This window comes from Telmatherina bonti (genome assembly GCF_933228915.1).
Source record: "Telmatherina bonti genome assembly, chromosome: 14".
NCBI classification, from domain to species: domain Eukaryota; kingdom Metazoa; phylum Chordata; class Actinopteri; order Atheriniformes; family Telmatherinidae; genus Telmatherina; species Telmatherina bonti.
In genome coordinates this window covers 38,311,370-38,380,538 of record NC_136612.1, presented here as the reverse complement: position 1 = coordinate 38,380,538, position 69,169 = coordinate 38,311,370, and the positions used below count along the sequence as shown (strand labels likewise).

The following is a 69,169-nucleotide window of genomic DNA, read 5'->3' as shown; positions in this document are numbered from 1 at the left end:
TGAAGGAAGAATGGATGGAGGGATGAAGGAAGAAGGGATGGAGGAATGGAGGAAGAAGGGATGAGGAATGGAGGAAGAAGGGATGGAGGAATGGAGGAAGAAGGGATGAGGAATGGAGGAAGAAGGGATGGAGGGATGGAGGAAGAAGGGATGGAGGGATGGAGGAAGAAGGGATGAGGAATGCTAATTAGCTCCACACGCGCGCACCATTCAGCAGCTGATTTACTGATCTCATACTATTGATCCCCCCCCCCCCCCCCCCCCCCCCCCCCACACACACACACACAGACAAACCACAGAGATGGAGGGATGGAAGAGAAATGCAACCGAATGAAGCCGAAAATGTCCGAACTGTCACGGTCGGTTCTTCCGGTTGAACCCGGGAGGTGGCAGAGGCGGGAGGCGCGTGGAGCTGCCGCAGAGTTTGATCAGCTGATGTGACACCCCCCCCCCCCCCCCCCCCCCCCCCCCTCCACTAACACCCCCCCCCCACCCAAACCGCATCAGCTGTTGGCTTGAGGCGACCCAGCAGCGTCGCCTCGCTTCGCCTCGCGCCGCACGCGCCAAAGCCTCCCGTCTCACCCGGTGCGGAGCCGCGCGGTCATATAATGGGTGAGGCCTCCCCCTCCCTCCACCACTATCGCAGCAGGTTGAGAGCACGCGGAGAAGCGGAGATAAGCCGCATCGCGCGCTCCCTTCCACCTTGATTCATCCATCCAGCCGCGGATCGATCTCTGATCGGAGCTGATCAGGTGGAGGTGGCGCGCGCTGACTGCAGCATGCGGCCTCCAAAGAAAGAAAGAAAAATACTGCATTTTGGTTTGTTCCAGAGTCAGCTCGCTTCCTCCTCTTCCTCCTCCTCTCATCACATCAGCCAGGCACGCATGCACGGACATGCACGGCCAGAATTAGAATTAGCACGGATGGGTGCGTTTCAAGCCGCGCTGCCGTCATGCATGCAGCGCTGCACGCGCAGGGCCTCTGCGTCTGAAGCCGCTCCAACACGCCGCTAGGGCGGAAAAGGCTCCGTCCAGGCGGCAGCATGACCTCCAGCCGCTCAGCCTGGCAGAAAGTCCCGCAAATATCCGGTTCCATCATCACAGCAGCTGTTTCACACACTCCGCATTCACCGGCCCGCAAACACACACCGCAAAGCGCCAGAAACCCGCAAAAAACGGCGCTGTAAGCCCCCACACCCCCCCCTCTCCGCTCCCCCTGGTGCGGCGGAGTGGCGGCGGAGGCCGCGAGGCTCCTGCGGCCCAGGAGGGATGGGAGGAGGGAGTGGAAAGATGGAGGCCGTGCGTGATGGAGAGGAAGATGAAAGGCAGACTCACGCTTCGCAGTTCCGCCGTGCGGTCCTTCATGATGGCGCGCGCCGATCTGTCTGCTGGAAAACGGAGCTTGGGCCTTGGTCCGGGGGGGAGGGGGGGAGGTTTCCAACGCCGCAGCAGTTTTTCTTTCCCTCCCTGTTGCTTTCAGCTCTTCTTGTGGACGCGGAGCGGAGAGATGGAGGAGGAAGCGCGCGGTGTGACGCGTCTCCGCCTTCTGCTGCCGCTTCGCTTTTTTTTTTCTTTTCCGCGCGGTGTAGGCGCGTGCACACCCTCCACCTCCCGCTCGCTCCTTTCCTTCGCTTTTATTTGGTGGAAGCGGTTCCTCTCAGGCTGCCCTCCCTTTCCGTCCGCGGCTTTCTCCTCTTCCTCCTCGGTGCGGTCTCAGTGTGGCCCCGCAGCGCGCGCAGCAGCCCGGCAGGAAAACCGAGCGCGAGAGGGAGGGGGGGAGGATGGGGGAAGTGTGGTACTGATGCTGCAGAAAATGAGAGAGAAAGGAGGGGGGAGTGGATGGGGGGCGATGCGGTGGGGATTGTCCTAAATGCGCAGGCGCAAGCCCCCCCCCCCCCCCCCCCCCCCCCCCCCCGCCAGGGTCTCTCACCCCTCCCTTCCTCTCCGCAGCAGCGGTGGGGGGGGGGGTGGCGCTTTCAGGTGAATGGCGATAAAGATGAGGATGAAGGGGGAGAACAATCTGTTCATCCTGTGTGTGTGTGAGTTGGGGGAGGGGGGGGGGTACTGTAACATGTAAATCCCAGTCCGTCCCAGTCTGTCCCAGTCCGTCCCACTTCGTCACAGTCCGTCCCAGTCCGTCCCACTTCGTCACAGTCCGTCCCAGTTCATCCGTCCCAGTCGATCCCAGTCCGTCCCAGTCCGTCCCAGTCTGTCCCAGTCCGTCCCAGTCCGTCCCAGTCTGTCCCAGTCTGTCCCAGTCCATCCCAGTCTGTCCCAGTCCGTCCCAGTCCGTCCCAGTCCGTCCCAGTCTGTCCCAGTCCGTCCCAGTCCGTCCCAGTCTGTCCCAGTCCGTCCCAGTCCGTCCCAGTCTGTCCCAGTCCGTCCCAGTCCGTCCCAGTCTGTCCCAGTCCATCTGTCCCAGTCCATCCCAGTCCGTCCCAGTCTGTCCCAGTCCATCTGTCCCAGTCCGTCTGTCCCAGTCCGTCCCAGTCCGTCCCAGTCTGTCCCAGTCCATCTGTCCCAGTCCGTCTGTCCCAGTCCGTCCCAGTCCGTCCCAGTCTGTCCCAGTCCATCTGTCCCAGTCCATCTGTCCCAGTCCGTCCCAGTCCATCCCAGTCCGTCCCAGTCTGTCCCAGTCCATCTGTCCCAGTCCGTCCCAGTCTGTCCCAGTCTGTCCCAGTCCGTCCCAGTCTGTCCCAGTCCATCTGTCCCAGTCCGTCCCAGTCCGTCCCAGTCCATCTGTCCCAGTCTGTCCCAGTCCGTCCCAGTCCGTCCCAGTCTGTCCCAGTCCATCTGTCCCAGTCCATCTGTCCCAGTCCGTCCCAGTCCGTCCCAGTCCATCCCAGTCCGTCCCAGTCTGTCCCAGTCCATCTGTCCCAGTCCGTCCCACTTCGTCACAGTCCATCCCAGTTCGTCTGTCCCAGTCTGTCCCAGTCCGTCCCAGTCTGTCCCAGTCCATCTGTCCCAGTCCGTCCCAGTCTGTCCCAGTCCATCTGTCCCAGTCCGTCTGTCCCAGTCCGTCCCAGTCCATCCCAGTCCGTCCCAGTCCGTCCCAGTCCATCTGTCCCAGTCCGTCCCAGTCCGTCCCAGTCCATCCCAGTCTGTCCCAGTCCATCCCAGTCCGTCCCAGTCCGTCCCAGTCTGTCCCAGTCCATCTGTCCCAGTCCGTCCCAGTCCGTCCCAGTCCATCCCAGTCCGTCCCAGTCTGTCCCAGTCCATCTGTCCCACTTCGTCCCAGTCCGTCCCAGTCTGTCCCAGTCCATCCCAGTCCGTCCCAGTCTGTCCCAGTCCATCCCAGTCCGTCCCAGTCTGTCCCAGTCCATCCCAGTCCGTCCCAGTCCGTCCCAGTCTGTCCCAGTCCATCTGTCCCAGTCCGTCCCAGTCCGTCCCAGTCCGTCCCAGTCTGTCCCAGTCCATCTGTCCCAGTCCGTCCCAGTCCGTCCCAGTCTGTCCCAGTCCATCCCAGTCCGTCCCAGTCCGTCCCAGTCCGTCCCAGTTCATCCGTCCCAGTCCATCCCAGTCCGTCCCAGTCCGTCACAGTCTGTCCCAGTCCATCTGTCCCAGTCCATCTGTCCCAGTCCGTCCCAGTTCGTCCCAGTCCGTCCCAGTCTGTCCCAGTAAATCCCAGTACAAGTCCCAGTACATGTATGTATGAAATTGAAACAACCTCATCCACCTCGGACGATGACGGAAAAGAGGATGATGATGAAGATGATCTTGATGATGAGGATGATGATGAAGAGGATGAGGATGATGAGGAGGATGATGATGATGATGAGGATGATGATGATGATGAAGAGGATGAGGATGATGAGGAGGATGATGATGAGGAAGATGATGATGAAGATGATGATGATGGTGAAGATGATGATGACGAAGAAGAGGATGATGATGAAGATGATCATGATGATGAGGATGATGAAGAGGATGAGGATGATGAGGAGGAGGATGATGAGGAAGATGATGATGAAGATGATGATGATGAAGAGGAGGAGGAGGAGGATGAGGATGATGATGATGATGATGATGATGAAGAGGATGAGGATGATGAGGAGGATGATGATGATGATGGTGAAGATGATGATGATGATGAAGAGGATGAGGATGATGAGGAGGATGATGATGAGGAAGATGATGATGATGATGAAGAGGATGAGGATGAAGATGATCATGATGATGAGGATGATGATGATGATGAAGAGGATGAGGATGATGAGGAGGAGGATGATGAGGAAGATGATGATGAAGATGATGATGATGGTGAAGATGATGATGATGATGATGAAGAGGATGAGGAGGATGATGATGAGGAAGATGATGATGAAGATGATGATGATGGTGAAGATGATGATGATGATGATGAAGAGGATGAGGAGGAGGATGAGGATGATGATGATGATGAAGATGATCATGATGATGAGGATGATGAGGAGGATGATGATGATGAAGATGATGATGAAGATGATGATGATGGTGAAGATGATGATGATGGTGAAGATGATGATGATGATGAAGAGGATGAGGATGATGATGAAGATGATCATGATGATGAGGATGATGATGACGAAGAAGAGGATGATGATGAAGATGATCATGATGATGAGGATGATGATGATGATGAAGAGGATGAGGATGATGAGGATGATGATGATGAGGAAGATGATGATGAAGATGATGATGATGGTGAAGATGATGATGATGATGATGAAGAGGATGAGGATGATGAGGAGGATGATGATGATGAAGATGATGATGATGGTGAAGATGATGATGATGATGATGATGATGATGATGATGAAGAGGATGAGGATGATGAGGAGGATGATGAGGAGGAAGATGATGATGAAGATGATGATGATGGTGAAGATGATGATGATGATGATGAAGAGGATGAGGATGATGAGGAGGATGATGATGATGATGATCATGATGATGAGGATGATGATGATGAGGAAGATGATCATGATGATGAGGATGATGATGATGATGATGATGAAGATGATCATGATGATGAGGATGATGATGATGATGATGATGATGATGATGAGGAAGATGATCATGATGATGAGGATGATGATGATGATGATGATGATGATGATGATGAAGATGATCATGATGATGAGGATGATGATGATGATGATGATGATGAGGAAGATGATGATGAGGATAATCATCATGATATAGTTGAGTATAGTTCCTTAAGGCTCTGGATGCTGTGGGGCTGTCCTGGCTGACACGCCTCTGCAGCATCGCGTGGACATCGGGGACAGTACCGCTGGATTGGCAGACTGGGGTGGTGGTCCCCCTTTTTAAGAAGGGGGACCGGAGGGTGTGTTCCAATTACAGGGGAATCACACTCCTCAGCCTCCCTGGTAAGGTCTATTCAGGGGTCCTGGAGAGGAGGGTCCGCCGGATAGTCGAATCCCGGATTGAGGAGGAGCAGTGTGGTTTTCGTCCTGGTCGCGGAACAGTGGACCAGCTCTATACCCTCTCTGGGGTCCTGGAGGGGGCATGGGAGTTTGCCCAACCAGTTTACATGTGCTTTGTGGACCTGGAGAAGGCATTCAACCGTGTCCCCCGGGGGCTCCTGTGGGGGGTACTCCGGGAGTATGGGGTACCGGACCCCCTTGTACGAGCTGTCCGGTCCCTGTACGACAGGTGTCAGAGCTTGGTCCGCATTGCCGGTAGTAAGTCGGATCCGTTTCCGGTGAGGGTTGGACTCCGCCAAGGCTGCCCTTTATCACCGATTCTGTTCATAACTTATATGGACAGAATTTCTAGGCGCAGCCGAGGTGTTGAGGGGATCCGACTTGGTGGCCTCAGGATTGGGTCCCTGCTTTTTGCGGATGACGTGGTCCTGTTGGCTTCATCTGGTCGTGATCTCCAGCTCTCGCTTGAGCGATTCGCGGCCGAGTGTGAAGCGGCTGGGATGAGAATCAGCACCTCCAAATCTGAGACCATGGTCCTCAGCCGGAATAGGGTGGATTGCCCTCTCCGGGTCGGGAGTCAGGTCCTGCCTCAAGTGGAGGAGTTTAAATATCTCGGGGTCTTGTTCACGAGTGAGGGAAAGATGGAGCGTGAGATGGACAGACGGATCGGTGCGGCGTCTGCAGTAATGCGGGCTCTGCGCCGGTCTGTCGTGGTGAAGAAGGAGCTGAGCCAGAAGGCGAAGCTCTGGATTTACCAGTCGATCTACGTTCCTACCCTCACCTATGGTCATGAGCTGTGGGTCGTGACCGAAAGAACGAGATCTCGTATACAGGCGGCTGAAATGAGTTTCCTCTGCAGGGTGGCCGGGCTCTCCCTTAGAGATAGGGTGAGGAGCTCAGTCATCCGGGAGGAGATCAGAGTAGAGCCGCTGCTCCTCCGCATCGAGAGGAACCAGTTGAGGTGGCTCTGGCATCTGGTCAGGATGCCTCCTGGACCTCCCTGGTGAGGTGTTCCAGGCACGTCCCTCTGGGAGGAGACCCCGGGGAAGACCCAGGACACGCTGGAGGGATTATATCTCTCGGCTGGCCTGGGAACGCCTCGGGATCCCCCCGCAGAGTTGGCAAATGTGGCTGGGGAGAGGGAAGTCTGGGCTTCCCTGCTTAGGCTGCTGCCCCCGCGACCCGACCCCGGATAAGCGGCAGAAGATGAATGCATTTTATTTAAAATTAAATAATTATGTGTCCCTACACACATCAGACAGTCTTGTGGCAGGACTGGTTTCTACAACTAGATGTTTGGATGATGTCCGGTCTCAGCTGCAGTTTTACTGCAGAGAGAGAGAGAGAGAGTCTGTGTGTGTGTGTGTGTGTGTGTGTGTGTGTGTGTGTGTGTGTGTGTGTGTGTGTGTGTGTGTGTTATGTCGTCAGCAGAGTGTTTGGACTGCTGATGGCAACATTCACCATTTCTCTCATTAACAGCCTCCGTTTGCTCTTCCTGCAGCGTAACGGGGTTGTGTCGGCCTGAACTCTGTAACGACTGATGAACGAATAAAGATGAACTCACTGCAGTTTCCAACAGGTGGCTCGGAGAGGAAGAGATTCCACTGCCTTAATGATTTCCAGAAGAGTTGATGCTCACTTGAATTCCTGGGGTGTTAATCCTCCGTTCCCGCCAACAATTCTGCGTTGGGTCTGGGACGACTCTATCTGACTCCACAATCATCTGCCAGATGCTTTATTTGGCTTTAATCTATGAAGTGATTGATGGTCCAGCTTGGTCTGGCTTGGTCCGGCTTGGTCCAGCTTAGTCTGGCTTGGTCCGGCTTGGTCCGGCTTGATCCGGCTTGGTCTGGCTTGGTCCAGCTTGGTCTGGCTTGATCCGGCTTGGTCCGGCTTGGTCTGGCTTGGTCCGGCTTGATCTGGCTTGGTCCGGCTTGGTCTGGCTTGGTCCAGCTTGGTCTGACTTGGTCCGGCTTGATCTGGCTTGGTCCGGCTTGGTCCGGCTTGATCTGGCTTGGTCCGGCTTGGTCTGGCTTGATCTGGCTTGGTCCAGCTTGGTCCGGCTTGATCTGGCTTGGTCCGGCTTGGTCTGGCTTGGTCCGGCTTGGTCTGACTTGGTCCGGCTTGATCTGGCTTGGTCCGGCTTGGTCTGACTTGGTCCGGCTTGGTCTGACTTGGTCCGGCTTGGTCTGACTTGGTCTGGCTTGGTCTGGCTTGGTCCGGCTTGATCTGGCTTGGTCCGGCTTGGTCTGGCTTGGTCCGGCTTGGTCCGGCTTGGTCCGGCTTGATCCGGCTTGGTCTGGCTTGGTCCGGCTTGGTCCGGCTTGATCCGGCTTGGTCTGGCTTGGTCCGGCTTGGTCCGGCTTGGTCTGGCTTGGTCCGGCTTGATCTGGCTTGGTCTGGCTTGGTCCGGCTTGGTCTGGCTTGGTCCGGCTTGGTCCGGCTTGATCTGGCTTGGTCCGGCTTGATCTGGCTTGATCTGGCTTGGTCCGGCTTGATCTGGCTTGGTCTGGCTTGGTCCGGCTTAGTCTGACTTGGTCTGGCTTGATCTGGCTTGGTCCGGCTTGATCTGGCTTGGTCCGGCTTGGTCCGGCTTGGTCTGGCTTGGTCCGGCTTGGTCCGGCTTGATCCGGCTTGGTCCGGCTTGGTCTGGCTTGGTCCGGCTTGGTGTGACTTGGTCCGGCTTGATCTGGCTTGGTCCGGCTTGATCTGGCTTGGTCCGGCTTGGTCTGACTTGGTCCGGCTTGATCTGGCTTGGTCCGGCTTGGTCTGGCTTGGTCCGGCTTGGTCTGACTTGGTCCGGCTTGGTCTGACTTGGTCCGGCTTGGTCTGGCTTGGTCCGGCTTGGTCTGACTTGGTCCGGCTTGGTCTGACTTGGTCCGGCTTGATCTGGCTTGGTCCGGCTTGGTCTGGCTTGGTCCGGCTTGATCTGGCTTGGTCCGGCTTGGTCTGGCTTGGTCCGGCTTAGTCTGACTTGGTCCGGCTTGATCTGGCTTGGTCCGGCTTGATCTGGCTTGGTCCGGCTTGGTCTGGCTTGGTCCGGCTTGGTCTGACTTGGTCCGGCTTGATCTGGCTTGGTCCGGCTTGATCTGGCTTGGTCTGGCTTGGTCCGGCTTGGTCCGGCTTGATCTGGCTTGGTCCGGCTTGGTCTGGCTTGGTCCGGCTTGGTCTGACTTGGTCCGGCTTGATCTGGCTTGGTCTGGCTTGGTCCGGCTTGGTCCGGCTTGATCTGGCTTGGTCTGGCTTGGTCCGGCTTGGTCCGGCTTGATCTGGCTTGGTCCGGCTTGGTCTGGCTTGGTCCGGCTTGGTCTGACTTGGTCCGGCTTGATCTGGCTTGGTCTGGCTTGGTCCGGCTCTGTGCCGGATAGCACACTTCTCAGTTTCCACAGACAAAAACTGGGACAGGTACTTGAAAATTGGATCTGTCCTTGGAACTTTCCGCTGGAGTTCCAACGTTTCCGATTGGATCCTAAGGGGTGGTGCTTGACACACTGATTGGTGAAAAGAATCATAACATCCTGTGTTAGTCATTAATCAGAACAGAGCAGGATGCTGTTCTCCTCCGCCTTTTTTCTTACAATTCAAGAAATGGCATCATGCTGCTGTGACTTCATGCCGTCACGAAGCCGACGCACTGGTTGCTAAGCAACCGGACTACCACGTATGGGTACAGCTGCTGTGGAAACACAACAGAGATCAGGGTTTCCCAAACTAAACTGTCCCGTCCCTAGTTCAACCCTGTGGCAGAAACAGAGCTTCGGCCTACATCTCTATAGATGCGAAAGTGATTTCTGCAAGTGTCCTGTAAAGATGGAACCACTGACATAAAACTGCCACCAAAACCAGGAAAGAAGACATGGAGCATGCTCCAAAACTCACGGATGTTTATGTATGCAAGTTCAGGGATGGATGGAGTTCTGGAGTCATCAGAATTAAATGGAAATTAAACTTTTCAGATCTTTTTTTACTTTGTTCCCAATAAAAAATTAAAGAAATAATTTAAAAAAAAAAAAAAAAAAAAAAAAAAAGCAAACAAACTCCAAATAAGCAACTTAATCTAAAATATTAAATCTGAGTAAATTTATAGCGCAGATCTTCCTGAGGCTTCCCATTCAGCCACCTGGACCCCCAGTGCTGGTTCTGGTCCTTCGTCCCATCCTCGTAGCTGGGGGAGGGAGTGTACTGCTCGCACAGCGACCCCTGCAGGCTGGGAGCACACACTGCAGACAGCCGGATGTGCAGCGCACCGTGCTTCAGGTTGAACTTCCTTTTGATGTTACGGCCCACCGTGGGGATGATGTGCACACGACCCAGGAAGTCATCGTTCCAGACGTTATCCCGATCCCAAACTTCCAATATGAGGCGACTGTGAAGGCAGCAGAGACAGAAGGTTGTCTCAATCATTGGTTCAGCTTTGCAGCTTTATTCTGATCCTGAATTTCCTGTCTGCAGCATGGACTTCTATCGTCTAGCTTCTATTTTCTTTGATTTTTATAAGTTTTAAAATCTCCCTGTATTTTCAGATTTGCAGAGTTTATCCATAGGTTAGATTTTTACCTGCACTTGTTACACTTATAAAACCTCTGAACTGTCTTTGCTCCAGGTAATTCTGAAACAAATTGACCTAAATGTTTACTCTCTGACTTTCTGTTGACTGAAACTGGGGCCACTCACTCTCGTTTTTTGAGGTTAACGGTCTCAAAGCGAATCAGGTAGTTCCACTGGGGAAAGTTGTTGTTCCAGATCACCGGTGTCACCTCATTTTGGTTACCGTAGAAGACTTTAACATATCCATCGGTCTGGCTGAAATAGTCCCCCCACAGGCCTTCAGCTCGGACCACCATCAAATTCATCCGGGCCATGCCAGGCTCGGCGGGACAGCAGTCAGAATTGACCATGCAGTGTCCTTGGCACCGACAAGCACAGTTCTGACTCAGCCTACCCATCTTACAGTTGGCAGGGCAGCGGAGTGGCTTAGCGCTGGTGCGGATGTAGTCGCTGATGGCGTCCCGTAGGTTGGCCTTCAGGATGTCATTTTCCGTCACCTACAGAATAAATGGAAACAGATTAAGCTCCACTACAGTTCATTTGTACAGCACCAGTCAGAACAAAGTCATCTCCAAGCATTTTCAATCACCTCCAAGTTGGCTTTCCACCAGCAGGGAGGCACTTAAAGGTTGAATGCGATGTGAACTGAGTGGCCCACTAAGTGAGGGGTTTCGCCAAGCAAATACCCAGCTTCACAAACTGGCTATTGTGATGTGGAAGCTGACCTTCATGTTTGGGAAGCAGCATATTGTGGGAATACTGTCTTACATTGTTGCTGGAGTTGTGCCTGGTTTGAATGGCAGGGTTGCTTCCTGGCTATGCTGTGGGAGGGAAGGGTGAGTGGGCCAGATTTGACTCCGCAGGAGTCCTGTCTGCAGCATGGACTCCTATTGTCTAGCTTCTCTGCAGGAGGAGTCAAATCTGAGTTTCAGACACTGGGCAGCAGAAAGAGTGGTGCCATCAGCTGACCATTACCTGGTGGTGAGTTGGAATTTGAATGTTGAAAAATGGCCACTGGTGGACATGGGGGGTGAGGGAATCCATCAAGCTATGGAAGGAGGACCTTTAGGCTTGGCTGTTTGAGGGAGTCACAGGTGACAAAGTTGGCCAAAAGGTCTGCAGCATCAGTGGCTACAGAAGATTAAACTTGAGACTGAAAGAATTAATCAAACTCTGACTTTGGAGAAGGACTTTGGTCGACCTGTCCTCAAAGACATTTTGGACAAAAGAACCTTAGGAATCTTAATTGCAGATGATTCTTCCACGCAGTGGAACAGTGTACCAGACTTTTATTGCTACAGAGAGGCTTAAGAGATCATGGGAGTTGGAACCATAGACTGTATATAAAAGATGGGCGGAGCCTCCGTGACATCACCTGCATGTTTCTGAAGAGCTGAATTGAAGCTCGGTGGGCGGTTCCTACCATCACCATCTTGGCAGGGGCATGCGCATCGTCTCTCCCAGAAAATGCAAAAATGGGCAAAGAAGTGGAGCTGAGAAGGGGGCTGGTAGCATGCTATCCTGCAGCTAACAGGAGCTAACCAGCTAATGGAGGTATGCAGCCTAAAGCTAAAGTCACATTATTAACCGACTATTAACCGACTAAAAACCGCAGTTGTCCTACAGTCCTCCTTCCTGAAGCGGGATATTTGTTACCTGTCCATCAATAGGACACACCCCTAATCATCCTGAAATTTGAGATGAAATTAATACTAAATGGAGGACTTAGAAAAAAATTCACTACCCCCACAGTTGTTATGAAGGTAAACTTAACCTATTACACCTAAAATGGTTTTTGTACCAGGCTGTAAACATGTTTATTTCCACTGTAAACATGTTAATTTCTGCTTTAAATGTGTTTATTTCCGCTGTGAACGTGTTTATTTCTGCCTTGAAATAGTTTTTTGTTTTTTTTAAACATGGGAGTCTATAGGAATTTGCTCTGTTTTGGACCCCCTAGTGGATGAAGGGGGAACTGCATGTTCTGGCTTTACTTTTCACCGGCAGAGGTTGCCACTTGGTTGGACCATTCCAGTTGGACAAAGGCGCTGTCGTGTAGTTTTACAGGCTGTGCTATTACCTTACAACAGTACTTTGTTTGATGCTGTATAATTTCATACATACAGACAGAGTTTGGGAGATCATTCAACCATTGTGGATCAGCAGAGGAAAAGAGTCTGGCTGGTGGTTTAGTCCCACGTAGTCATGGTAATGCTAGGTGTCTTCCACTGGTAGAGCGTAGCTGTGGAGAGGGAGTGTAGCTCTGGATGAAGGAGTGAAGGTAGACCGGAGATGTCTGATTGTTTTGTAAACCAGAAGCAGAGCTCTGAATCTGATGCTCTGTAACTGGAAACCAGTGAAGTGTGATGAGCAGCGGAGTGACATGAACCAGTTTGGGTTGGTTGAAGACCAGACGTGCTGCTGGTTCTGGATCATCTGCAGAGGTTTAACCAGCATGCAGGCAGACCTGCCAGTAGGGAACTGCAGTAATCCATGTGTGAGATGACCAGAGCCTGAACCAGAAGCTGAGTCGTGTGTTCTGTCGGGTACGACTGATTCTCTTGATGTTGTAGAGAGCATATCGGCAGGTACGGGCAACCGAGGCAACATGGACCTTAAAGGTCAGCTGGTCGTCCACCATGACACCCAGATTCCAGGCAGCAGACGTAGGAACAAGTGTGATAGAGTGGAGCTTCACACGTATCTGCGGAAGTAAGGAAGGATTGGCTGGACAGACTATGAGCTCTGTCTTGGACAGATGGAGCTGAAGGTGGCGATCCTTCATCCATGCAGAGATATCAGCAAGGCAAGCTGATATTCTCAGTGAAACGTTGTGTTGTCTGGTGGAAAGGAGAGGAAAAGCTGAGTGTCATCTGCATAGCAGTGGTAGGAGAAGCCATGAGAGTTTCTAACTGCACCGAGTGAGGAGGTGTATGGTGGAAAGAGAAGAGGGCCGAGCACCGATCCCTGAGGCTCCCCTGTTACTCCGGTCCTATAGGTCCCCAATCCTGCAAGTGTTGTAAGTTTCACTACTGCAACACACCTGACATATATACCATGAGAGGACAGATCCTAAGCTCTGAGTGGAGAGGAGGATCTGGAGGTGGACAGTGTGAGCAGTAAGCAGTTTGTTCTCAGTCTGAAACATACTGGATATTTTACTTTCTGCTTTTGTTGGAACCATGGAACTGAATCTTTTAAGACCAACACCAGTGTTCCCCAGCATCAGTTTAAACAGTTTTATAAAACACTTCTGATCAGGATCTGATCAGTTCCTCACCAGCATGTGCAGGGGCTTGATCTGGTAGGACACCACACCCGGGACCCTGGTCAGGGATTTCAGCCACTTTTTGTATCCTGCAGATCCTTTGGGGTCAAAGAGGACATCCCCAATGTTCCCGTCTCCTCCCAGAACCTCGATGGTCCGGTCAGAGAATGCCTGGCTGAAGGTGGCACCAGTTTTCAGACTCTTGCTCTTCTTATGGCAGAAACCCGAGGCAGCGCCAACAGAAGCACCGATTGTTACGCTGGCCTCCACAGACAAACAGCTGGAGACGGTTTTGACTGACAACTTGCTCATGGCAGCCTCGCAGGTTCGGATGGCAGTGATGGCGTGGATATGGCCCCCGAGGTGGACCCTGCGGATGTAGTGGGTCCCGTAGATGGAGATGAACTGTCGGAAACTCGAGCTGTTCTTATGGTTGTAGGTGGAGGGAAGGTTTTTCAGGAAATCCTCAAACTCTTTGCTCAGAGGAGGACGGGAGTGAAGACGGAAGCTGGAGGCAAAGAAACTGTTTAAATGGTGTAAACTGGTATGCTAATGATCTCTAACGGAGCTGAGCAGACAGGAATCAAACTCACGTGTAGTATTGGCAGCTCAGATCATGGGTGGTGAAGGAAAACCTGTCTTGATCCTCCAATTGCCAAACCACCTAAACCTGGTAAACTGAGGCCCACCTGGGTCACATGACAACAGGTACAGTAAACAGCTGCAGACTGTGAGGTAGTGAAAGGGATTTATAAAGTTCTGAGATTGTTTCCTACCTTCCAGCTGGTTCCCAAAGACAAACTCGTCTCCTTCATCACCGACGAGCTGGATTCGAAGACCTGACTGCTCACACTGCGCTTGCACTGCACCTGAAGCCAGAGAGCATGCTGGGTGATCAGCAGAGAGCAGAATGAAAGGCAGACGAGCATGTCGACAGAAGAAACAACAACCCAGGCAGATGCACAAACACTTCTTTCCTTCTTAGAGCGTTTTTCTTTTATACAATTTACACAGAAATGTTTCATTTCCAATTCCATGTAAAGCTTCCTGTAAAGAAGGTTAAACGTCATGTCACACATGCACGCTGCATCTAACGTGCACGCTGCATCTAACGTGCACGCTGCACCTAACGTGCACGCTGCATCTAACGCTGCATCTAACGTGCACGCTGCATCTAACGTTCACGCTGCATCTAACGTGCACGCTGCACCTAACGTGCACGCTGCATCTAACGCTGCATCTAACGTGCACGCTGCACCTAACATGCACGCTGCATCTAACGTGCACGCTGCACCTAACGTGCACGCTGCATCTAACGTACACGCTGCATCTAATGTACACGCTGCATCTAACGTGCACGCTGCACCTAACGTGCACGCTGCATCTAACGTACACGCTGCATCTAACGCTGCATCTAACACTGCATCTAACGTGCACGCTGCATCTAACGTGCACGCTGCATCTAACGTACACGCTGCATCTAACGCTGCATCTAACACTGCATCTAACGTGCACGCTGCATCTAACGTGCACGCTGCATCTAACGTACACGCTGCATCTAACGCTGCATCTAACGTACACGCTGCATCTAACGTGCATGCTGCATCTAACGTACACGCTGCATCTAACGCTGCATCTAACGTGCACGCTGCATCTAACGTGCACGCTGCATCTAACGCTGCATCTAACGTGCACGCTGCATCTAACGCTGCATCTAACGTGCACGCTGCATCTAACGTACACGCTGCATCTAACGCTGCATCTAACGTACACGCTGCATCTAACGTACACGCTGCATCTAACGTACACGCTGCATCTAACGTGCACGCTGCATCTAACGCTGCATCTAACGTGCACGCTGCATCTAACGTACACGCTGCATCTAACGCTGCATCTAACGTGCACGCTGCATCTAACGTACACGCTGCATCTAACGCTGCATCTAACGTACACGCTGCATCTAACGTGCACGCTGCATCTAACGTACACGCTGCATCTAACGCTGCATCTAACACTGCATCTAACGTGCACGCTGCATCTAACGTGCACGCTGCATCTAACGTACACGCTGCATCTAACGCTGCATCTAACGTACACGCTGCATCTAACGTGCATGCTGCATCTAACGTGCACGCTGCATCTAACGTACACGCTGCATCTAACGCTGCATCTAACGTACACGCTGCATCTAACGTGCACGCTGCATCTAACGTACACGCTGCATCTAACGCTGCATCTAACGTACACGCTGCATCTAACGTGCACGCTGCATCCGATGTACACGCTGCATCAAACGTGCACGCTGCACCTAACGTGCACGCTGCACCTAACGTGCACGCTGCACCTAACGCTGCATCTAACGTGCACACTGCATCTAACGCGCACGCTGCATCTAACGTGCACGCTGCATCTGACGAGCACGCTGCATCTAACGTGCACGCTGCATCTAACGTACACGCTGCATCTAACGTGCACGCTGCATCTAATGTGCACGCTGCATCTAACGTGCACGCTGCATCTAACGTACAGGCTGCATCTAACGTGCACGCTGCATCCGATGTACACGCTGCATCAAACGTGCACGCTGCACCTAACGTGCACGCTGCACCTAACGCTGCATCTAACGTGCACACTGCATCTAACGCGCACGCTGCATCTAACGTGCACGCTGCATCTGACGTGCACGCTGCATCTAACGTGCACGCTGCATCTAACGTACACGCTGCATCTAACGTGCACGCTGCATCTAATGTGCACGCTGCATCTAACGTGCACGCTGCATCTAACGTGCACGCTGCATCTAACGTACAGGCTGCATCTAACGTACACGCTGCATCCGATGTACATGCTGCATCTAACGTGCACGCTGCATCTAACGTACACGCTGCATCTAACGTACACGCTGCATCTAACGTACACGCTGCATCCGATGTACATGCTGCATCTAACGTACACGCTGCATCTAACGTACACGCTGCATCCGATGTACATGCTGCATCTAACGTACACGCTGCATCCGATGTACACGCTGCATCTAACGTACACGCCTCATCTAACGTACACGCTGCATCCGATGTACACGCTGCATCTAACGTACACGCTGCATCTAACGTACACGCTGCATCTAACGTGCACGCTGCATCTAATGTGCACGCTGCATCTAACGTGCACGCTGCATCTAACGTACACGCTGCATCTAACGTACACGCTGCATCCGACGTACATGCTGCATCTAACGTACACGCTGCATCCGATGTACATGCTGCATCTAACGTACACGCTGCATCTAACGTACACGCTGCATCTAACGTACACGCTGCATCCGATGTACATGCTGCATCTAACGTGCACGCTGCATCCGATGTACACGCTGCATCTAACGTACACGCTGCATCTAACGTACACGCTGCATCTAACGTACACGCTGCATCCGATGTACATGCTGCATCTAACGTACACGCTGCATCCGATGTACACGCTGCATCTAACGTACACGCTGCATCTAACGTACAGGCTGCATCTAACGTACACGCTGCATCCGATGTACATGCTGCATCTAACGTACACGCTGCATCTAACGTACACGCTGCATCTAACGTACACGCTGCATCCGATGTACATGCTGCATCTAATGTGCACGCTGCATCTAACGTACACGCTGCATCTAACGTACACGCTGCATCCGATGTACATGCTGCATCTAATGTGCACGCTGCATCTAACGTGCACGCTGCATCTAACATACACACTGCATCTAACGTACACGCTGCATCTAACGTACACGCTGCATCTAACGTACACGCTGCATCTAACGTACACGCTGCATCCGATGTACATGCTGCATCTAACGTGCACGCTGCATCCGATGTACACGCTGCATCTAACGTACACGCTGCATCTAACGTACACGCTGCATCTAACGTACACGCTGCATCCGATGTACATGCTGCATCTAACGTACACGCTGCATCCGATGTACACGCTGCATCTAACGTACAGGCTGCATCTAATGTGCACGCTGCATCTAACGTACACGCTGCATCTAACGTACACGCTGCATCTAACGTACACGCTGCATCTAACGTACACGCTGCATCCGATGTACACGCTGCATCTAACGTACACGCTGCATCTAACGTACACGCTGCATCCGATGTACACGCTGCATCTAACGTACACGCTGCATCTAACGTACACGCTGCATCTAACGTGCACGCTGCATCCGATGTACACGCTGCATCCGATGTACACGCTGCATCTAACGTGCACGCTGCATCTAACGTGCACGCTGCATCTAACGTGCACGGTGCATCTAACGTGCACGCTGCATCCGATATACACGCTGCATCCGATGTACACGCTGCATCTAACGTGCACGCTGCATCTAACGTGCACGCTGCATCTAACGTACACGCTGCATCTAACGTACACGCTGCATCTAACGTACACGCTGCATCCGATGTACATGCTGCATCTAACGTGCACGCTGCATCTAACGTACACGCTGCATCCGATATACACGCTGCATCCGATGTACACGCTGCATCTAACGTGCACGCTGCATCTAACGTGCACGCTGCATCTAACGTGCACGCTGCATCCGATGTACACGCTGCATCTAACGTGCACGCTGCACCTAACGCTGCATCTAACGTGCACACTGCATCTAACGCGCACGCTGCATCTAACGTGCACGCTGCATCTGACGAGCACGCTGCATCTAACGTGCACGCTGCATCTAACGTACACGCTGCATCTAACGTGCACGCTGCATCTAATGTGCACGCTGCATCTAACGTGCACGCTGCATCTAACGTACAGGCTGCATCTAACGTGCACGCTGCATCCGATGTACACGCTGCATCAAACGTGCACGCTGCACCTAACGTGCACGCTGCACCTAACGCTGCATCTAACGTGCACACTGCATCTAACGCGCACGCTGCATCTAACGTGCACGCTGCATCTGACGTGCACGCTGCATCTAACGTGCACGCTGCATCTAACGTACACGCTGCATCTAACGTGCACGCTGCATCTAATGTGCACGCTGCATCTAACGTGCACGCTGCATCTAACGTGCACGCTGCATCTAACGTACAGGCTGCATCTAACGTACACGCTGCATCCGATGTACATGCTGCATCTAACGTGCACGCTGCATCTAACGTACACGCTGCATCTAACGTACACGCTGCATCTAACGTACACGCTGCATCCGATGTACATGCTGCATCTAACGTACACGCTGCATCTAACGTACACGCTGCATCCGATGTACATGCTGCATCTAACGTACACGCTGCATCCGATGTACACGCTGCATCTAACGTACACGCCTCATCTAACGTACACGCTGCATCCGATGTACACGCTGCATCTAACGTACACGCTGCATCTAACGTACACGCTGCATCTAACGTGCACGCTGCATCTAATGTGCACGCTGCATCTAACGTGCACGCTGCATCTAACGTACACGCTGCATCTAACGTACACGCTGCATCCGACGTACATGCTGCATCTAACGTACACGCTGCATCCGATGTACATGCTGCATCTAACGTACACGCTGCATCCGATGTACATGCTGCATCTAACGTACACGCTGCATCTAACGTACACGCTGCATCTAACGTACACGCTGCATCCGATGTACATGCTGCATCTAACGTGCACGCTGCATCCGATGTACACGCTGCATCTAACGTACACGCTGCATCTAACGTACACGCTGCATCTAACGTACACGCTGCATCCGATGTACATGCTGCATCTAACGTACACGCTGCATCCGATGTACATGCTGCATCTAACGTACACGCTGCATCTAACGTACACGCTGCATCTAACGTACACGCTGCATCCGATGTACATGCTGCATCTAACGTGCACGCTGCATCCGATGTACACGCTGCATCTAACGTACACGCTGCATCTAACGTACACGCTGCATCTAACGTACACGCTGCATCCGATGTACATGCTGCATCTAACGTACACGCTGCATCCGATGTACACGCTGCATCTAACGTACACGCTGCATCTAACGTACAGGCTGCATCTAACGTACACGCTGCATCCGATGTACATGCTGCATCTAACGTACACGCTGCATCTAACGTACACGCTGCATCTAACGTACACGCTGCATCCGATGTACATGCTGCATCTAATGTGCACGCTGCATCTAACGTACACGCTGCATCTAACGTACACGCTGCATCCGATGTACATGCTGCATCTAATGTGCACGCTGCATCTAACATACACACTGCATCTAACGTACACGCTGCATCTAACGTACACGCTGCATCTAACGTACACGCTGCATCTAACGTACACGCTGCATCCGATGTACATGCTGCATCTAACGTGCACGCTGCATCCGATGTACACGCTGCATCTAACGTACACGCTGCATCTAACGTACACGCTGCATCTAACGTACACGCTGCATCCGATGTACATGCTGCATCTAACGTACACGCTGCATCCGATGTACACGCTGCATCTAACGTACAGGCTGCATCTAATGTGCACGCTGCATCTAACGTACACGCTGCATCTAACGTACACGCTGCATCTAACGTACACGCTGCATCTAACGTGCACGCTGCATCTAACGTGCACGCTGCATCTAACGTACACGCTGCATCTAACGTACACGCTGCATCTAACGTACACGCTGCATCCGATGTACATGCTGCATCTAACGTGCACGCTGCATCTAACGTACACGCTGCATCCGATATACACGCTGCATCCGATGTACACGCTGCATCTAACGTGCACGCTGCATCTAACGTGCACGCTGCATCTAACGTGCACGCTGCATCCGATGTACACGCTGCATCTAACGTGCACGCTGCACCTAACGCTGCATCTAACGTGCACACTGCATCTAACGCGCACGCTGCATCTAACGTGCACGCTGCATCTGACGAGCACGCTGCATCTAACGTGCACGCTGCATCTAACGTACACGCTGCATCTAACGTGCACGCTGCATCTAATGTGCACGCTGCATCTAACGTGCACGCTGCATCTAACGTACAGGCTGCATCTAACGTGCACGCTGCATCCGATGTACACGCTGCATCAAACGTGCACGCTGCACCTAACGTGCACGCTGCACCTAACGCTGCATCTAACGTGCACACTGCATCTAACGCGCACGCTGCATCTAACGTGCACGCTGCATCTGACGTGCACGCTGCATCTAACGTGCACGCTGCATCTAACGTACACGCTGCATCTAACGTGCACGCTGCATCTAATGTGCACGCTGCATCTAACGTGCACGCTGCATCTAACGTGCACGCTGCATCTAACGTACAGGCTGCATCTAACGTACACGCTGCATCCGATGTACATGCTGCATCTAACGTGCACGCTGCATCTAACGTACACGCTGCATCTAACGTACACGCTGCATCTAACGTACACGCTGCATCCGATGTACATGCTGCATCTAACGTACACGCTGCATCTAACGTACACGCTGCATCCGATGTACATGCTGCATCTAACGTACACGCTGCATCCGATGTACACGCTGCATCTAACGTACACGCCTCATCTAACGTACACGCTGCATCCGATGTACACGCTGCATCTAACGTACACGCTGCATCTAACGTACACGCTGCATCTAACGTGCACGCTGCATCTAATGTGCACGCTGCATCTAACGTGCACGCTGCATCTAACGTACACGCTGCATCTAACGTACACGCTGCATCCGACGTACATGCTGCATCTAACGTACACGCTGCATCCGATGTACATGCTGCATCTAACGTACACGCTGCATCTAACGTACACGCTGCATCTAACGTACACGCTGCATCCGATGTACATGCTGCATCTAACGTGCACGCTGCATCCGATGTACACGCTGCATCTAACGTACACGCTGCATCTAACGTACACGCTGCATCTAACGTACACGCTGCATCCGATGTACATGCTGCATCTAACGTACACGCTGCATCCGATGTACACGCTGCATCTAACGTACACGCTGCATCTAACGTACAGGCTGCATCTAACGTACACGCTGCATCCGATGTACATGCTGCATCTAACGTACACGCTGCATCTAACGTACACGCTGCATCTAACGTACACGCTGCATCCGATGTACATGCTGCATCTAATGTGCACGCTGCATCTAACGTACACGCTGCATCTAACGTACACGCTGCATCCGATGTACATGCTGCATCTAATGTGCACGCTGCATCTAACATACACACTGCATCTAACGTACACGCTGCATCTAACGTACACGCTGCATCTAACGTACACGCTGCATCCGATGTACATGCTGCATCTAACGTGCACGCTGCATCCGATGTACACGCTGCATCTAACGTACACGCTGCATCTAACGTACACGCTGCATCTAACGTACACGCTGCATCCGATGTACACGCTGCATCTAACGTACAGGCTGCATCTAATGTGCACGCTGCATCTAACGTACACGCTGCATCTAACGTACACGCTGCATCCGATGTACACGCTGCATCTAACGTACACGCTGCATCTAACGTACACGCTGCATCTAACGTGCACGCTGCATCCGATGTACACGCTGCATCCGATGTACACGCTGCATCTAACGTGCACGCTGCATCTAACGTGCACGCTGCATCTAACGTGCACGGTGCATCTAACGTGCACGCTGCATCCGATATACACGCTGCATCCGATGTACACGCTGCATCTAACGTGCACGCTGCATCTAACGTGCACGCTGCATCTAACGTACACGCTGCATCTAACGTACACGCTGCATCTAACGTACACGCTGCATCCGATGTACATGCTGCATCTAACGTGCACGCTGCATCCGATATACACGCTGCATCCGATGTACACGCTGCATCTAACGTGCACGCTGCATCTAACGTGCACGCTGCATCTAACGTGCACGCTGCATCTAACGTGCACGCTGCATCTAACGTACATGCTGCATCTAACGTGCACGCTGCATCTAACGTGCACGCTGCATCTAACGTGCACGCTGCATCTAACGTGCACGCTGCATCTAACGTACACGCTGCATCCGATGTACACGCTGCATCTAACGTACACGCTGCATCTAACGTACACGCTGCATCTAACGTGCACGCTGCATCCGATGTACACGCTGCATCCGATGTACACGCTGCATCTAACGTGCACGCTGCATCCGATGTACACGCTGCATCCGATGTACACGCTGCATCCGATGTACACGCTGCATCCGATGTACACGCTGCATCTAACGTACACGCTGCATCTAACGTACACGCTGCATCTAACGTACACGCTGCATCCGATGTACACGCTGCATCTAACGTACACGCTGCATCTAACGTACACGCTGCATCTAACGTGCACGCTGCATCCGATGTACACGCTGCATCCGATGTACACGCTGCATCTAACGTGCACGCTGCATCTAACGTGCACGCTGCATCTAACGTGCACGGTGCATCTAACGTGCACGCTGCATCCGATATACACGCTGCATCCGATGTACACGCTGCATCTAACGTGCACGCTGCATCTAACGTGCACGCTGCATCTAACGTACATGCTGCATCTAACGTGCACGCTGCATCTAACGTACATGCTGCATCTAACGTGCACGCTGCATCTAACGTGCACGCTGCATCTAACGTGCACGCTGCATCTAACGTACATGCTGCATCTAACGTACACGCTGCATCTAACGTGCACGCTGCATCTAACGTGCACGCTGCATCTAACGTACATGCTGCATCTAACGTGCACGCTGCATCTAACGTACACGCTGCATCTAACGTGCACGCTGCATCTAACGTGCACGCTGCATCTAACGTGCACGCTGCATCTAACGTGCACGCTGCATCCGATGTACAGGCTGCATCTAACGTGCACGCTGCATCTAACGTACACGCTGCATCTAACGTGCACGCTGCATCTAACGTACACGCTGCATCTAACGTGCACGCTGCACCTGACGTGCACGCTGCATCTAACGTGCACGCTGCATCCGATGTACACGCTGCATCTAACGTACACGCTGCATCTAACGTACACGCTGCATCTAACGTGCACGCTGCATCCGATGTACACGCTGCATCCGATGTACACGCTGCATCTAACGTGCACGCTGCATCTAACGTGCACGCTGCATCTAACGTGCACGGTGCATCTAACGTACACGCTGCATCTAACGTACACGCTGCATCTAACGTGCACGGTGCATCTAACGTGCACGGTGCATCTAACGTACACGCTGCATCTAACGTACACGCTGCATCTAACGTGCACGCTGCATCTAACGTGCACGGTGCATCTAACGTACACGCTGCATCTAACGTACACGCTGCATCTAACGTGCACGCTGCATCTAACGTGCACGGTGCATCTAACGTACACGCTGCATCTAACGTGCACGGTGCATCTAACGTGCACGCTGCATCTAACGTGCACGCTGCATCTAACGTGCACGGTGCATCTAACGTGCACGCTGCATCTGACGTACAGGCTGCATCTAACGTACACGCTGCATCTAACGTACACGCTGCATCTAACGTGCACGGTGCATCTAACGTGCACGCTGCATCTAACGTGCACGCTGCATCTGACGTACAGGCTGCATCTAACGTACAGGCTGCATCTAACGTACAGGCTGCATCTAACGTGCACGCTGCATCTAACGTACACGCTGCATCTAACGTGCACGCTGCATCTAACGTACACGCTGCATCTAACGTGCACGCTGCATCTAACGTACACGCTGCATCTAACGTGCACGGTGCATCTAACGTACACGCTGCATCTAACGTGCACGGTGCATCTAACGTACACGCTGCATCTAACGTACACGCTGCACCTAATGTACACGCTGCATCTAACGCTGCATCTAACGTACACGCTGCATCTAACGTACACGCTGCATCTAACGTGCACGCTGCACCTAATGTACACGCTGCATCTAACGTGCACGCTGCATCTAACATACACACTGCATCTAACGTGCACGGTGCATCTAACGTACACGCTGCATCTAACGTACACGCTGCATCTAACGTGCACGGTGCATCTAACGTACACGCTGCATCCGATGTACACGCTGCATCCGATGTACACGCTGCATCTAACGTGCACGCTGCATCTAACGTACACGCTGCATCTAACGTACACGCTGCATCTAACGTGCACGCTGCATCTAACGTACACGCTGCATCTAACGTACACGCTGCATCTAACGTACACGCTGCATCTAACGTGCACGCTGCATCTAACGTACACGCTGCATCTAACGTGCACGCTGCATCCGATGTACACGCTGCATCTAACGTGCACGCTGCATCTAACGTGCACGCTGCATCTAACGTACACGCTGCATCTAACGTGCACGCTGCATCCGATGTACACGCTGCATCTAACGTGCACGCTGCATCTAACGTGCACGCTGCATCTAACGTGCACGCTGCATCTAACGTACACGCTGCATCTAATGTGCACGCTGCATCCGATGTACACGCTGCATCTAACGTGCATGCGGCATCTAACGTGCACGCTGCATCTAACGTACACGCTGCATCTAACGTACACGCTGCATCTAACGTGCACGCTGCACCTAACGTGCACGCTGCACCTAACGCTGCATCTAACGTGCACGCTGCATCTAACGTGCACGCTGCATCTAACGTGCACGCTGCATCTAACGTACAGGCTGCATCTAACGTGCACGCTGCATCTAACGTGCACGCTGCATCTAACGTACATGCTGCATCTAACATGCACGTTGCATCTAATGTGCACGCTGCATCTAACGTACACGCTGCATCTAACGTACAGGCTGCATCTAACGTGCACGCTGCATCCGATGTACATGCTGCATCTAACGTGCACGCTGCATCTAACGTACATGCTGCATCTAACGTGCACGCTGCATCTAACGTACACGCTGCATCTAACGTGCACGCTGCATCTAACGTGCACGCTGCATCCGATGTACAGGCTGCATCTAACGTGCACGCTGCATCTAACGTACACGCTGCATCTAACGTGCACGCTGCATCTAACGTACACGCTGCATCTAACGTGCACGCTGCACCTAACGTGCACGCTGCATCTAACGTACACGCTGCATCTAACGTGCACGCTGCATCCGATGTACACACTGCATCTAACGTGCACGCTGCATCTAACGTGCACGCTGCATCTAACGTACACGCTGCATCTAACGTGCACGCTGCATCTAACGTACACGCTGCATCTAACGTGCACGCTGCATCTAACGTGCACGCTGCATCTAACGTGCACGCTGCATCTAACGTACACGCTGCATCTAACGTACACGCTGCATCTAACGTGCACGCTGCATCCGATGTACACGCTGCATCTAACGCTGCATCTAACGTGCACGCTGCATCCGATGTACACGCTGCATCTAACGCTGCATCTAACGTACACGCTGCATCTAACGTACACGCTGCATCTAACGTACACGCTGCATCTAACGTGCATGCTGCATCTAACGTACACGCTGCATCTAACGCTGCATCCGATGTACACGCTGCATCTAACGTGCACGCTGCATCTAACGTACATGCTGCATCTAACGTGCACGCTGCATCTAACGTGCACGCTGCATCTAACGTACACGCTGCATCTAACGTGCACGCTGCATCTAACGTACACGCTGCATCTAACGTGCACGCTGCATCCGATGTACACGCTGCATCTAACGCTGCATCTAACGTGCACGCTGCATCTAACGTGCACGCTGCATCTAACGTACATGCTGCATCTAACGTACACGCTGCACCTAACGTGCACGCTGCACCTAACGTGCACGCTGCATCTAACGTGCACTGTGTGTTTCTCTGCAGCGGAGGCGCTGGTTTGTTTGCCAGAGTGAATGTTGCATTGTGGGTAATGTAGTTTGAAGGAGGTGCAGAGCCAGCAAAATGTACACTTTCGCTCATAAGTTTGGGGACAGGTTCCAATAGGACTTAACGGGAAAATGTCTCAAAGCTTCTGACTACAGGTGAACATGACCGTTGCACGGCCTTGTTTAATCTGAACAAGTTCTTTATCTGCAGATGGCTCACTGAGGTTCTAAGACGTCACAGAGCAGGTCTCAGGCCAGCAGAAAGAAAAGAAGTCCCTGACTTGTCAGAGTCCCAGCAGAACCTCTCAGTCTTCACATCCAGCCTGACGGCTGCCAACATAGACTTCTATCAGAAGCAGATCCACCTCGACGGTCCACGTCATGGACGTCGCCTCCACCTTGACGGTCAACGTCATGGAAGTCGCCTCCGGACGCCGCCTCCAACTTGACGGTCCACGTCATGGACGTCGCCTCCGGACGTCGCCTCCACCTTGACGGTCCACGTCATGGACGTCACCTCCACCTTGACGGTCCACGTCATGGACTTTGCCTCCGGACGTCGCCTTCACCTTGACGGTCCACGTCATGGACGTCACCTTCGCACGTCGCCTCCACCTTGACGGTCCACGTCATGGACGTCACCTCCACCTTGACGGTCCATGTCATGGACGTTGCCTCCGGACGTCGCCTTCACCTTGACGGTCCACATCATGGACGTCGCCTCCGGACGTCGCCTCCACCTCGACTGTCCACGTCATGGACGTCGCCTCCGGACGTCGCCTCCACCTCGACGGTCCACACCATGGACGTTGCCGCCACCTTGACGGTCCATGTCATGGATGTCGCCTCCACCTTGACGGTCCACGTCAGGGACGTCACCACCGGACGTCGCCTTTACCTTGACAGTCCACGTCATGGACGTCGCCTCCGGACATCACCTCCAACTTGACGGTCCACGTCATGGACGTCGCCTCCGGACGTCGCCTCCAACTTGACAGTCCACGTCATGGACGTCGCCTCCACCTCGTTGGTCCACGTCATGGACGTTGCCTCAACCTCGACGGTCCACGTCATGGCCGTCGCCTCCACCTCGACGGTCCACGTCATGGATGTCGCCGCCGGACGTTCCCTCCAACTTCACGGTCCACGTCATAGACGTCGCCTCCGGACGTCACCTCCACCTTGACGGTCCACGTCATGGACGTCACCTCTGGACGTCACCTCCACCTTGACGGTCCACGTCATGGACGTTGCCTACGGACGTCGCCTTCACCTTGACGGTCCACGTCATGGACGTCGCCTACGGACGTAGCCTTCACCTTGACGGTCCACGTGATGGACGTCGCCGCCACCTTGATGGTCAACGTCATGGAAGTCGCCTCCGGACGTCGCCTCCACCTTGACAGTCCACGTCATGGACGTTGCCTCCGGACGTCGCCTCCACCTCGACTGTCCACGTCATGGACGTCACCTCCACCTTGACGGTCCACTTCATGGACGTTGCCTACGGACGTCGCCTTCCCCTTGACGGTCCACGTCATGGACGTCGCCTACGGACGTCGCCTCCACCTTGACAGTCCACGTCATGGACGTCGCCTCCGGACGTCACCTCCACCTTGACGGTCCACGTCATGGACGTCACCTCCACCTTGACGGTCCACTTCATGGACGTTGCCTACGGACGTCGCCTTCCCCTTGACGGTCCACGTCATGGACGTCGCCTACGGACGTCGCCTTCACCTTGACGGTCCACGTCATGGACGTCGCCGCCACCTTGACGGTCAACATCATGGATGTCGCCTCCGGACGCCGACTCCAACTTGACAGTCCACGTCATGGACGTCGCCTCCACCTTGACGGTCCACGTCATGGACGTCACCTCCACCTTGACGGTCCACGTCATGGACGTCGCCGCCACCTTGATGGTCAACGTCATGGACGTCGCCTCCGGACGCCTCCACCATGACGGTCCACTTCATGGACGTTGCCTACGGACGTCGCCTTCACCTTGACGGTCCACGTCATGGACGTCGCCGCCACCTTGACGGTCAACTTCATGGAAGTCGCCTCCGGACGCCGCCTCCAACTTGACAGTCCACGTCATGGACGTCGCCTCCGGACGTCGCCTCCACCTTGACGGTCCACGTCATGGACGTCACCTCCACCTTGACGGTCCACGTCATGGACTTTGCCTCCGGACGTCGCCTTCACCTTGACGGTCCACGTCATGGACGTCGCCTCCGGACGTCGCCTCCACCTCGACTGTCCACGTCATGGACGTTGCCTCCGGACGTCGACTTCACATTTACGGTCCACGTCATGGACGTCGCCTCCGGACGTCGCCTCCACCTCGACGGTCCACACCATGGACGTTGCCTCCACCTTGACGGTCCATGTGATGGATGTCGCCTCCACCTTGACGGTCCACGTCATGGATGTCGCCTCCGGACATCACCTCCAACTTGACGGTCCACGTCATGGATGTCGCCTCCGGACGTCGCCTCCAACTTGACAGTCCACGTCATGGACGTCGCCTCCACCTCGTTGTTCCACGTCATGGACATTGCCTCAACCTCGACGGTACACGTCATGGCCGTCGCCTCCACCTCGACGGTCCACGTCATGGATGTCGCCTCCGGACGTTCCCTCCAACTTCACGGTCCACGTCATAGACGTCGCCTCCGGACGTCTCCTCCACCTTGACGGTCCACGTCATGGACGTCACCTCCACCTTGACGGTCCAAGTCATGGACGTTGCCTACGGACGTCGCCTTCACCTTGACGGTCCACGTCATGGACGTCGCCTACGGACGTCGCCTCCACCTTGACGGTCCACGTCATGGACGTCACCTCCACCTTGACGGTCCATGTCATGGACGTTGCCTCCGGACGTCGCCTTCACCTTGACGGTCCACATCATGGACGTCGCCTCCGGACGTCGCCTCCACCTCGACTGTCCACGTCATGGACGTCGCCTCCGGACGTCGCCTCCACCTCGACGGTCCACACCATGGACGTTGCCGCCACCTTGACGGTCCATGTCATGGATGTCGCCTCCACCTTGACGGTCCACGTCAGGGACGTCACCACCGGACGTCGCCTTTACCTTGACAGTCCACGTCATGGACGTCGCCTCCGGACATCACCTCCAACTTGACGGTCCACGTCATGGACGTCGCCTCCGGACGTCGCCTCCAACTTGACAGTCCACGTCATGGACGTCGCCTCCACCTCGTTGGTCCACGTCATGGACGTTGCCTCAACCTCGACGGTCCACGTCATGGCCGTCGCCTCCACCTCGACGGTCCACGTCATGGATGTCGCCGCCGGACGTTCCCTCCAACTTCACGGTCCACGTCATAGACGTCGCCTCCGGACGTCACCTCCACCTTGACGGTCCACGTCATGGACGTCACCTCCGGACGTCACCTCCACCTTGACGGTCCACGTCATGGACGTTGCCTACGGACGTCGCCTTCACCTTGACGGTCCACGTCATGGACGTCGCCTACGGACGTAGCCTTCACCTTGACGGTCCACGTGATGGACGTCGCCGCCACCTTGATGGTCAAAGTCATGGAAGTCGCCTCCGGACGTCGCCTCCACCTTGACAGTCCACGTCATGGACGTTGCCTCCGGACGTCGCCTCCACCTCGACTGTCCACGTCATGGACGTCACCTCCACCTTGACGGTCCACTTCATGGACGTTGCCTACGGACGTCGCCTTCCCCTTGACGGTCCACGTCATGGACGTCGCCTACGGACGTCGCCTCCACCTTGACAGTCCACGTCATGGACGTCGCCTCCGGACGTCACCTCCACCTTGACGGTCCACGTCATGGACGTCACCTCCACCTTGACGGTCCACTTCATGGACGTTGCCTACGGACGTCGCCTTCCCCTTGACGGTCCACGTCATGGACGTCGCCTACGGACGTCGCCTTCACCTTGACGGTCCACGTCATGGACGTCGCCGCCACCTTGACGGTCAACATCATGGATGTCGCCTCCGGACGCCGACTCCAACTTGACAGTCCACGTCATGGACGTCGCCTCCACCTTGACGGTCCACGTCATGGACGTCACCTCCACCTTGACGGTCCACGTCATGGACGTCGCCGCCACCTTGATGGTCAACGTCATGGACGTCGCCTCCGGACGCCTCCACCATGACGGTCCACTTCATGGACGTTGCCTACGGACGTCGCCTTCACCTTGACGGTCCACGTCATGGACGTCGCCGCCACCTTGACGGTCAACTTCATGGAAGTCGCCTCCGGACGCCGCCTCCAACTTGACAGTCCACGTCATGGACGTCGCCTCCGGACGTCGCCTCCACCTTGACGGTCCACGTCATGGACGTCACCTCCACCTTGACGGTCCACGTCATGGACTTTGCCTCCGGACGTCGCCTTCACCTTGACGGTCCACGTCATGGACGTCGCCTCCGGACGTCGCCTCCACCTCGACTGTCCACGTCATGGACGTTGCCTCCGGACGTCGACTTCACATTTACGGTCCACGTCATGGACGTCGCCTCCGGACGTCGCCTCCACCTCGACGGTCCACACCATGGACGTTGCCTCCACCTTGACGGTCCATGTGATGGATGTCGCCTCCACCTTGACGGTCCACGTCATGGATGTCGCCTCCGGACATCACCTCCAACTTGACGGTCCACGTCATGGATGTCGCCTCCGGACGTCGCCTCCAACTTGACAGTCCACGTCATGGACGTCGCCTCCACCTCGTTGTTCCACGTCATGGACATTGCCTCAACCTCGACGGTACACGTCATGGCCGTCGCCTCCACCTCGACGGTCCACGTCATGGATGTCGCCTCCGGACGTTCCCTCCAACTTCACGGTCCACGTCATAGACGTCGCCTCCGGACGTCTCCTCCACCTTGACGGTCCACGTCATGGACGTCACCTCCACCTTGACGGTCCAAGTCATGGACGTTGCCTACGGACGTCGCCTTCACCTTGACGGTCCACGTCATGGACGTCGCCTACGGACGTCGCCTTCAACTTGACGGTCCACGTCATGGACGTCACCTCCACCTTGACGGTCCACGTCATGGACGTTGCCTCCGGACGACGCCTTCACCTTGACGGTCCACGTCATGGACGTCGCCTCCGGACGTCGCCTCCACCTCGACTGTCCACGTCATGGACGTCGCCTCCGGACGTCACCTCCACCTTGACGGTCCACGTCCTGGACGTCACCTCCACCTTGACGGTCCATGTCATGGACGTCGCCTCCGGACGTCGTCTCCACCTTGACGGTCCACGTCATGGACGTCACCTCCACCTTGACGGTCCACGTCATGGACGTCGCCTACGGACGTCGCCTTCACCTTGACGGTCCACGTCATGGACGTCACCTCCACCTTGACGGTCCATGTCATGGACGTCGCCTACGGACGTCGCCTTCACCTTGACGGTCCACGTCATGGACGTCGCCGCCACCTTCATGGTCAACGTCATGGAAGTCGCCTCCGGACGCCGCCTCCACCTTGACAGTCCACGTCATGGACGTCGCCTCCACCTCGACGTTCCATGTCATGGACGTCGCCTCGACCTCGACAGTCCACATCATGGACGTCGCCTCCACCTCGACGGTCCACATCATGGACGTCGCCTCCACTTTGACGGTCCACGTCATGGACGTCGCCTCCACCTCGACGGTCCACTTCATGGACGTCGCCTCCACCTTGACGTTCCATGTCATGGACGTCGCCTCGACCTCGACAGTCCACATCATGGACGTCGCCTCTACCTCGACGGTCCACATCATGGACGTCGCCTCCACTTTGACGGTCCACGTCATGGACGTCGCCTCCACCTCGACGGTCCACTTCATGGACGTCGCCTCCGGACGTCGCCTCCACCTTGACGGTCCACATCATGGACGTCGCCTCCACCTCAACGGTCCACGTCATGGACGTCGCGTCCATCTCGACGGTCCACGTCATGGACGTCGCTGCCACCTTGACAGTCCACGTCATGGACGTCGCCTACGGACGTCGCCTCCACCTCGACGTTCCATGTCATGGACGTCGCCTCAACCTCGACAGTCCACATCATGGACGTCGCCTCTACCTCGACGGTCCACTTCATGGACGTCGCCTCCGGACGTCGCCTCCACCTCGACGGTCCACATCATGGACGTCGCCTCCACTTTGACGGTCCACGTCATGGACGTCGCCTCCACTTTGACGGTCCACGTCATGGACGTCGCCTCCACCTCGACGGTCCACTTCATGGACGTCGCCTCCGGACGTCGCCTCCACCTTGACGGTCCACATCATCGACGTCGCCTCCACCTCGACGGTCCACGTCATGGACGTCGCCTCCAGCTTGACGGTCCACTTCATGGACGTCGCCTCCGGACGTCGCCTCCACCTTGACGGTCCACATCATCGACATCGCCTCCACCTCGACGGTCCACGTCATGGACGTTGCCTCCACCTTGACGGTCCACGTCATGGACGTCGCCTCCGGACATCGCCTTCACCTTGACGGTCCACGTCATGGACGTCGCCTCCGGACATCGCCTCCAACTTGACGGTCCACATCATGGACGTCGCCTCCACCTTGACGTTCCACGTCATGGACGTCGCCTCCGGACGTCGCCTCCAACTTGACAGTCCACGTCATGGACGTCGCCTCAACCTCGACAGTCCACGTCATGGACGTCGCCTCCGGACATCGCCTTCACCTTGACAGTCCACGTCATGGACGTCGCCTCCGGACATCGCCTCCAACTTGACGGTCCACGTCATGGACGTCGCCTCGACCTTGAAAGTCCACGTCATGGACGTCGCCTCCGGACGTCGCCTCCACCTTGACGGTCCATGTCATGGACGTCGCCTCCGGACGTCGTCTCCACCTTGACGGTCCACGTCATGGACGTCGCCTCCGGACGTCGCCTCCACCTTGACAGTCCACGTCATGGACGTCGCCTCCACCTTGACAGTCCACGTCATGGACGTCGCCTCCGGACGTCGCCTCCACCTTGACAGTCCACGTCATGGACGTCGCCTCCGGACGTCGCCTCCACCTTGACGGTCCACGTCATGGACGTCGCCTCCGGACGTCGCCTCCACCTTGACGGTCCATGTCATGGACGTCGCCTCCGGACGTCGCCTCCACCTTGACGGTCCACGTCATGGACGTCGCCTACGGACATCGCCTTCACCTTGACGGTCCACGTCATGGACGTTGCCTCCAACTTGACATTCCACGTCATGGACGTCGCCTCGACCTTGACAGTCCACGTCATGGACGTCGCCTCCGGACGTCGCCTCCACCTTGACGGTCCATGTCATGGACGTCGCCTCCGGACGTCGTCTCCACCTTGACGGTCCACGTCATGGACGTCACCTCCACCTTGACGGTCCATGTCATGGACTTTGCCTCCGGACGTCGCCTTCACCTTGACGGTCCACGTCATGGACGTCGCCTTCGCACGTCGCCTCCACCTTGACGGTCCACGTCATGGACGTCACCTCAACCTTGACGGTCCACGTCATGGACGTTGCCTCCGGACGTCGACTTCACCTTGACGGTCCACGTCATGGACGTCGCCTCCGGACGTCGCCTCCACCTCGACTGTCCACGTCATGGACGTCGCCTCCGGACGTCGCCTCCACCTCGACGGTCCACACCATGGACGTTGCCTCCACCTTGACGGTCCATGTGATGGATGTCGCCTCCACCTTGACGGTCCACGTCATGGATGTCGCCTCCGGACATCACCTCCAACTTGACGGTCCACGTCATGGATGTCGCCTCCGGACGTCGCCTCCAACTTGACAGTCCACGTCATGGACGTCGCCTCCACCTCGTTTTTCCACGTCATGGACGTTGCCTCAACCTCGACGGTACACGTCATGGCCGTCGCCTCCACCTCGACGGTCCACGTCATCGATGTCGCCTCCGGACGTTCCCTCCAACTTCACGGTCCACTTCATAGACGTCGCCTCCGGACGTCTCCTCCACCTTGACGGTCCACGTCATGGACGTCACCTCCACCTTGACGGTCCAAGTCATGGACGTTGCCTACGGACGTCGCCTTCACCTTGACGGTCCACGTCATGGACGTCGCCTACGGACGTCGCCTTCAACTTGACGGTCCACGTCATGGACGTTGCCTCCGGACGACGCCTTCACCTTGACGGTCCACGTCATGGACGTCGCCTCCGGACGTCGCCTCCACCTCGACTGTCCACGTCATGGACGTTACCTCCGGACGTCGCCTCCACCTCGACGGTCCACACCATGGACGTCGCCTCCACCTCGACGGTCCACACCATGGACGTTGCCTCCACCTTGACGGTCCACGTCAGGGACATCACCACCGGACATTGCCTCCACCTTGACGGTCCACGTCATGGACGTTGCCTCCAACTTGACGGTCCATGTCATGGACGTTACCTCCACCTTAACGGTCCACATCATGTACTTCGCCTACGGACGTCGCCTTCACCTTGACGGTCCACGTCATGGACGTCACATCCACATTGACGGTCCACATCATGTCCTTCGCCTACGGACGTCGCCTCCACCTTGACGGTCCACGTCATGGACGTCGCCGCCACCTTGACGGTCCACATCATGGACTTCGCCTCAAGACGTCGCCTCCATCTTGACAGTCCACGTCATGGACGTTGCCTCCGGACGTCGCCTCCACCTCAACTGTCCACGTCATGGACGTCGCCTCCGGACGTCACCTCCACCTTGACGGTCCACGTCCTGGACGTCACCTCCACCTTGACGGTCCACGTCATGGACGTTGCCTACGGACATTGCCTCCACCTTGACGGTCCACGTCATGGACGTTGCCTCCAACTTGACATTCCACGTCATGGACGTCGCCTCGACCTTGACAGTCCACGTCATGGACGTCGCCTCCGGACGTCGCCTCCACCTTGACAGTCCATGTCATGGACGTCGCCTCCGGACGTCGTCTCCACCTTGACGGTCCACGTCATGGACGTCACCTCCACCTTGACGGTCCACGTCATGGACGTCGCCTACGGACGTCGCCTTCACCTTGACGGTCCACGTCATGGACGTCGCCGCCACCTTCATGGTCAACGTCATGGAAGTCGCCTCCGGACGCCGCCTCCACCTTGACAGTCCACGTCATGGACGTCGCCTCCACCTCGACGTTCCATGTCATGGACGTCGCCTCGACCTCGACAGTCCACATCATGGACGTCGCCTCCACCTCGACGGTCCACATCATGGACGTCGCCTCCACCTTGACGTTCCATGTCATGGACGTCGCCTCGACCTCGACAGTCCACATCATGGACGTCGCCTCTACCTCGACGGTCCACATCATGGACGTCGCCTCCACTTTGACGGTCCACGTCATGGACGTCGCCTCCACCTCGACGGTCCACTTCATGGACGTCGCCTCCGGACGTCGCCTCCACCTTGACGGTCCACATCATGGACGTCGCCTCCACCTTAACGGTCCACGTCATGGACGTCGCGTCCATCTCGACGGTCCACGTCATGGACGTCGCTGCCACCTTGACAGTCCACGTCATGGACGTCGCCTACGGACGTCGCCTCCACCTTGACGGTCCACTTCATCTACGTCGCCACCACCTTGACGTTCCATGTCATGGACGTCGCCTCAACCTCGACAGTCCACATCATGGACGTCGCCTCTACCTCGACGGTCCACGTCATGGACGTCGCCTCCGGACGTCGCCTCCACCTCGACGGTCCACATCATGGACGTCGCCTCCACTTTGACGGTCCACGTCATGGACGTCGCCTCCACCTCGACGGTCCACTTCATGGACGTCGCCTCCGGACGTCGCCTCCACCTTGACGGTCCATATCATCGACGTCGCCTCCACCTCGACGGTCCACGTCATGGACGTCGCCTCCAGCTTGACGGTCCACTTCATGGACGTCGCCTCCGGACGTCGCCTCCACCTTGACGGTCCACATCATCGACATCGCCTCCACCTCGACGGTCCACGTCATGGACGTTGCCTCCACCTTGACGGTCCACGTCATGGACGTCGCCTCCGGACATCGCCTTCACCTTGACGGTCCACGTCATGGACGTCGCCTCCGGACATCGCCTCCAACTTGACGGTCCACATCATGGACGTCGCCTCCACCTTGACGGTCCACGTCATGGACGTCGCCTCCGGACGTCGCCTCCAACTTGACAGTCCACGTCATGGACGTCGCCTCAACCTCGACAGTCCACGTCATGGACGTCGCCTCCGGACATCGCCTTCACCTTGACAGTCCACGTCATGGACGTCGCCTCCGGACATCGCCTCCAACTTGACGGTCCACGTCATGGACGTCGCCTCGACCTTGACAGTCCACGTCATGGACGTCGCCTCCGGACGTCGCCTCCACCTTGACGGTCCATGTCATGGACGTCGCCTCCGGACGTCGTCTCCACCTTGACGGTCCACGTCATGGACGTCGCCTCCGGACGTCGCCTCCACCTTGACAGTCCACGTCATGGACGTCGCCTCCACCTTGACAGTCCACGTCATGGACGTCGCCTCCGGACGTCGCCTCCACCTTGACGGTCCACGTCATGGACGTCGCCTCCGGACGTCGCCTCCACCTTGACGGTCCATGTCATGGACGTCGCCTCCGGACGTCACCTCCACCTTGACGGTCCACGTCATGGACGTCGCCTACGGACGTCGCCTTCACCTTGACGGTCCACGTCATGGACGTTGCCTCCAACTTGACATTCCACGTCATGGACGTCGCCTCGACCTTGACAGTCCACGTCATGGATGTCGCCTCCGGACGTTGCCTCCACCTTGACGGTCCACGTCATGGACGTCGCCTCCGGACGTCGCCTCCACCTTGACGGTCCATGTCATGGACGTCGCCTCCGGACGTCACCTCCACCTTGACGGTCCACGTCATGGACGTCGCCTACGGACGTCGCCTTCACCTTGACGGTCCACGTCATGGACGTTGCCTCCAACTTGACATTCCACGTCATGGACGTCGCCTCGACCTTGACAGTCCACGTCATGGACGTCGCCTCCGGACGTTGCCTCCACCTTGACGGTCCACGTCATGGACGTCGCCTCCGGACGTCGCCTCCACCTTGACGGTCCATGTCATGGACGTCGCCTCCGGACGTCACCTCCACCTTGACGGTCCACGTCATGGACGTCGCCTACGGACGTCGCCTTCACCTTGACGGTCCACGTCATGGACGTTGCCTCCAACTTGACATTCCACGTCATGGACGTCGCCTCGACCTTGACAGTCCACGTCATGGATGTCGCCTCCGGACGTCGCCTCCACCTTGACGGTCCATGTCATGGACGTCGCCTCCGGACGTCGTCTCCACCTTGACGGTCCACGTCATGGACGTCACCTCCACCTTGACGGTCCACGTCATGGACGTCGCCTACGGACGTCGCCTTCACCTTGACGGTCCACGTCATGGACGTCGCCGCCACCTTCATGGTCAACGTCATGGAAGTCGCCTCCGGACGCCGCCTCCACCTTGACAGTCCTCGTCATGGACGTCGCCTCCACCTTGACGTTCCATGTCATGGACGTCGCCTCGACCTCGACAGTCCACATCATGGACGTCGCCTCCACCTCGACGGTCCACATCATGGACGTCGCCTCCACTTTGACGGTCCACGTCATGGACGTCGCCTCCACCTCGACGGTCCACTTCATGGACGTCGCCTCCACCTTGACGTTCCATGTCATGGACGTCGCCTCGACCTCGACAGTCCACATCATGGACGTCGCCTCCACCTCGACGGTCCACATCATGGACGTCGCCTCCACTTTGACGGTCCACGTCATGGACGTCGCCTCCACCTCGACGGTCCACTTCATGGACGTCGCCTCCACCTTGACGTTCCATGTCATGGACGTCGCCTCGACCTCGACAGTCCACATCATGGACGTCGCCTCTACCTCGACGGTCCACATCATGGACGTCGCCTCCACTTTGACGGTCCACGTCATGGACGTCGCCTCCACCTCGACGGTCCACTTCATGGACGTCGCCTCCGGACGTCGCCTCCACCTTAACGGTCCACGTCATGGACGTCGCGTCCATCTCGACGGTCCACGTCATGGACGTCGCTGCCACCTTGACAGTCCACGTCATGGACGTCGCCTACGGACGTCGCCTCCACCTTGACTGTCCACATCATGGACGTCGCCTCCACCTTAACGGTCCACGTCATGGACGTCGCGTCCATCTCGACGGTCCACGTCATGGACGTCGCTGCCACCTTGACAGTCCACGTCATGGACGTCGCCTACGGACGTCGCCTCCACCTTGACGGTCCACTTCATGGACGTCGCCTCCACCTTGACGTTCCATGTCATGGACGTCGCCTCAACCTCGACAGTCCACATCATGGACGTCGCCTCTACCTCGACGGTCCACTTCATGGACGTCGCCTCCGGACGTCGCCTCCACCTCGACGGTCCACATCATGGACGTCGCCTCCACTTTGACGGTCCACGTCATGGACGTCGCCTCTACCTCGACGGTCCACTTCATGGACGTCGCCTCCGGACGTCGCCTCCACCTCGACGGTCCACATCATGGACGTCGCCTCCACTTTGACGGTCCACGTCATGGACGTCGCCTCCACCTCGACGGTCCACTTCATGGACGTCGCCTCCGGACGTCGCCTCCACCTTGACGGTCCACATCATCGACATCGCCTCCACCTCGACGGTCCACGTCATGGACGTTGCCTCCACCTTGACGGTCCACGTCATGGACGTCGCCTCCGGACATCGCCTTCACCTTGACGGTCCACGTCATGGACGTCGCCTCCGGACATCGCCTCCAACTTGACGGTCCACATCATGGACGTCGCCTCCACCTTGACGGTCCACGTCATGGACGTCGCCTCCGGACGTCGCCTCCAACTTGACAGTCCACGTCATGGACGTCGCCTCAACCTCGACAGTCCACGTCATGGACGTCGCCTCCGGACATCGCCTTCACCTTGACAGTCCACGTCATGGACGTCGCCTCCGGACGTCGCCTCCAACTTGACGGTCCACGTCATGGACGTCGCCTCGACCTTGACAGTCCACGTCATGGACGTCGCCTCCGGACGTCGCCTCCACCTTGACGGTCCATGTCATGGACGTCGCCTCCGGACGTCGTCTCCACCTTGACGGTCCACGTCATGGACGTCGCCTCCGGACGTCGCCTCCACCTTGACAGTCCACGTCATGGACGTCGCCTCCACCTTGACAGTCCACGTCATGGACGTCGCCTCCGGACGTCGCCTCCACCTTGACAGTCCACGTCATGGACGTCGCCTCCGGACGTCGCCTCCACCTTGACAGTCCACGTCATGGACGTCGCCTCCGGACGTCGCCTCCACCTTGACGGTCCATGTCATGGACGTCGCCTCCGGACGTCACCTCCACCTTGACGGTCCACGTCATGGACGTCGCCTCCGGACGTCGCCTCCAACTTGACAGTCCACGTCATGGACGTCGCCTCAACCTCGACAGTCCACGTCATGGACGTCGCCTCCGGACATCGCCTCCAACTTGACGGTCCACGTCATGGACGTCGCCTCGACCTTGACAGTCCACGTCATGGACGTCGCCTCCGGACGTCGCCTCCACCTTGACGGTCCATGTCATGGACGTCGCCTCCGGACGTCGTCTCCACCTTGACGGTCCACGTCATGGACGTCACCTCCACCTTGACGGTCCACGTCATGGACGTCGCCTACGGACGTCGCCTTCACCTTGACGGTCCACTTCATGGACGTCGCCGCCACCTTCATGGTCAACGTCATGGAAGTCGCCTCCGGACGCCGCCTCCACCTTGACAGTCCTCGTCATGGACGTCGCCTCCACCTTGACGTTCCATGTCATGGACGTCGCCTCGACCTCGACAGTCCACATCATGGACGTCGCCTCCACCTCGACGGTCCACATCATGGACGTCGCCTCCACTTTGACGGTCCACGTCATGGACGTCGCCTCCACCTCGACGGTCCACTTCATGGACGTCGCCTCCACCTTGACGTTCCATGTCATGGACGTCGCCTCGACCTCGACAGTCCACATCATGGACGTCGCCTCCACCTCGACGGTCCACATCATGGACGTCGCCTCCACTTTGACGGTCCACGTCATGGACGTCGCCTCCACCTCGACGGTCCACTTCATGGACGTCGCCTCCACCTTGACGTTCCATGTCATGGACGTCGCCTCGACCTCGACAGTCCACATCATGGACGTCGCCTCTACCTCGACGGTCCACATCATGGACGTCGCCTCCACTTTGACGGTCCACGTCATGGACGTCGCCTCCACCTCGACGGTCCACTTCATGGACGTCGCCTCCGGACGTCGCCTCCACCTTGACGGTCCACATCATGGACGTCGCCTCCACCTTAACGGTCCACGTCATGGACGTCGCGTCCATCTCGACGGTCCACGTCATGGACGTGGCTGCCACCTTGACAGTCCACGTCATGGACGTCGCCTACGGACGTCGCCTCCACCTTGACTGTCCACATCATGGACGTCGCCTCCACCTTAACGGTCCACGTCATGGACGTCGCGTCCATCTCGACGGTCCACGTCATGGACGTCGCTGCCACCTTGACAGTCCACGTCATGGACGTCGCCTACGGACGTCGCCTCCACCTTGACGGTCCACTTCATGGACGTCGCCTCCACCTTGACGTTCCATGTCATGGACGTCGCCTCAACCTCGACAGTCCACATCATGGACGTCGCCTCTACCTCGACGGTCCACTTCATGGACGTCGCCTCCGGACGTCGCCTCCACCTCGACGGTCCACATCATGGACGTCGCCTCCACTTTGACGGTCCACGTCATGGACGTCGCCTCTACCTCGACGGTCCACTTCATGGACGTCGCCTCCGGACGTCGCCTCCACCTCGACGGTCCACATCATGGACGTCGCCTCCACTTTGACGGTCCACGTCATGGACGTCGCCTCCACCTCGACGGTCCACTTCATGGACGTCGCCTCCGGACGTCGCCTCCACCTTGACGGTCCACATCATCGACATCGCCTCCACCTCGACGGTCCACGTCATGGACGTTGCCTCCACCTTGACGGTCCACGTCATGGACGTCGCCTCCGGACATCGCCTTCACCTTGACGGTCCACATCATGGACGTCGCCTCCACTTTGACGGTCCACTTCATGGACGTCGCCTCCACCTCGACGGTCCACTTCATGGACGTCGCCTCCGGACGTCGCCTCCACCTTGACGGTCCACATCATCGACATCGCCTCCACCTCGACGGTCCACGTCATGGACGTTGCCTCCACCTTGACGGTCCACGTCATGGACGTCGCCTCCGGACATCGCCTTCACCTTGACGGTCCACGTCATGGACGTCGCCTCCGGACATCGCCTCCAACTTGACGGTCCACATCATGGACGTCGCCTCCACCTTGACGGTCCACGTCATGGACGTCGCCTCCGGACGTCGCCTCCAACTTGACAGTCCACGTCATGGACGTCGCCTCAACCTCGACAGTCCACGTCATGGACGTCGCCTCCGGACATCGCCTTCACCTTGACAGTCCACGTCATGGACGTCGCCTCCGGACATCGCCTCCAACTTGACGGTCCACGTCATGGACGTCGCCTCGACCTTGACAGTCCACGTCATGGACGTCGCCTCCGGACGTCGCCTCCACCTTGACGGTCCATGTCATGGACGTCGCCTCCGGACGTCGTCTCCACCTTGACGGTCCACGTCATGGACGTCGCCTCCGGACGTCGCCTCCACCTTGACAGTCCACGTCATGGACGTCGCCTCCACCTTGACAGTCCACGTCAAGGACGTCGCCTCCGGACGTCGCCTCCACCTTGACAGTCCACGTCATGGACGTCGCCTCCGGACGTCGCCTCCACCTTGACAGTCCACGTCATGGACGTCGCCTCCGGACGTCGCCTCCACCTTGACGGTCCATGTCATGGACGTCGCCTCCGGACGTCACCTCCACCTTGACGGTCCACGTCATGGACGTCGCCTACGGACGTCGCCTTCACCTTGACGGTCCACGTCATGGACGTTGCCTCCAACTTGACATTCCACGTCATGGACGTCGCCTCGACCTTGACAGTCCACGTCATGGACGTCGCCTCCGGACGTCGCCTCCACCTTGACGGTCCATGTCATGGACGTCGCCTCCGGACGTCGTCTCCACCTTGACGGTCCACGTCATGGACGTCACCTCCACCTTGACGGTCCACGTCATGGACGTCGCCTACGGACGTCGCCTTCACCTTGACGGTCCACGTCATGGACGTCGCCGCCACCTTCATGGTCAACGTCATGGAAGTCGCCTCCGGACGCCGCCTCCACCTTGACAGTCCACGTCATGGACGTCGCCTCCACCTTGACGTTCCATGTCATGGACGTCGCCTCGACCTCGACAGTCCACATCATGGACGTCGCCTCCACCTCGACGGTCCACTTCATGGACGTCGCCTCCACCTTGACGTTCCATGTCATGGACGTCGCCTCGACCTCGACAGTCCACATCATGGACGTCGCCTCCACCTCGACGGTCCACATCATGGACGTCGCCTCCACTTTGACGGTCCACGTCATGGACGTCGCCTCCACCTCGACGGTCCACTTCATGGACGTCGCCTCCACCTTGACGTTCCATGTCATGGACGTCGCCTCGACCTCGACAGTCCACATCATGGACGTCGCCTCCACCTCGACGGTCCACATCATGGACGTCGCCTCCACTTTGACGGTCCACGTCATGGACGTCGCCTCCACCTCGACGGTCCACTTCATGGACGTCGCCTCCACCTTGACGTTCCATGTCATGGACGTCGCCTCGACCTCGACAGTCCACATCATGGACGTCGCCTCTACCTCGACGGTCCACATCATGGACGTCGCCTCCACTTTGACGGTCCACGTCATGGACGTCGCCTCCACCTCGACGGTCCACTTCATGGACGTCGCCTCCGGACGTCGCCTCCACCTTGACGGTCCACATCATGGACGTCGCCTCCACCTTAACGGTCCACGTCATGGACGTCGCGTCCATCTCGACGGTCCACGTCATGGACGTCGCTGCCACCTTGACAGTCCACGTCATGGACGTCGCCTACGGACGTCGCCTCCACCTTGACTGTCCACTTCATGGACGTCGCCTCCACCTTGACGTTCCATGTCATGGACGTCGCCTCAACCTCGACAGTCCACATCATGGACGTCGCCTCTACCTCGACGGTCCACTTCATGGACGTCGCCTCCGGACGTCGCCTCCACCTCGACGGTCCACATCATGGATGTCGCCTCCACTTTGACGGTCCACGTCATGGACATCGCCTCCACCTCGACGGTCCACTTCATGGACGTCGCCTCCGGACGTCGCCTCCACCTTGACGGTCCACATCATCGACGTCGCCTCCACCTCGACGGTCCACGTCATGGACGTCGCCTCCAGCTTGACGGTCCACTTCATGGACGTCGCCTCCGGACGTCGCCTCCACCTTGACGGTCCACATCATCGACATCGCCTCCACCTCGACGGTCCACGTCATGGACGTTGCCTCCACCTTGACGGTCCACGTCATGGACGTCGCCTCCGGACATCGCCTTCACCTTGACGGTCCACATCATGGACGTCGCCTCCACTTTGACGGTCCACTTCATGGACGTCGCCTCCACCTCGACGGTCCACTTCATGGACGTCGCCTCCGGACGTCGCCTCCACCTTGACGGTCCACATCATCGACATCGCCTCCACCTCGACGGTCCACGTCATGGACGTTGCCTCCACCTTGACGGTCCACGTCATGGACGTCGCCTCCGGACATCGCCTTCACCTTGACGGTCCACGTCATGGACGTCGCCTCCGGACATCGCCTCCAACTTGACGGTCCACATCATGGACGTCGCCTCCACCTTGACGGTCCACGTCATGGACGTCGCCTCCGGACGTCGCCTCCAACTTGACAGTCCACGTCATGGACGTCGCCTCAACCTCGACAGTCCACGTCATGGACGTCGCCTCCGGACATCGCCTTCACCTTGACAGTCCACGTCATGGACGTCGCCTCCGGACATCGCCTCCAACTTGACGGTCCACGTCATGGACGTCGCCTCGACCTTGACAGTCCACGTCATGGACGTCGCCTCCGGACGTCGCCTCCACCTTGACGGTCCATGTCATGGACGTCGCCTCCGGACGTCGTCTCCACCTTGACGGTCCACGTCATGGACGTCGCCTCCGGACGTCGCCTCCACCTTGACAGTCCACGTCATGGACGTCGCCTCCACCTTGACAGTCCACGTCAAGGACGTCGCCTCCGGACGTCGCCTCCACCTTGACAGTCCACGTCATGGACGTCGCCTCCGGACGTCGCCTCCACCTTGACAGTCCACGTCATGGACGTCGCCTCCGGACGTCGCCTCCACCTTGACGGTCCATGTCATGGACGTCGCCTCCGGACGTCACCTCCACCTTGACGGTCCACGTCATGGACGTCGCCTACGGACGTCGCCTTCACCTTGACGGTCCACGTCATGGACGTTGCCTCCAACTTGACATTCCACGTCATGGACGTCGCCTCGACCTTGACAGTCCACGTCATGGACGTCGCCTCCGGACGTCGCCTCCACCTTGACGGTCCATGTCATGGACGTCGCCTCCGGACGTCGTCTCCACCTTGACGGTCCACGTCATGGACGTCACCTCCACCTTGACGGTCCACGTCATGGACGTCGCCTACGGACGTCGCCTTCACCTTGACGGTCCACGTCATGGACGTCGCCGCCACCTTCATGGTCAACGTCATGGAAGTCGCCTCCGGACGCCGCCTCCACCTTGACAGTCCACGTCATGGACGTCGCCTCCACCTTGACGTTCCATGTCATGGACGTCGCCTCGACCTCGACAGTCCACATCATGGACGTCGCCTCCACCTCGACGGTCCACTTCATGGACGTCGCCTCCACCTTGACGTTCCATGTCATGGACGTCGCCTCGACCTCGACAGTCCACATCATGGACGTCGCCTCCACCTCGACGGTCCACATCATGGACGTCGCCTCCACTTTGACGGTCCACGTCATGGACGTCGCCTCCACCTCGACGGTCCACTTCATGGACGTCGCCTCCACCTTGACGTTCCATGTCATGGACGTCGCCTCGACCTCGACAGTCCACATCATGGACGTCGCCTCCACCTCGACGGTCCACATCATGGACGTCGCCTCCACTTTGACGGTCCACGTCATGGACGTCGCCTCCACCTCGACGGTCCACTTCATGGACGTCGCCTCCACCTTGACGTTCCATGTCATGGACGTCGCCTCGACCTCGACAGTCCACATCATGGACGTCGCCTCTACCTCGACGGTCCACATCATGGACGTCGCCTCCACTTTGACGGTCCACGTCATGGACGTCGCCTCCACCTCGACGGTCCACTTCATGGACGTCGCCTCCGGACGTCGCCTCCACCTTGACGGTCCACATCATGGACGTCGCCTCCACCTTAACGGTCCACGTCATGGACGTCGCGTCCATCTCGACGGTCCACGTCATGGACGTCGCTGCCACCTTGACAGTCCACGTCATGGACGTCGCCTACGGACGTCGCCTCCACCTTGACTGTCCACTTCATGGACGTCGCCTCCACCTTGACGTTCCATGTCATGGACGTCGCCTCAACCTCGACAGTCCACATCATGGACGTCGCCTCTACCTCGACGGTCCACTTCATGGACGTCGCCTCCGGACGTCGCCTCCACCTCGACGGTCCACATCATGGATGTCGCCTCCACTTTGACGGTCCACGTCATGGACATCGCCTCCACCTCGACGGTCCACTTCATGGACGTCGCCTCCGGACGTCGCCTCCACCTTGACGGTCCACATCATCGACGTCGCCTCCACCTCGACGGTCCACGTCATGGACGTCGCCTCCAGCTTGACGGTCCACTTCATGGACGTCGCCTCCGGACGTCGCCTCCACCTTGACGGTCCACATCATCGACATCGCCTCCACCTCGACGGTCCACGTCATGGACGTTGCCTCCACCTTGACGGTCCACGTCATGGACGTCGCCTCCGGACATCGCCTTCACCTTGACGGTCCACGTCATGGACGTCGCCTCCGGACATCGCCTCCAACTTGACGTTCCACATCATGGACGTCGACTCCACCTTGACGGTCCACGTCATGGACGTCGCCTCCGGACGTCGCCTCCAACTTGACAGTCCACGTCATGGACGTCGCCTCAACCTCGACAGTCCACGTCATGGACGTCGCCTCCGGACATCGCCTTCACCTTGACAGTCCACGTCATGGACGTCGCCTCCGGACATCGCCTCCAACTTGACGGTCCACGTCATGGACGTCGCCTTCACCTTGACAGTCCACGTCATGGACGTCGCCTCCAACTTGACAGTCCACGTCATGGACGTCGCCTCAACCTCGACGGTCCACGTCATGGACGTCGCCTCCACCTCGACGGTCCACGTCATGGACGTCGCCTCCACCTCGACGGTCCACGTCATGGACGTCGCCTCCGGACATCGCCTCCAACTTGACGGTCCACGTCATGGACGTCGCCTTCACCTTGACAGTCCACGTCATGGACGTCGCCTCAACCTCGACGGTCCACGTCATGGACGTCGCCTCCACCTCGACGGTCCACGTCATGGACGTCGCCTCCGGACGTCGCCTCCAACTTCACGGTCAACGTCATGGACGTCGTCTCCGGACGTCGCCTCCACCTCGACGGGCCACATCATGGACGTCGCCTCCACCTTGACGGTCCACGTCATGGACGTCGCCTCCACCTCAACGGTCCACGTCATGGACTTTACCTGAGGTGGTGGCGGTGATGTTCCCACTGTGGTCTCTGCCTCCGGACCGCCCCCCAGAGCCTGGTTTCCTCCCGTGGTCTCTGCCTCCGGACCGCCCCCCAGAGCCTGGTTTCCTCCCGTGGTCTCTGCCTCCGGACCGCCACCCAGAGCCTGGTTTCCTCCTGTGGTCTCTGCCTCCAGACCGCCCCCCAGAGCCTGGTTTCCCACTGTGGTCTCTGCCTCCGGACCGCCCCCCAGAGCCTGGTTTCCTCCCGTGGTCTCTGCCTCCGGACCGCCCCCCAGAGCCTGGTTTCCTCCTGTGGTCTCTGCCTCCGGATGTCCCTACAATAATATACATTGTTAATTTGGGGACATTTTATAGACATATATATACTGTGGGGTTTTTTTTAACTAGGACTTTCAGTGTCATGCTTCTCCTCCGACCTCCTGGTCCTGTGATGAACCTGGACATGATCCAAGTCCATGATCATCATTATCATCATCAATATCATCATCACTCATCATTTTCAATCATTATCATCATTATCATCAATTATCTTCATCATCATTATCATCATCATCATTTATCACCATCAACATCCTGTCATTATCATCATCAATAATCATCATCATTATCATCATCATCATCATATCATCATCCTATCATCATCCTAATTATTATTATTATTATTATTATTATTATTATTATTATTATTATTATTATTATTATTAATATTATTATTATTGTTTTATTACTATTATTATTATTGTTGTTGTTTTATTATTATTGTTATTAGTAGTAGTAGTAGCAGTAGTAGTAGTGGTAGTTGTAGTAGTTATTTCTTCAAAGTTTCATGGCAAACATATATTATTATTTTAGATGTCATTATCATGTATATTATGTTTTGTGTGTTGTACAGAGAGGCATTCACTGCTATCCGATCAGAATTCATCAACAGTTTAACCACAATGTGATGAGGATGTTTATATTTGATATAACTCTTCTGGTTATGAAGAAGACGGGGATTAGTGAGGGTTGTTTCTGTTTTTTACTATTTACATGACTATGTTTTGCTTTATTATTCTTTTTGGTTTTGTTTCCTGGTTTATCTTTCACGTAGACATAATCCTGTAAAACCTTTGGTGATAAATGCCAGACATGACTGAACTCATTTCTACATCAAAGCTCTAACTTTGACTTTCAGACTGCAGAATGTTTGAATCAGCAGTTTGTTTGATTCGCCATTCACCTTGTTTCCAACCGTCATAAACCTGTTTCTGCTGGTTTAAGTGAAAAAAAAGTATTGAACTTCTTGTTCAAGACCTTCATGTCTTGAACAGTTTCACAACAACAAACGGCGAATACTCTACTGCCCCCTGCTGGCCAGGCCTGCCAGTGTCTTACTATCAGCCAATGAGATGTCTCTGATGCACTTTTCCTTTTTCTTTTTGTGCTGCTTTCATGACAAAAATAACAAACAGGAAAGCAGAAAAAAAATCAACTGCAGAAATTTTCCTCTGTGTCAAACCAAGAGGAGGAAGATTGACGTTTGTCTTCAGGAGGCAGACACAGTAGGCTGTCTGGAACCGTCACACAGACATTTGTTTTAAAGAATCAGATCATTCATGATTCATGACTCACAAACACCAACAAAACTGTTCTGTTTTCTCTTATAAAACTAAATTAGTTTCCTCTGAGGAAGGCAGCAATCCAGCTGCAACAGATGTGCTGAGAAATGCTCCTGCAGGTATGAGATAGCATAGCCTGCAGATGATGTGGAGGGAAAACCCTGCAGGCCAACATGAGTCGGTGCCAGCAACACTGCAGACATGTTGCCAACATAACCAGGTTAAACATGGCTGGTTAATCACCACTTCATCTCGAATCAACACTCTTTCGGCCTTGCTTTGAATGACACAGACGTTCATGATGGAAATTCCCTGGCTTCATCCATCTTAAAGAGCAGACCTCCTTCTCATTTTAACCTCCCCGTGAACGGTTCATGTAAGACAGAGGAAGGGGCTCAGAAAGACAGAAGATTGATCAAAGTCAGACTGACTTTCACTGGCCGGTGAGATCTCAGAGACGAGACGGGAAGAATATGAGATATAAACAGGTAAACCAGTTTCATCCATCCATCTTCTGCCACTTATCCGGGGTCGGGTCGCGGGGGCAGCAGGCTCAGCAGGGAAGCCCAGACTTCCCTCTCCCCAGCCACATTTGCCAACTCTGCGGGGGGGATCCCGAGGCGTTCCAAGGCCATCCGAGAGATATAATCCCTCCAGGTGTCCTTGGTCTTCCCCGGGAGAGCAGTTTCTTGTCATCGGCAAACTAAGCGATTGCCTAGGGCCCCCAAGCCACCAGGGGGCCCCAAAGCTGCATTTTCAGCTTCTTCAGATGAAAATTGAAAAGTCTGTTTTTATCTGTAGCTATCTCATTTCACATGACACGTGTCACATGACACGTCACATGACACATGAAATATGTCACATGTCACATGACACGTGTCACATAACACGTCACATGACACATGACATGTCACATGACACATGTCACAAAACACGTCACGTCACATGACACATGTCACACGTCACATGTCACGACACGTGTCACATGACATGTCACATGACACTTGTCACAAAACACGTCACATGTCACATAACACATGTCACACGTCACATGACACGTGTCACATGACACATGACACGTCACATGACACATGAAACATGTCACATGACACGTGTCACATGACACATGACATGTCACATGACACATGTCACAAAACACGTCACATGTCACATGACACATGTCACATGACACAGGTCACATGTCACATCACACGTGTCACATGTCACATGACACAGGTCACATGACATGTCACATAACACGTCACATGACATATGTCACTTGTCACATGACGTGTCACATGTCACAGGTCACAGGTCACGTCACATGACACGTGTCACATGATGCAGGTCACATGACATGTCACATAACACGTCACATGACACAGGTCACATGACATGTCACATAACACGTCACATGACACGTCACATGTCACATGACACTTGTCACATGTCATATGACACATGTCACATGTCATATGACACGTGTCCCATGTCACATGACACGTGTCACATGTCACATGACGTGTCACATGACACATGTCACAGGTCACATGACACGTGTCACATGATACAGGTCACATGTCACAAGACACATGACACATGTCACATGTCACATGACACGTGTCACATGACACAGGTCTCATGACATGTGTAACATGACATGACACAGGTCACATGTCACATGTCACGACACGTGTTACATGTCACATGATACAGGTCACATGTCAAATGACAAGGTCACATGTCACATGACACATGACACGTCACATAACACGTCACATGTCACATGACACATGTCACATGACACATGTCACAGGTCTTATGTCACATGACACGTGTCACATGATACAGGTCACATGTCACATGACTCCTGTCCCACGTCACGACACATGACACATGTCACATGTCACATGTTAGCCGGCTGGATAATATTTTGTTTGTGATAAATTCAGCATATTTGTTTTATAAAAGCCGGCCTGTCCTGCCATGTTGTACGGTGAGCTGAATTGACATTTATTTAAATCACACTCCTCTCATAGTTCATTTCCACATTAGATCTTTCCTGGTCACATTCCTACTAGTCAGAATTGTAATTAAAATTATATTCAGTAACATTTTTTCTGCGCAGAAACTGAATTTAAAGATATCTAAGAATAAAATTGTACCAGTAAGAACCAAGTTTCAGGGTTCCACAAATCTTTAGAATTATTAAATGGCTGCTTTGAACATAAATTATCTTGGCTGGAAATGTATTTCTTTAATTCAAATATTACTTGTCAAAATGAACATTTTAGATATCTAAAATAAAATTCTCACTAAATCTGTAAAGCACTTGCCGTGTTTCTAACATGAAAAGTGCTTTATAAATAAAACGTTATATAAATTGATTTTGGACAAATTACATAACATGCTGCAGTCAGTGCTTTGTCATCGTTCAGTGGATGTTTTCTCCCACATATTTGACACTTAATGTTATTTTAGCCTTAATTAGGATTAATTTACTGAGTTCAGTGTGTGTTTTATAGGCTCCTGATTGGAAGTGTTTCATAATTCAAATAAATATTTGATGGAAATATTTTATGATGTTGACTATTTTAGACTTGTGCCAGTGGATCATTTATCTTAGTTGTATGACTTTAAATAGTACAGTGTGTTGATCTGTTGGGTTTTCTTATTTAAAGTGAACATTTTTTATCAATTTTAATACTTATAATACAGGGTAGGAACGTAGATCGACTGGTAAATTTAGAGCTTCGCCTTCTGGCTCAGCTTCTTCTTCACCACGACAGACCGGCGCAGAGTCCGCATTACTGCAGACGCCGCACCGATCCGTCTGTCGATCTCGCGCTCCATCCTTCCCTCACTCGTGAACAAGACCCCGAGATATTTAAACTCCTCCACTTGAGGCAGGACCTGACTCCCGACCCGGAGAGGGCAATCCACCCTATTCCGGCTGAGGACCATGGTCTTAAAAAGGGGGACCGCCACCCCAGTCTGCCAGTCCAGCGGTACTGCCCCCGATGTCCACACGATGCTGCAAAGGCGTGTCAGCCAGGACAGCCCCACAGCATCCAGAGCCTTAAGGAACTCCGGGCGGATCTCATCCACCCCCGGGGCCTTGCCGCCAAGGAGCTTTTTGACCACCTCGGCGACTTCAGCCCCAGAGATAGGAGAGTCCACCCCTGAGTCCACCAGCTCTGCTTCCTCATCGGAAGACGTGTTGGTAGGATTGAGGAGGTCTTCGAAGTATTCCCTCCACCGACCCACAACGTCCCGAGTTGCCTTGGCGACAGCCGAAGCCGCATGCTGCTTAGCCTGTCGGTACCCATCAGCTGCCTCCAGAGTCCCACAGGCCAAGAAGGCCCGATAGGACTCCTTCTTCAGCTTGACAGCATCCCTCACTGCTGGTGTCCACCAACGAGTCCTGGGATTACCGCCACGACAGGCACCAACGACCTTACAGCCACAGCTCCGGCCGGCCGCCTCAACAATAGAGGCACGGAACACAGCCCATTCGGACTCAATGTCCCCCGCCTCACTCGGGACATGGTTGAAGCTCTGCTGAAGGTGGGAGTTGAAGCTCGCTCTGACGGGGAACTCCGCCAGACGTTCCCAGCAGACCCTCACAACACGTTTGGGCCTGCCAGATCTGACCGGCTTCCTCTCCCACCATCTGAGCCAACTCACCACCAGGTGGTGATCAGTTGAAGCTCCGCCCCCTCTTCACCCGAGTGTCCAAGGCATGTGGCCGCAGGTCCGACGATACGACTACAAAGTCGATCATCGAACTGCGGCCCAGGGAATCCTGATGCCAGGTGTACATATGGACACTCTTATGCTGGAACATGGTGTTCGTTATAGACAATCCATGACGAGCACAGAAGTCCAACAACAAAACACCATTTGGGTTCAGAGGGGGGGGACCATGCCTCCCAATCACTCCCCTCCAGGTCTCACTGTCATTGCCCACGTGAGCATTGAAGTCCCCCAGCAGAACAATGGAGTCCCCAGAAGGAGCACCCTCCAGCACTCCCTCCAAGGACTCCAGAAAGGGTGGGTACTCTGAACTGCTGTTCGGTGCATAAGCACAGACAACAGTCAGGACCCATCCCCCCACCCGGAGGCGGAGGGAAACTACCCTTTCATCCACCGGGGTAAACCCCAACGTGCAGGCACCAAGCTGGGGGCTGATGAGAATGCCCACACCTGCTCGGCACATCCCACCATGAGCAACTCCAGAGTGGAAGAAGGTCCAGCCCCTCTCGAGGGTTCTGGTTCCAGAGTCCAAGCCATGCGTCGAGGTGAGTCCAACTATATCTAGTCGGAACCGCTCAACCTCGCGCACAAGCTCAGGCTCCTTCCCCACCAGAGAGGTGACGTTCCACGTCCCTAGAGCCAGCTTCTGCAGCCGGGGATCGGACCGCCAGGGTCCCCGCCTCTTGCTGACGCCCAGCTCACATTGCACCCGACCCCTACGGCTCCTCCCGCAGATGGTGAGCCGACGGGAGGTGGGGTTACCCGCGTCCAGGCAAGAAAACATTTCCCTCCATGGTCGTAGTCATCATAGAGGTCGATGAGCCGTACTTAGTCTGGTCCCTCCCATAGACACCTGTTTCCATGGTGACCCTACCAGGGGCATAAAGCCCCCGACAACATAGCTGCTAGGATCTTCAGGACACACAAACCCCTCCACCACGATAAGGTGACGGCTCAGATTTATAGGTAAGATATAAACAGGTAAACTGGTTTGTAGGTGAGATATAAACAGTTCACAGCATCACATTTCCACCTGAATCATTTCATCTGTTACTCTTGTCGGGATGTGTGGAAATTGTCTGTGGTGTCTCCCATGGGTCTGTATTGGGCCCCAAGTTTTTTTAATAAATACGTAAATCATATATTTTGTGTCTCTAAACTTTTAAAATTAATATTATTTGCTGACAATACAAATATTTTCTACTCTGGAAAAGATCATAAAGAACTAGTTATTACTATGAATAATGAGAACATTTTTAAAAATGGATGGATGATAATAAATGGTCATTGAATATAGGGAAAACAAAGGTAATAGTCTTTGGTAATTGTAAAAATAAAGATGATATACACATACATACATATAATGAAAGGATTGAATATGTCAAAGAAATTAAATTCCTGGGGCTGATCCTAGATGATAAAATTAGTTGGAAACCCCACATAAGACACAAAACAAAGTGGCAAAGAATATTTTAATTAAAAATAAAATGGAGCTGTTTCTGGATTAACAGTCACTCTACATTCTTTATTATTCACTGATATTTCCTTACTTACAGTACTGTGTAGAGGTCTGGGGCAGCAATGATAAAACCTCACTTCACTCACTATTAATATACAAAGAAGGCCAGGTCGTTGTAAACATAAAGCTGGATCATACAAATGATTTGTTTTTACAGTCCAAGTTACTAAAACTCCAGGATCTGGGTAATTATCATACAGCACAACTTCTGTTTAAGGCGAGCAGGAACTTATTACCACACCGTGTACAAAAACCTTCTACACTATAAATTCTACACTATACACTATAAAACCCCTGTTTCTCCTGTACAATCCCTTTGTGAGGACTGATGATGACCGAGCATCAAGGATGTGTGATTTCACCCATCCTGGAAGTGAAAGTCTTCATCCTCCAACCAGCCTGGAAAGCTGGTTCCCAGTGTCTTACTGGGATCAAAATTCCGCTTCACCAGGATTAAACTGCGTCTTGTCAGGAGGTGGAGGAGGATTTTGTGTGCGCTGCTGATGCAGAAGGAACCGGTTCCGGGCGCCGCGCGGCGCGGCCGCGGAGGGTCCGTGGACCGCCTCTGCTCCGCTTCCTGCAGCTTCTCTCGACAACAAAGCCGTGGATGAGTCGCGCACAGCCCCGCCCTCCTGATTACCGTAAAACCCAAAAGGCACGCGCAGCAGATTTTAGGGGGAGTGTCGCTGCAGCACGCGCGCCACCAGGAGGAGGGAGGATGTGGGGGAGGGGTCAGTGATGTAATGCCGAGTTAAAGGGAGACCCCCCTTGTACTGATAACAGATTTAATTGTATACATCCATCCACTAGTGGCGCTGTTGCCTAACTTGTTACTGCCTGAAGTACGCTAAATAAAGGAGTATGAAAATGGCATCCTGAGTGTGAGTACAGTCAATACATGGTACCAGGAGTGAATGGAGAAAAAAAATGAACAACATTCGCCCACCAGACGAGTTGAAACTTTCGGGGAATGTTAACGAAAACTGGAAATCCTTCAGGCAGGGTTTTGAGCTGTATTTGTTGGCAGCTGGCCTGGACGCCGAGGACGAGCGGCGCAAAGTAGCATTGTTGCTAACGGTAGCTGGCCGTGGTGCGCTGGATGTTTTCAATACGTTTGAATTCGAGAGAGAAGAGCTCGTTTTGGAAGAGGTTTTGGCAAAGTTTGAAGAGTACTGCACGCCAAGGGAAAATGAAACCTATGAGCGGTACGTGTTCAGAAACAGGATGCAGAAGGAAAATGAGTCCATAGAGCAGTATGTGACCGATTTGCGTCTCAAAAGTCAGTCCTGCAGTTTTGGTACCCTATGTGATTCAATGATACGTGACCAAATTGTGATCGGAGTGCAAGATAAGAGAGTAAGGATGCTGTTGCTGAAAGAAACGGATCTTACTGTGGAGAAAGCCATAGGCATTTGTCAAGCGTCTGAGAGCACAAAGCTTCAGCTAAAGACTTTTGATAATGAAAAGTTTGAGTTTGAGTTCACACCTGGGAAACACCTCATCATGGCAGATGCTTTGAGCAGAGCATCTTTGAACTGTAACTGAGCAGCACTGAACGCGACGTACAAGTGCATGTTGACACAATGCAAAAACACATGCCGGTGTCTAAAGAAAAATGGAAACAGATAGCAGAAGCTACATTGGATGACAACGAACTGCAGAATGTGATTAAACAGATCCATCTACCAGGAGAGCAAAGGCTGAGCCACCCATACAAAAACTTTAAAGAGAATCTAAGTGTGGTGGAAGGAGTTCTACTAAAAGGAAAAAGGATTGTCATACCGGTTTCAATGCGCTCACAAATGTTGCAACTCATACACGAAGGACATTTAGGCATTGAAAAGTGCAAAAGACGAGCACGAGCCTTATTGTACTGGCCGCAAATGAATAAAGACATCGAACGCTACATTCAACGCTGTGAGACGTGTCAACAACACAGATACCAACAACAAAAAGAGCCACTTTTATCTCACAGCAGACCAGACGAGCCTTGGAGAAAGGTCGGCGCAGACTTGTTCCATTTGGCTGGTAAAGATTACCTGGTCATCATGGACTACTATTCGAACTATCCAGAAGTTGCTTTTCTCACCGACACAACAACAAGGCAGGTTATAAAGCACAGCAAGGCCATTTTCGCAAGACACGGAATCCCGGTGACTGTGGTCAGTGATAATGGGCCTCAGTTCGGCAGTCAGGATTTCAAAGACTTTGCGGAGAAGTATGGGTTTCAGCGTGTAACATCGAGTCCGTTGTTTCCCCAGTCGAATGGCTTAGCTGAAAAAGCGGTGCAGATTGTAAAAAGACTGTTTAAAAAAGCAACAGAAACTCGGAGTGACCCTTGCTTAGCCTTACTCAACTACCGAACTTCGCCACTGGAGTGTGGAAAATCTCCAGCTGAACTGCTGATGAGAAGAGAGCTGAGAACACGTCTACCTTCAGCTGCACACTTGCTGGACAAGGAGAACAGGCAGTACACGAACAGACAAACCAAACAAAGTCATGCTTACAACAAAACTGCCAAACCATTAAGCCCACTAGCAGAAGAGGATGTGGTACGTGTCAGATGTGATGGAAGATGGGGACCTGTCGCAAAGGTGATCAGAGAGACAACTCCAAGATCATACGAAGTCATCACAGAGTACGGCAGCACACTGAGAAGAAATCGATGTCACCTACTAAAAGTACCAAACACAATCTTTGGAGAGCTTGAGAACAACAATAGGAATGGACAAATACAACCTGGAAGTCCGAATGCAAACCTCACAGTTTCCACTCCAGGAACTGCCAGAAAGACATTGCAAGAGTGACCCCACTGTAACATCTCGAAACGTAGAACAGGAAAGACCTCGCAGAAATGTTATGAAACCTAAGAGACTAATAGAAGAATGTTGAGTTACATGCCATACAAGCTACAATGTTATTAAGGTACGCTGTGTTTGTATTATAAGCGCCTTATATGTAATAGGAGCCAATGCTACATTTGTGGTTCTACTAAAGTTAAATACTCAAAAGAAAAAAAGAAAAAAAGTGAAAAGAAAAAAAAAAGAAAAAGATAAATGTTTGCTCTAAGCTACTTTAAAAAAAAAAAAAAAAAGGTATTTGGTCTATACTGTTTAAGACAGAAGTTACTTAAGGAAAAAAAAAGGGAGATGTACTGATAACAGATTTAATTGTATACATCCATCCACTAGTGGCGCTGTTGCCTAACTTGTTACTGCCTGAAGTACGCTAAATAAAGGAGTATGAAAATGGCATCCTGAGTGTGAGTACAGTCAATACACCCCCCATCTCTGATCTAGTTTCATCCCCACGGCAACAAAAACAGTTTACTGAACCCAAACCGGTCAGAAACCAGTTAAATGACTTTGCTGGTTTACCTGTCATGGGCCAGTAACGGGAGGAAAGCTGTGGTCCGGGAGCTAAACCTGGTCCCTGGACTGATACTGTGTCCCCCGGGAGTCTACGGGGTTTAATAAAAACAACAAACAACACAGTCTGATTAATCACTGTGACAGACAACAATAAAAGTCTGTTGTTTTTCTGAATTCAAGACACAAAATAAAACAAAGTCCAAAATGACTAAAAATTGTTCATTTAAAGCCTCATTAAAAAAAAAATGGAGAAAAAGATTAATTTTCTTCATCTAAAGGCTAAAGAATATTATTCTATTTTGTATACATGTAGTGCAACACGTGTCCACCAGGGGGCAGAAGACATGGATCAGATTATTGGAAGTTTTTGGGGTTTTTTACCATAAAATGATGCAAAATGTCTCAGAAACTGTACTTTCAGAATAAAATACACACACCATCAAAGGGATGAGGATATATATGTTTACTTGTATAAATATATCACAATGTCATTTGTCTGTGAGCATTAAAATTTATGGGTTCATATGAATAGAAACGCGTAGTTTACTGTAACAAGGATGTGGGATGAATTTAAACTGGAAATATTCTGAGAAAATCAAAAACGAAATGCTTTTCAGTTTCCTGTTTTTTATTTTATTTTTTATCATAAGTTAAAAGTGAAACATTAATTCATTCCTTCAGGATGTTTACTAGGAGCGTCTTCTGCACCAGAAGCTGCTTCATGACCAGTCGGACTGAGCTGCAAAGTGCAGGGAGTGAGCTAAGAAACGACCACAAAGCAACATGTCTGTGGCCTGTTTGTTTGTTTTCTGATCGATCTGGTTCTGCTGGTTGTCTTACTGGTTGATTCTGCATGCAGCATCTGCTTTAAGGATAAACAGATGTGATTTCTGCATAATAAAGAGAAGAAAAGACGATCAGGGTTTGTGTTGAGAGAAATCTTTGTGTTTGTGTTGTTTTACACGTTCCAGTCATTTCAGAAGCACAAAGACAGGAAACAGACGGTCGACTCATTTACAATGCAAACCAGTCAGTCGGCTCTGAGGCAGGAAAAGTTCAGTACTCTGCATTTCATACAGAAATTACTTTTACTTGCATTAATTTCTTAAATTGCTGAGTGAGCAGATTCATTTGCAAATCTCACGTCAATTATTTACTTTTGGATAATATTAGTAGAAAATAAAATAATAAAGAGCCGAATCTCAGAATTTTTTTACATATTTTCAGAAGGAATGTGATTCTTGTTAAAATGGTGTAGAGAGTCAGATGGATAGTAAAAATGTTGTAGAAGTTCTAATTCAGTATAAAAAAAAGTACTTTTAATTCAGAAGAAGTAGTTTTAATTTAGCACAAAAAAGCTTTCAATTCAAGTAGTAGTTGTAGTAGAAGTAGTAGTTTTAACTCAGTTAAAAGCAGTTTTAATTTGAAAGAAGCAGATTTATTTTAACAGAAGAATTACTTGTAGTTTAAGTAGAAATAGTTTCATTCAGTCGTATTTTTATTTCAGCACAAGAAACAGTTTCAATTCATTCGAAGCAGTTTTAGTTCAGTTACAGTTTTAATTTAGCAAAATAAATATTTCTAATTCAATAAAGGTAGTTCTAATCACAGACTGTATATAAAGATGGGCTGAGCCTCCGTGACGTCACCCGTAGGTTTCTGAAGAGCTGAATTGAAGCTCGGTGGGCGGTTCCTACCATCACCATCTTGGCAGGGGCATGTGTGTCGTCTCACCCAGAAAATACAAATATGGGCAAAGAGGTGGAGCTGAGAGGGGGGCTGTTAGCGTCATGGTGGACGATGATATGCCGAACAGTTGTCATGAAGGTAAACCTGACCTATTAAACATAAAATGGATTTTTGTACCAGGCTGCAAACATGTTTATTCCTGCTGTAAACATGTTTATTCCTGCTGTAAACCTGTTTATTCCTGCTGTAAACATGTTTATTCCTGCTGTAAACATGTTTATTCCTGCTGTAAACATGTTTATTCCTGCTGTAAACATGTTAGTTCCAGTTGTAAACAGGTTTTTTCTGCTGTAAACGTGTTTGTTTCTGCTGTAAGCAAGTTTATTTCTGCTGTAAACATGTTAGTTTCAGTTGTAAACATGTTTATTTCTGCTGTAAAAATGTTTATTCCTGCTGTAAACATGTTTATTTCTGCTGTAAACATGTTTATTTCTGCTGTAAACATGTTTATTCTTGCTGTAAACATGTTAGTTCCAGTTGTAAACATGTTTTTTCTGCTGTAAACATGTTTATTTCTGCTGTAAACATATTTATTTATGCTGTAAACATGTTTATTTCTGCTGTAAACATATTTATTTATGCTGTAAACATGTTTATTTCTGCTGTAAACATGTTTATTTCTGCTGTAAGCAAGTTTATTTCTGCTGTAAACATGTTTTTGTCTGCTGTAAACATGTTTATTTCTGCTGTAAACATGTTTATTCCTGCTGTAAACATGTTAGTTCCAGTTGTAAACATGTTTATTTCTGCTGTAAACCTGTTTATTTCTGCTGTAAACATGTTTATTTCTGCTGTAAAAATGTTTATTCCTGCTGTAAACATATTTATTTCTGCTGTAAAAATGTTTATTTCTGCTGTAGACATGTTTATTCTTGCTGTAAATATGTTAGTTCCAGTTGTAAACATGTTTTTTCTGCTGTAAACATGTTTATTTCTGCTGTAAACATATTTATTTATGTTGTAAACATGTTTATTTCTGCTGTAAACATGTTTATTCCTGCTGTGAAGTTTGTCTTTTTAACATGGGAGTCTATGGGGACTTGCTCTGTTTTGCAGCCCTTAGTGGATGAAGGGGGAACTGCAGTTTGATGCATTTCCGCATAGGCTTCACTTTTAACCGCCGGAGGTTGCCACTTGGTTCTAATTCAGTAGAAGTAGTTTTAATTTAATAGAAAAACAGTTTAATGTAGTAGATGTCGTTTGAAGTCAGTTGAAGTATTTTTGCTGACATGAAACAAACAACAGCTGCGGTGGACATCTATGAATTTGTTCAGTCTCTGGGAAATTTTTGGTTTATTATATCTTAACTGGAAAGAGGGGGGTCAGATCACAAACAGCTAGTGAACAACATAATGACGTAATTATCACAAACAACTTGGTGATATTTAAAGACAAAAATTATGAAAGGAAGAAATAATATGACGACAACAAAGGTTTACAGGTGGTACATGGGCCATCATTAAAACAAACCTGACATTCTCCGCAAGTTACGAGTTCCTTGTTCAGAAAAACAAGTGAAGCAAATTTTCCTTCAGAAAGTGGAACTACGTAGTGAGTTCTTTGTTGCGCCCTCTGGTGGAACTCTTTGGTATAAACTGTAAAATGTGAACAACTCCACTCACGCTGCAGCCAGTTGGCTAAGTGAACATATGGTTATTCTCATCTCATTCTCATATCAATGAGCATTAAAATTGGATTACTATAAGTAATCAGATTACTGACTTGTCAACATTCATTCATCATCCTAACCGCATAGTCTGATGAAGGGCCTATCCCAGCGGTTTGTGGGCGAAAGGCAGGGTACACACTGGAAGCTCCCCAGTCCGTCACAAAGAATCAAACGACCACTGACGCTCATGCTCACTACAGGTGATATAGAGCAATCAACCTAACATCATGTCTTTGGATGGTGGGAGGAAGCCGGACAACCCGGAGAGAACCCACGCATAACGAAGAGAACATGCAAACTCCATGCAGAAAGACCACTGTCCAACCCCAGCCTAGGATCGAACCATCAACCTTCTTGCTGTGAGGCTCCCTTGCTAACCACCGTGCAGCCCGACTTGTCAACATCCACATCTAAAATAGGATGTGTTAAAAACACTGGTCTACATTCACCAGTTAATCACTGGATAGCTTTCTGAGTACCAGTTACTTTCCAAACATCCTGTCTGTACTGAACACCCTTCGGTTTGTACTGAACTCCCTTCGGTTTGTACTGAACGCCCTTCGGTCATTACTGAACACCCTTCAGTCTGTACTGAACACCCTTCAGTCTGTACTGGACACCCTTCAGTCTGTACTGAACACCCTTCAGTTTGTACTGAACGCCCTTCGGTTTGTACTGAACGCCCTTTGGTCTGTACTGAACGACATCCTGTCTGTACTGAACGCCCTTCGGTCTGTACTGAACACCCTTCAGTTTGTACTGAACGCCCTTCGGTTTGTACTGAACGCCCTTTGGTCTGTACTGAACGCTCTTCGATCTGTACTAAACACCCTTCGGTACTGAACGACGTCCTGTCTGTACTGAAGGACATCCTGTCTGTACTGAACGCCCTTCGGTCTGTACTGAACGACATCCTGTCTGTACTGAACGCCCTTCGGTCTGTACTGAACACCCTTCAGTCTGTACTGAACACCCTTCAGTTTGTACTGAACGCCCTCCGGTTGGAACCAAACGCCCTTCGGTCTGTACTGAACGACATCCTGTCTGTACTGAACACCCTTCATACCATACTGAAGCCCTTCGGTTGGAACCAAACGCCCTTTGGTCTGTACTGAACGCTCTTCGATCTGTACTAAACACCCTTCGGTACTGAACGACATCCTGTCTGTACTGAAGGACATCCTGTCTGTACTGAACGCACCTTCGGTCTGTACTGAACGACATCCTGTCTGTACTGAACACCCCTCATACCATACTGAAGCCCTTCGGTCGGAACTAAACACCCTTCAGTCTGTACTGAACACCCTTCAGTCTGTACTGAACGCCCTTTGGTTTGTACTGAACGCCCTTCGGTCTGTACTGAACGACATCCTGTCTGTACTGAACACCCTTCATACCGTACTGAAGCCCTTCGGTCGGAACTAAACGCCCTTTGGTCTGTACTGAACGCTCTTCGATCTGTACTAAACACCCTTCGGTACTGAACGACGTCCTGTCTGTACTGAAGGACATCCTGTCTGTACTGAACGCCCTTCGGTCTGTACTGAAGGATATCCTGTCTGTACTGAACGACATCCTGTCTGTACTGAACACCCTTCATACCATACTGAAGCCCTTCGGTCGGAACTAAACGCCCTTTGGTCTGTACTGAACGCTCTTCGATCTGTACTAAACACCCTTCGGTACTGAACGTCGTCCTGTCTGTACTGAACACCCTTCATACCATACTGAAGCCCTTCGGTCGGAACTAAACGCCCTTTGGTCTGTACTGAACGCTCTTCGATCTGTACTAAACACCCTTCGGTACTGAACGACGTCCTGTCTGTACTGAAGGACATCCTGTCTGTACTGAACGCCCTTCGGTCTGTACTGAAGGACATCCTGTCTGTACTGAACGCCCTTCGGTCTGTACTGAACGACATCCTGTCTGTACTGAACACCCTTCATACCATACTGAAGCCCTTCGGTCGGAACTAAACGCCCTTTGGTCTGTACTGAACGCTCTTCGATCTGTACTAAACACCCTTCGGTACTGAACGTCGTCCTGTCTGTACTGAACACCCTTCATACCATACTGAAGCCCTTCGGTCGGAACTAAACGCCCTTTGGTCTGTACTGAACGCTCTTCGATCTGTACTAAACACCTTTCGGTACTGAACGCCCTTCGGTCTGTACTGAACGACATCCTGTCTGTACTGAACACGCTTCGGTCTGTATTGAATGCCCTTTGGTCTGAGCGCAACCTGTCAATGTGGCTACTAATGCTACTTCATTTGTTTACTTTCTGCTGCTGCACACCATGATTCTTCTGGTATGCTCATGTTTTGGAGCTTTTCTGCTCAGGTTCAGACATAAAGAAACGAAATCTGATCAAAAAGGCATCAGAACAGCGGGGAGACATTCATGCGTTCATCCAGTTTGTGATGGTGGTCAGCACTGTGGCCTCACAGCAAATAGGTTGCTGGTTCGAGCCTCGGTTGGAAGGAGGTTCATCCTGGGGGGAGGTGGCCTTTCTGCATGGAGTTTGCATGGTCTTCCCGTGCATTCATTGGTTCTCTCCAGATACTCCTAATGTGCTTGTCCAAATATCCATGACTTTAGGTAAATTGATTACTAAAACTGTGATTGTGAGTGGTTGTTTGTCTCTCTGTGATGGACCGGTGACCTGTCCAGGTGTACCCTGCCTCTCGCCAGATGATTGCTGGGATAGGCTCCAGCTTCCCTGCCACCCTTCATTGGACCATGCGGTTAGGATGATGAATGGATGAATAACTCCGGTTTCTGGATCTTTAATTGGATGAAACAGTTTGGGACATGGACGGATAGTGACCATTATGTGGTCAAATAAAAGATCTTTATTGCCAGTTGAATGAGATTTAAAAGTGCCATCCAATCAATTTTTCCAATGAACATCAGATTATGCTTTCAAAATGATGCTTTGGAATAACCTGAAAACATTCATCTGATCATCAATGTCATTTAAATAGATTCTGGGAATTACTGGATCATCCGGGTTCCAGGTGATTTTACTGAATGTGGTAAATCCAGCTAATGACAACAAACTGAGTTCACCATAAATAACCCACATTTATACTTCCCCTGAGAGCGCCACAGTTTTCTGTAATGGACCCATGATTCTCCAATCTGCCAGTAACGTTCATACTGGTTAAGATTAACACCTCTGAGATGGACTCATGGTTTATAAATGGTCGCTTTTATGCAGAAATCGTGGTTTTGCTGGTAATGCTGGTGGCAGTATGGAGGTCAAACAGTGAAATGTAGAGAATGTGGACTGTAGGTGTTTCTGCCGCAGCCTCAGCGGTGGTCCTGCTACCTGCAGCCCATCTCCGAGGCTTTAACCGGGAACAACAGACAGGAAGTCTGACATCTGGGACTTACTGCTGTTATTTTCTGTCAACCAAAATGGCGTGCCTACAAGGGCGCGAGCGTCGCGGACGACACAAGACATGTGGGCGGGAAAATGTGTGTGCGCGTCTATTCGGGTGTTTCCGGCGGGCTCCGGAGCTGCCGAACGCACGCGGAGCCGCGGCTTGGAGCGAGCAGCCGTAGCCGGAGGAAGCGCACTAAGCAGCCGCCAAAGCAGCCGCAGCGACCCGCCGACCAGCCAGTCGAGGCACGCGGAGGGCTGCGGGCTGCGACACAGAAGCATGAGAGAGCCGACATGAACGGGGCCGTGTACATTTCGTTTTTCCAGGGCCAGCTGGAGTCCGTGCTGGAGCAGGTCGTCCAGCTCGCGGTGCAGGAAATCAGCAAGTCGGTGGGCTCCAGCCTGAACGCGCTGCTGCTGGAGACGGCCGTGAAGGAGCAGGAAAACCGCCGGCTCCGGCTGCAGCTGCAGGCGCGCGAGACACGGCCGCGAGCCTCCTCGGAAGACGGCGGCTCCGCGGGGGCTGCTAAAAGCAAGGCGGGCGAGGCGCGCGGGGACGGCGGCAGGACGAAGCCCGAGCAGCCGCAGCAGCAGCCACGCGCTCCGGCGGGGCAGAGCTCCGAGGCCGGGGTCCCCATCGACACGCGCCGCCTGGAGCAGAGAGGACGAGTCGTGGGTAAGAGCACAAAACACGCCGCGCAGCTCGCACTCCTCCCTCCGCTCGGCACGAGCCGCACGTAACCCGCCATGGCGCGAGGTTGGGTGGGTAAACACAGAGGCCTGCAGGTGAGGGGCAGCTGGGTCCGCGGCCCCCAGCCTCCGCGGCCCCCAGCCTCCACGGCTCCGCGGCCCCCAGCCTCCACGGCTCCGCGGGCCCCAGCCTCCGCGGCTCCCAGCCTCCACGGCTCCGCGGGCCCCAGCCTCCGCGGCTCCCAGCCTCCACGGCTCCGCCGGCCCCAGCCTCCGCGGCTCCCAGCCTCCACGGCTCCGCGGGCCCCAGCCTCCGCGGCTCCCAGCCTCCACGGCTCAGCCGGCCCCAGCCTCCGCGGCTCCGCGGCGGCAGGAGGTGCAGCAGATCCCTGTGGTCATGAGGAGGAACGGGGCCTAGTTCTCCCGACATGCTGGGGTTTCCTGGCGGAACAGGTTCAGAAACAAAGGTTAAAAATAAAGAGCAGGCCTCCATTCCTGCAGCTTGCAGGGCATAAAATTAGATTTACTGCCTTGTTTGACATGTCCCCTTCAGGAATGGAGGGCGTTGGTGGTGGTGGGGGCACCAGGACAAAGAAGCAACAGACTGCAGGAGGCTGGGGTGGGGGGTGATGGCCTCATGGCTCTGGACCACCGCAGTGGGGTTAAATATGTTCTTCCCAGGAGCAGAAAAGAGCTGAGGCATGGAAGCGGGGGGAGGAGATGAACGTGGCCATCTTCAGCAGGTTTACGGGCGTTGGGTCGGCTGCAGCCAAAGGGCAAAGATGTCTCCAGGAAGGTGTGGCAGCGGCCTTTTCCCGGCCAGAGTCGTATTTCAGGCTAAGGTGAAGCTTCAGAGAGGAGACACAAAGGTTTCTGTCGCACATGAAGACTGAATGATTGCCGGGAAAAGTTTCCGTTTTTCCAGAAACTTTGGGTGAGATCCAGCTTGTCTTCCCTGACGAGGCATCCCACAGCTGGGAATACTCTGGAGGTGGTGCTGGGTGGAGGCTTCGGTCCGTAATGACTGTTTTTATGAAAAAATAAAATCTGTTGGGAAGCAGAAGGGTGCTGCAAATGTTCCAAAGGATTTACTGCTGCAGTCGCACCACTAACACATCTTCCTTCATCCAATAACTCGGAGTAACGAGTGGATTTAACCTCCGATACTCCGATGTTTTCGTAGACTGATACATCTGACAAACCTCCACTTTTGTACATCGGAGCATGTTAAATATAAGAAATAAAAACCAGGTCATAGACATACCTACATAGACGCCGCGTAGCATCGGGCTGCCTGTACGAGCTGACGTCTCATCGCGCCGCCATCTTGGATGGGTCTCCATGCGCCTCCAATGCATTTATCTGTAAGGTGTAGGTCCAACCACAACGATAACTTCACTGATTTTTACCAGATTTTTCTCAGTGTGGTTTGTTACAAAGAGATATTGTTATGATACAGATCACTGTAAAACACTAAAAACTATGTGCTGAAATATTTTTTATAACACTATTAACTAAGACATAAGGTAGCTACGATATAAATAAATGTATAAATGAATTTGATTCCAACATGCTTGATTGTTTATTGATGCATTTGGATTCATCTATTTTATCTGGTCAAATAAATTATTATTCAACCTTGTGAAATGTAATTCCATACAATCTGATTTCAGTATTCCACCGGGTATTACAACCGTATGCTGAACAAAATACGGGAATAGTTGCTGCTTTCTCTTGACTACGATTGACTCTTTTATTTACATTTCTTAATTTATCAAAAATAGAGATACAGTTGTACAAAGTCTGAATAAAGTATCAAAACTATGGAATTCAGAAGTTACCCAGAAAAACATTCGGAGAGCATAAATCTCCGCTAAGGTCTTCAAAAAGTTCCTGGATCCAAACGGTGATCCGGATCACCACCAGAATTATACCAGTTCTTCCTTTTCATGTTTCCAATAAATTCTGAAACTTTCATGAAAATCCGTCCATAACTTTTTAAGTGATCTTGAACACAAACAGATGAATCTGTAAAAAAACTGTCAAACTCTCTTTATGAAGCATCAATATATTTATCCATAAACACCTCATAGGAGAAAAATTGATCATTTAGTAGATTATTCACTGTATTAACATTATTTATAAATCAGTTATGTAGAAAAGTGTTTTGTTTGTGTGGAATATATACGCGTTGTTTAGCTCCGGCGGACGTGGCGTTGGCTCCGGCTGCAACTGTCAGTGTGGAGCTGGCGGGGGGGAATTGTGGGAAGTGTCTGGATCAGTTAGAGATCAAGTGATCGATCAGGGATGTTTCTGCCTTCTGGTCCAGTCAGAAACTTTTTTTTTTAACTGGGGTCCTGATCAGAGCGGTTGTCATGGTGACTTGATTTTCTTCGTAGTTCATCTGAATCTTAACAAATAAAAAGATCATTATTTATTAATCCCAAAGACTTAGAATAGAAATATAAAAAAATTACTGGAACATTGATTTAATGTTTAATTAAATATGTTTTAATAATAAAACAAATTGTATTAATTGTATGGTTTATTGTTCTGGTGGGCTGGAAGGTGTGGAAGAACCATCACCTTCCTGTAGTTATGAAATTAAAAATACTTCATTAATCCCCAAAGGGAAATACTGTAGTATATAATAATAATAACTAGAGGAGGTCTTGTTCCGGAGGCTGATGGCTGCTGGCAGGAATGATCTTCTGTATCTTTCAGTCTTACATCGGCCCTGAAGAAGCCTCTCACTGAACACACTTTGTTGTTTCATCACTGTGTTGTGGAGAGGGTGTGAAGAATCCTCCATCATCTTCATCAGCTTGTGCAGCATTCTTCTTTGGACAATCAGCTCCAGCGGCTCCAGAGTTACTCCAAGCACAGAAGCAGCTTTCTGGATCAGTTTGTTGATTCTCTTCAAGTCTCTGGTTCTGATGCTACTACCCCAGCAGATGCTGCAAAGCTGACTGCACTCTCCACAACAGACTTCTAGAAGATATGCAACATCTTGGTGCAGACGTTAAACCATCTCAGCTTCCTTAAGAAGTACAGTCTGCTCTGACCTTTCTTGTAGATGTAGTCAGTGTTGCATTTCCAGTCCAGTTTGTTGTCCAGCTGAACTCCAAGATACTTGTATTCCTCCACCACCTCCACCTCCTCTCCCAGGATGGAAACAGTGCTTTGTTTATTCTTCTTCCTCCTGAAGTCAACAATCATCTCTTTTGTTTTGCTGCTATTTAATATGAGATGATTGTCACCGCACCATTTAACAAACTGACTGACCAGTTCTCTGTACTCTGCTTCTTGTCCATCCCTGATACACCCCACAACTGCAGAGTCATCAGAGTATTTCTGCAGATGACAGGACTCAGAGTTGTACTGGAAGTCTGAGGTGTACAGAGTGAAGAGGAATGGCCAGAGTACAGTTCCTTGTGGTGCACCAGTGCTGCTGACCTCCATCTCAGACACACAACCTTTCAGTCTCACAAACTGGGGTCTGTTTGTGAGGTAGTCATAGATCCAGGTGGTTGTGGAGGTATCCACCTGGAATTTATGGAGCTTCTCACATAACAAAGCAGGCTGAATGGTATTAAAAGCACTGAGAAATGAAAGAACATGACCCTCAGAGTGCTGCCTGAATGGTCCAGATGAGAGTGTGCTCTCTGGAGCAGGTATATGATGGCATCTTCAACCCCAAGTCCATTACGATATGCAAACTGGAATGGGTCCTGAAAGGTGTTTACTTGCTTGTTGAGGTGAGCCAGTAAGAGTCTCTCCAGGACTTTCATGATGTGAGATGTCAGGGCAACTGGTCTGTAGTCACTCGGTTCAGCTGGTTGTGTTTTTTTAGGCACTGGAACAAGGCAGGAGGTTTTCCACAGCACTGGGACTCTATTTTGTCTCAGACTGGTGTTGAAAAGGTGCTGGAGAACCGGACATAGTTGTTTTGAGCAGGTCTTGAGAACTCTGGGACTGACACCATCTGGACCTGCAGCCTTGTTCTGGTTCAGTTTCTCAAGTTGCTTCTTAACCTGATTGCAGGAGACAAACAAGGTGGAGGTCTCAGGATGTCCTGATGTGGAGGGAGATGAAGCTGTGTTCTGGTCCATGACTGAGCTGCAGGGTGACAGATTGGAGGCGTGACAGGAAAGCAGTGGGCTTATGGAGGGTGTGTGGTCTGTTGGGCTGGAGGTAGGGGGTGAACTGAACCTGTTGAAGAATATGTTCAGCTCATTAGCTCTGTCCAGACCTCCATCAGGCTGGTCCCCCTTTAACTTGAAGCCGGTGATCTTCTTCATTCCAGACCACACATCCCTCAGGTTATTCTGCTGGAGCTGACTTTCTAACTTCTTCCTGTAGTCCTCCTTGCACTTCTTAGTTTGTGTTTTAAGTTGT

The 69,169-nt window shown here is 53.0% G+C and overlaps 2 protein-coding genes across 2 annotated transcripts in view; one reads left to right on the top strand and one right to left on the bottom strand.

Annotated features, from left to right (window-relative positions):
• Positions 1-9,493: 9,493 nt before the first annotated feature.
• prf1.3 (perforin 1.3) lies at positions 9,494-27,092 on the bottom strand (the record flags this gene model as incomplete). The annotated part of the gene is made up of 7 exons (XM_079253184.1): positions 9,494-9,794; positions 10,103-10,473; positions 13,257-13,752; positions 13,838-13,908; positions 14,021-14,113; positions 26,906-26,982; positions 27,029-27,092. 7 exons carry the CDS (start codon positions 27,090-27,092, stop codon positions 9,494-9,496), a joined length of 1,473 nt encoding a protein of 490 aa, XP_079109310.1.
• A 37,171-nt stretch (positions 27,093-64,263) lies between these two features.
• LOC306765699 (uncharacterized protein) overlaps positions 64,264-69,169 on the top strand; it is a 24,686-nt gene continuing 19,780 nt past the window's right edge. The window contains exon 1 of the mRNA XM_079253183.1: positions 64,264-64,757. Coding sequence (XP_079109309.1) covers positions 64,376-64,757 — 382 coding nt within the window. The 5' untranslated portion in view covers positions 64,264-64,375. The remainder of the gene's footprint in view (positions 64,758-69,169) is intronic.